Genomic DNA, 72,089 nt, shown 5'->3' with positions numbered 1-72,089 from the left:
GTAAGACCAAGGAGCTGATCGTGGTCTAAAGGAGCAAGAGGGGAGAGCACGTCCCCATCCACATCAACAGGGCTGTTCCTTGGCGACCTAACATGGTCCACACACACCCGCACAGTCGTGAAGAGGGCGCGCCAGGAGGCTGAAATATTTGGCATGGGCACTCGCATCCTCAAAAAGTTAAAGGGTCTTGCTCTGACCTTACGCACAACTCACTAGACTGTATACAAAGCATATGCACACTCACACACACTACATTCACACTCCCACACACACACACACACACACACACACACACACACACACACACACACACACACACACACACACACACACACACACACACACACACACACACACACACACACAACCGACACAAACCAAACACACATGCATCCACATTACACACTCTCACAAACACACAACTTTACACTCATCATTTGCAGCTGCTGCTCTGTTCTTTATTTTGCTATTATTATTATTATTATCAATCCTGATGCCTAGTCACTTTACCCAGCCTTCTTGTACATATCTACTTCAAATACCTCGTACCCCTGCACACTGATCTGGAACCTGTACTCCTTGTATATAGCTTTATTCTTGGGTATTTTATTCCTCGTGTTACAATATATACAGTACCAGTCAAAAGTTTGGACACACCTACTCATTCCAGGGTTTCTTTATTTTTTTTACAATTTTCTACATTGTAGAACATCAAAAGTATGAAATAACACATAAGGAATCCTGAAGTAACCAAAAAAGTGTTAAACAAATCAAAATATATTTTATATTTGAGATTCTTCAAAGTAGCCACCCTTTGCCTTGATGACAGCTTTGCACACTCTTGGCATTCACTCAACCAGCTTCATGAGGTACTCACCTGGAATGCATTTTAATTAACAGGTGTGCCTTGTTCAAAGTTAATTTGTGGAATTTATTTCCTTCTTAGTGCGTTTGAGCCAATCACTTGTTTTGTGACAAGGTAGGGGTGGTATACAGAAGATAGCCCTATTTGGTAAAATACCAAGTCCATATCATGGCAAGAACAGCTCAAATAAGCAAAGAGAAACAAAAGTCTATTATTATTTTAAGACATGAAGTTCAGTCAATCCGGAAAATTTCAAGAGCTTTTTATGTTTCTTCAAGTGCAGTTGCAAAATCCATCAAGCGCTATGTCTCTCATGAGGACTGCCACAGGAAAGGAAGACCCAGAGTTACCTCTGCTGTAAAGTTCAAGTAACAGACACATCTCAACATCAACTGTTCAGAGGAGACTACGTGAATCAGGCCTTCATGGTCAAATTGCTGCAAAGAAACCACTACTAAAGGACACCAATAAGAAGAAGAGACTTGCTTGGGCCAAGAAACACCAGCAATGGACATTAGACCGGTGGAAATCTGTCCTTTTGGAAAAGCAATCCAGGTGAAGCTGGTTGAGAGAATGCCAAGAGTGTGCAAAGGGTGGCTACATTGAAGAGTCTATATAAATATAAAATAGATTTTGATATGTTTAACACTTTTTTGGTTACTACATGATTCCATATGTGTTATTTCATAGTTTTGAGTTCTTCACTATTATTTTACAATGTAGAAAATAGTCAAAATAAAGAAAAACCTTTGAATAAGTAGGTGTGTCCAAACTTTTGATTGGTACTATATATATATATATATATATATTCTATAGTTTTGTTCTCTGCATCGTTGGGGTGGGCTCGTAAGCAAGCATTTCACGGTAAAGAGTTGATTTGAGAGGGAAAGACAAAGAGCGAGGGAGTCCAAATGTATTCTGACCTAGTCTTTAGTATGAATCCATTTTTAATGAGACGAGTACAAAACATTAAAGGAACAGTTGTCTCCATGTCTCGTCCGTACCTGGTAGAGTATTCGGATGGGGGTCCCGCAAAGTTCATCCCAATGGCTGGGGGAGGAGGGTAGGCCTCATTGGTCATGTAGAGACATATCTTTTCCAGAGAACCTACCAATTTTCCTTCCTGAGGAAATTGCAAGAAATTACCAGGCTTCCCGTTCAAACCGAAAGTGCTATTTAGAAGCATATGTTTTATTTAACCAGGTAAGTTGACTGAGAACACATTCTCATTTACAGCAATGACCTGGGGAATAGTTACAGGGGATGGGGGGGGTGAATGAGCCAATAGTAAGCTTGGGATGATTAGGTGACCGTGATGGTATGAGGGCCAGATTGGGAATTTAGCCAGGACACCAGGGTTAACACCCCTACTCTAACAATAAGTGCCATGGGATCTTTAGTGACCACAGAGAGTCAGGACACCTGTTTAACGTCCCACCCGAAAGACAGCACATGTCCCCAATCACTGCCCTGGGATATTATTTTAGACCAGAGGAAAGAGTGACTCCTACTGGCCCTCCAACACCACTTCCAGCAGCAACTGGTCTCCAATCTAGGGACTGACCAGGACCAACCCTGCTTAGCTTCAGAAGCAAGCCAGCTGTGGGATGCAGGGTGTTAAGCAGCGAATAAAATCCAACATGATTATACCACTCTACATGGAGAAATATACACTAATGGGTTTTTGTATTTGTTGATATTTAATCAACTCAAAGTCACCACACTATTTCATTGATGTAGCCTAGTTTTAACCGGTCTATGAGGCACTGTTGGCCGACGGGTCAAATATGAGGTTATTACAGTAGCCTACCTTTCACTGAAAGATGCATTTCGGTCCTTTCCTCTCCCCTTACACCTGGCTATCAAGGGAATTTGGGAAGGTTGTGGCTGTTTATACTTCGGTTATTGTGATGATTTTGTCAGAGGAAACAAATCTGAATCTTTGATAATCTAACAGTTACGCTGTAGCGGAGATTCAGCACAATGGATAGCGCCACAGTTGATCAATTGCACGTGAATCTAAACCCGCAGTTTATCATGTGCCATTCTTCGGCTATATTTACATCAAATCTTCTCAGGCCTACCTATTGCATCTGTTCTCCAGCAATAAAGTACATTATCAAGTTAATATTCATTTAGTCACAGCATAAATTAAACGTGAGCCTACACAATCAAATTAACTTGTCAAGACCCTGCCATTCTTCTCCGTTATTACTTTTATTCAAGACAAAATACCCCCAGTTCTCGCATTATTTTACAGACTTGGTCAGAAAGGGTAACTGATTCTCAAGACCCAGACAAACAAATGTAGAATAACATTCAATACACAAACGTAGGCTACATAACAGGGGCGGAAATCCCAGGGGGGACGGGGGGTACACGACCCCCCCATCCTGGGAAAAATATGATTTGTCCCCCCCAATATATCACTGTAAACATAACTCTGTAATTTAAATAATATGAATAATACGCAATGAAAGCAATTGTGCTGATTATAGACACTTAATAGAGCTTTTTTAAGTTTCAAAAGATTGCGACCCCCCACCCTTTGCCTCACAATGGTTTGATCCACTGCCAGTTCCTTAGTTGGCAAGGTAACAGAGGGTTCGTATCTACTGTCTGAAAGGCACTCAATGCACGTGACTGACATGAGGTTAATCCAGTCAATCGCGCCATAGCAATGATTTGTTTTATGTTGGCAGGGTTCACACACACACACACACACTAGCTGAATTTGCAGAGCTAGCGCGCAAATATTAACTATTAAGCTAGCTAGTACCTATTCCATTTATGTGGCGTCGTCAAAGATGGAATCTTTGCTATCGTCAATTTATTCCAAGATCAGCAATGTAAGTTAGTGCTTCAAAGTCCCTGTGATAAGGTTAGCGATAAACTGAAGTCCAAACTCAACAGAACTACACTCTCTTCTACCATTGTCTTAAATATATGTAATGGTCTCGTTGCAAAAGCTAAATTGTCGCAAGTGAACTTTTATTTTATTTCACCTTTATTTAACCCGGGTAGCAAAGATTATAGCAAACACCACTGAAACGGAATTTGTGCTCGCTAGCTTTGCAAATTCAGCTATTGTTGGAAGCCAGCCAATATGAAACAAACGGTTAAAATTACAAAAGGTTGCAGCATATGTTGTGTAAATGGTGAACTCATACAGCTGTCAACTCTTGTCACTGCAATCCGTTTCACATTTGCTAGCTACCTTTTAGATCGAAGCCCATATAGAATGATAGAAGATATGATAGAAGCCCATCTCCTACTGTAAATAACCTACACACTGTGTGTGTGTGTGTGTGGCCAGCCAGGTAGAAAAATGGCAGAAAAAAGACGGACATCAGAGTATTTTTCAGTACACCAAAACGCAAAGTAAGAACCCTAGTAGCCTAATATCTCAAAGACTAGTTGATAAAATGTTCATAAGAAAGAAGTGAAATGCTAATGAAAATGTTTCACAATGATGTCATTAGGCAGAGCAGGCAACAGATGGCACACAGACGGCAGAGCTGGGGACAGACTGGCAGAGACAGGGAGTCTCAGGTAAGTTTGTTGAGTCTTTGTTTGGCAACATTATGAAAGGTTCTCCATTTTTTTGACTTGTAAAATAGGAACATAATTGGAAAATGCCATGGATACCCCCACTCTCAACTTACACTGGTGACTGAACTAAGATCTGTTAAAGGCAATGGTATTGCTGTTGTGATTAGTTGTGTAGTTTTGGGTACCGGTAGTTAGGAGTACGGCAAACACCTTATTTCTTTGGTTCCTCAATATACATTTACCATATTACAACGTAGGCTGTGTGTTACAGCACTACTTTTGGTGTCCCCCTCAGGAATTGCTCTTCAGAAAATGTCATGTAATTGTCCCCTCCAAAGTTGATATCAGATTTTCGCCCCTGCTACATAAAATAACCTGGAAGGCCTACCCTGTAGCAAACAAAATATTTGCATAGGCCGTAACGGTTTAACTTGCTTCAAAACAGGCTGAATTCAGGTTGGCATAAGTGAGTAAAGCGGTGCCACAGAAATTGTTTTGAATTAAAGCAGATACCTACCGGTAGCTCAAAAGTTGGAGCCAATTTTGTTGCTGTATTAACTGCATTTAAAGGTTGCGTGTACATGCTCTTTGAATTCATGGCGACTATAAGTACGACGCACACCCCGAGCGTTGATCATGCGGATAGAGAAGGCCTGTATGAACAGACTTCACCTCACGCTTTTCATAGAAATTAACCGGTTAATTTCTCCCATGTAATCGGAGTGGGTGGGAAATCCTGGTAAAACTGTTCCCCCCCATCAAACCCTAGGTTAGAGGCGCTACAAGCAACTCTGGGAGAGCTAGGACCTGATAGCAGCCTGCCAGCTAAAGCAGGTTAGCATTGACTTATTTAACCTGAAAGTTTGGATTGTCACTGGGATATGAAGACCAACCGCCAAAACGATGGGCTAATGAGACGAGAGCTGGTTTCACATGTAAGCATTCACTAATAGGAAACCAAGTCAGTCAGGAGAGAAGACACCCAGCAGAGTAATTTAAATGCAAGTTGACAACCGTGATATTAGTTAGCACTGAAACCCCGATTCTAGCAACATCCTCATATGTACCAACCCCAGACACTGTGTTCCACAACCATCAAGTTAAAATGAACTAGAACCCATTCCACATCATGTGATGCTACTAGCATAAATTGACCAACACTGAGCAAATGTAGCTTAAACACAGGGGTCAAAGTATTAATATATTGCTGAGGCCAAAGCATGGTTATAATGCAAAATAAATGTTGCCAAGTAGGAACCGCCAAAACAATACTGAGGACACAAGTATTACAGTTAATGTTTAATTGAGCCAAAACAAGCAAATGCAGTTACACACACAGACAACCTGGACTAGAGTACCCATGAACTCTTGCATGGACCCCGAGCACCATGTCCCACGTCAGATATCCATGTTTGTGGTCAACGGGGGCTCCGATGAAGCGGTGAACAGTTCCTTAGAGGTAGCGTCGTCAGACGGGCCAGTCGCAGCTTCAGAGGTAGCGTCGTCAGACGGGCCAGTCGCAGCTTCAGAGGTAGCGTCGTCAGACGGGCCAGTCGCAGCTTCAGAGGTAGCGTCGTCAGACGGGCCAGTCGCAGCTTCAGAGGTAGCGTCGTCAGACGGGCCAGTCGCAGCTTCAGAGGTAGCGTCGTCAGACGGGCCAGTCGCAGCTTCAGAGGTAGCGTCGTCAGACGGGCCAGTCGCAGCTTCAGAGGTAGCGTCGTCAGACGGGCCAGTCGCAGCTTCAGAGGTAGCGTCGTCAGACGGGCCAGTCGCAGCTTCAGAGGTAGCGTCGTCAGACGGGCCAGTCGCAGCTTCAGAGGTAGCGTCGTCAGACGGGCCAGTCGCAGCTTCAGAGGTAGCGTCGTCAGACGGGCCAGTCGCAGCTTCAGAGGTAGCGTCGTCAGACGGGCCAGTCGCAGCTTCAGAGGTAGCGTCGTCAGACGGGCCAGTCGCAGCTTCAGAGGTAGCGTCGTCAGACGGGCCAGTCGCAGCTTCAGAGGTAGCGTCGTCAGACGGGCCAGTCGCAGCTTCAGAGGTAGCGTCGTCAGACGGGCCAGTCGCAGCTTCAGAGGTAGCGTCGTCAGACGGGCCAGTCGCAGCTTCAGAGGTAGCGTCGTCAGACGGGCCAGTCGCAGCTTCAGAGGTAGCGTCGTCAGACGGGCCAGTCGCAGCTTCAGAGGTAGCGTCGTCAGACGGGCCAGTCGCAGCTTCAGAGGTAGCGTCGTCAGACGGGCCAGTCGCAGCTTCAGAGGTAGCGTCGTCAGACGGGCCAGTCGCAGCTTCAGAGGTAGCGTCGTCAGACGGGCCAGTCGCAGCTTCAGAGGTAGCGTCGTCAGACGGGCCAGTCGCAGCTTCAGAGGTAGCGTCGTCAGACGGGCCAGTCGCAGCTTCAGAGGTAGCGTCGTCAGACGGGCCAGTCGCAGCTTCAGAGGTAGCATCGTCAGACGGGCCAGTCGCAGCTTCAGAGGTAGCGTCGTCAGACGGGCCAGTCGCAGCTTCAGAGGTAGCGTCGTCAGACGGGCCAGTCGCAGCTTCAGAGGTAGCGTCGTCAGACGGGCCAGTCGCAGCTTCAGAGGTAGCGTCGTCAGACGGGCCAGTCGCAGCTTCAGAGGTAGCGTCGTCAGACGGGCCAGTCGCAGCTTCAGAGGTAGCGTCGTCAGACGGGCCAGTCGCAGCTTCAGAGGTAGCGTCGTCAGACGGGCCAGTCGCAGCTTCAGAGGTAGCGTCGTCAGACGGGCCAGTCGCAGCTTCAGAGGTAGCGTCGTCAGACGGGCCAGTCGCAGCTTCAGAGGTAGCGTCGTCAGACGGGCCAGTCGCAGCTTCAGAGGTAGCGTCGTCAGACGGGCCAGTCGCAGCTTCAGAGGTAGCGTCGTCAGACGGGCCAGTCGCAGCTTCAGAGGTAGCGTCGTCAGACGGGCCAGTCGCAGCTTCAGAGGTAGCGTCGTCAGACGGGCCAGTCGCAGCTTCAGAGGTAGCGTCGTCAGACGGGCCAGTCGCAGCTTCAGAGGTAGCGTCGTCAGACGGGCCAGTCGCAGCTTCAGAGGTAGCGTCGTCAGACGGGCCAGTCGCAGCTTCAGAGGTAGCGTCGTCAGACGGGCCAGTCGCAGCTTCAGAGGTAGCGTCGTCAGACGGGCCAGTCGCAGCTTCAGAGGTAGCGTCGTCAGACGGGCCAGTCGCAGCTTCAGAGGTAGCGTCGTCAGACGGGCCAGTCGCAGCTTCAGAGGTAGCGTCGTCAGACGGGCCAGTCGCAGCTTCAGAGGTAGCGTCGTCAGACGGGCCAGTCGCAGCTTCAGAGGTAGCGTCGTCAGACGGGCCAGTCGCAGCTTCAGAGGTAGCGTCGTCAGACGGGCCAGTCGCAGCTTCAGAGGTAGCGTCGTCAGACGGGCCAGTCGCAGCTTCAGAGGTAGCGTCGTCAGACGGGCCAGTCGCAGCTTCAGAGGTAGCGTCGTCAGACGGGCCAGTCGCAGCTTCAGAGGTAGCGTCGTCAGACGGGCCAGTCGCAGCTTCAGAGGTAACGTCGTCAGACGGGCCAGTCGCAGCGTCGTCAGAGGACATGCGCCTCAGCTTCTCCTCAGAGGACAGGGCATCATTTGCCTGAGAGCTACCATGGTTTGGAGAAGCTTGGGATTCTACTTCGTTAGTCTCTAAATACTCTATAGAAAAAACAAAAGGAACAGTTGGGTATTCTACAGCAACACATCTGTTCCACACGGTCTAGGCCGAATTGCCAGTCGAATGTTGAACCCAACAGTTTTCAAAGTATATGTTTCAGGCCGTACCTTCTCTGTCTTGTTTAGCGTCAGACCCTATGGATCGGAGCAAGGCCAGGGCATGCTCAATGGAGACGTCATTTGATGACAGCTCTGAAAAACGTAGGTTAAGGTACACAAGCAAAATTACCAAATCAAAGGCTTTGACAACGTTATTTAGACTGAGTTACTCTATGGTGTTGAATGAGTGTCAAACACAGCAGCACCATAGACAGTGACAAAGAACATAGCTAGAAGGGTTGTGGAAAGAAACACTTACCTCCAAGTCTCCTCTGCAGAGAGACTTGATCTTGCTTCTGGGACTTTCCAACAGGGTAACAAGAAACTGAGGAGAAAGTGTTGACAGAAGTTGAGTTCACACAAAATAGCTACATATATTAATAATAGATGACCAATGCGGAAGAAACAGACAGTCAAATTTGAATCTCCAACTTATAAAGTTAAGCATATTTCCCAAACAAATCCCTTCAATCCAAATAAAACGTTAGTGAACCAACCTTTGACAACCCCCACAGTCATCACAAAGAGCAGCAACTCTCTCACACCTCCCATGATCATGAGAATAGTCTGTGTTATCAACAGGTAATGTCTTCCCATGGCCTGTATGAGGCTTATATAGGCCACTAATGACCGTTTACCTGACAAACATGACTTAACGATCAATTAACAAGCTTGATTGAGGTGTTACATTCAGATAGAAATAGACCATGTAGAACATATGTTGATTCTTTGGTGGGCAGGCAATCTTTTCTACTCCATATATTGCATTTATATCTGTAATGTTTAACCCTAATGGTCTCAGAATCTTCAAAGATATTAGGGGGAAATAAACACTGTACCCAAATCCACTTTTTACAATGCTCCTGGGAAATGGGTAGGCCTCCACCATACAGTTTTACAGCTGTGATATATTTATTTATTTACATAGATCACATACTTAAATATATATATGTTAGCTGTAGGTAGCTTTGGGATAAAATTCCCATATTGTATTGTTACTAACATAAATCATAATATATCATATTTTCCTCATTTGCTCTGTAGGAGGTTCGTCATATGAAGGACATTCAAGTGGATGTGACCCCTAACCTGACATAATGTAAACGTTATACATTAAGCTCTCTCCCTCAGTGACATGAATTAGTATATTTCATATTCTCAGAACCCAACAGTAGGTTTTAAGGTGTGGCTGCATGTTTGTCGTGGACGCATCGTCACTCTTGATGTTCTTTTTCCAGATTGCAAGTGAAACACCTTTAGATGTGGTAAGTGCCAGTTGGTAACTTTTCCTCACACTTGCTTGTTTAAGGTATGGATGCAACACCCCAGTATGTCTGCAGGGGCTGGTCACTGAGATTTACCATGTTACACATGCTACTAGACTAACCTTCCAAGTAAATATGTTACAAGTCTGAACTGGCCGTCCTTGTCTTTCCTCAACTAATTGAAAGCTCAGGGACAGACATCCTGAACGACTTTGATGTCAGAGCTCCCATCAGCCCTCTACACCTCGCTGTGAGTAAAGCCTACCTGCTCCTGTAGTGGTCTCCATATGACAAATGGCACCCTATTCCCTATTTAGTACACTACTTTTGACCAGATCCTTATAGGCCCTGATCAAAAGTAGTTCACTACATAGGGAATAGGGTGCTATCTGGGAAGCAGGCATGGTGTTGATTTTCCACAGGAAGTTGACTGTCCAGACAGACTCACACACCAAATTCCTATCTATTCCCGATTCGTGTAAAATACATGCATATTCTACACAGTGATGATGAGGATGATTTCCTTATTTTGCCATTTGAGTTAATCAACCTCAGAGGAGAAGTAGAGTGTTTGTTTCTCAATCACACGCTTGGCAGGGACCTCCGATGTTGATGCTGGGCGGGAGCAAAAATGGGCTCCCGATTGAAAGACTCTGGTCTACTTTAGAGGTCTAGCACTGTATTTCTGTTCAGGCGTACCACTGGTCTACTATAGGACATTGATTATATATCGATTCAGGCGTACCACTGGACTTTGCTTGAGACTGTGTTTGTCTTTCTATTCAGGCGTACCACGGCCACCACCATGCTATGGAGTTCCTGGTTCAGTCTCTGCTGGATCTAGACGTGAGGGACAGCCAGGGCGCACCCTATGGACCTGTCTGCCTTAAAAAGTAATGAAGAGAGGTTGGGCCAGTGCTTTGGGGCCAGGTGGTTTTCATAACCAAGTAATGAAGAGATGGAGATTGGATCCAGAGGGTTGGAGACAGGAGGTTGGAGCCAGTGGGTTGGGACCCAGTGTGTCGGGACCCAGTGTGTCAAGTTTGCTGACGACACGAAGGCGATGAGAGGTCAGAGACTTGGCATTGTGGTGCCAGGACAACCTCTCCCTCAATGCCAGTAAGACCAAGGAGCTGATCGTGGTCTACAGGAGCAAGAGGGGAGAGCACGTCCCCATCCACATCAACAGGGCTGTTCCTTGGCGACCTAACATGGTCCACACACACCCGCACAGTCGTGGCATGGGCACTCGCATCCTCAAAAAGTTAAAGGGTCTTGCTCTGACCCTACGCACAATCACTAGACTGTATACAAAGCATATGCACACTCACACACACTACATTCACACTCCCACACACACACACACACACACACACACACACACACACACACACACACACACACACACACACACACACACACACACACACACACACACACACAAACCGACACAACCCAAACACACATGCATCCACATTACACACTCTCACAAACACACACCTTTACACTCATCATTTGCAGCTGCTGCTCTGTTCTTTATTTTGCTATTATTATTATTATTATCAATCCTGATGCCTAGTCACTTTACCCAGCCTTCTTGTACATATCTACTTCAAATACCTCGTACCCCTGCACACTGATCTGGAACCTGTACTCCTTGTATATAGCTTTATTCTTGGGTATTTTATTTCTCGTGTTACAATATATACAGTACCAGTCAAAAGTTTGGACACACCTACTCATTCCAGGGTTTCTTTATTTATTTTTTACAATTTTCTACATTGTAGAACATCAAAAGTATGAAATAACACATAAGGAATCCTGAAGTAACCAAAAAAGTGTTAAACAAATCAAAATATATTTGAGATTTGAGATTCTTCAAAGTAGCCACCCTTTGCCTTGATGACAGCTTTGCACACTCTTGGCATTCACTCAACCAGCTTCATGAGGTACTCACCTGGAATGCATTTCAATTAACAGGTGTGCCTTGTTCAAAGTTAATTTGTGGAATTTATTTCCTTCTTAGTGCGTTTGAGCCAATCACTTGTTTTGTGACAAGGTAGGGGTGGTATACAGAAGATAGCCCTATTTGGTAAAATACCAAGTCCATATCATGGCAAGAACAGCTCAAATAAGCAAAGAGAAACAAAAGTCTATTATTATTTTAAGACATGAAGTTCAGTGAATCCGGAAAATTTCAAGAACTTTGAATGTTTCTTCAAGTGCAGTTGCAAAATCCATCAAGCGCTATGTCTCTCATGAGGACCGCCACAGGAAAGGAAGACCCAGAGTTACCTCTGCTGTAAAGTTCAAGTAACAGACACATCTCAACATCAACTGTTCAGAGGAGACTACGTGAATCAGGCCTTCATGGTCAAATTGCTGCAAAGAAACCACTACTAAAGGACACCAATAAGAAGAAGAGACTTGCTTGGGCCAAGAAACACCAGCAATGGACATTAGACCGGTGGAAATCTGTCCTTTTGGAAAAGCAATCCAGGTGAAGCTGGTTGAGAGAATGCCAAGAGTGTGCAAAGGGTGGCTACATTGAAGAGTCTATATAAATATAAAATAGATTTTGATATGTTTAACACTTTTTTGGTTACTACATGATTCCATATGTGTTATTTCATAGTTTTGAGTTCTTCACTATTATTTTACAATGTAGAAAATAGTCAAAATAAAGAAAAACCTTTGAATAAGTAGGTGTGTCCAAACTTTTGATTGGTACTATATATATATATATATATATATTCTATAGTTTTGTTCTCTGCATCGTTGGGGTGGGCTCGTAAGCAAGCATTTCACGGTAAAGAGTTGATTTGAGAGGGAAAGACAAAGAGCGAGGGAGTCCAAATGTATTCTGACCTAGTCTTTAGTATGAATCCATTTTTAATGAGACGAGTACAAAACATTAAATGAACAGTTGTCTCCATGTCTCGTCCGTACCTGGTAGAGTATTCGGATGGGGGTCCCGCAAAGTTCATCCCAATGGCTGGGGGAGGAGGGTAGGCCTCATTGGTCATGTAGAGACATATCTTTTCCAGAGAACCTACCAATTTTCCTTCCTGAGGAAATTGCAAGAAATTACCAGGTTTCCCGTTCAAACCGAAAGTGCTATTTAGAAGCATATGTTTTATTTAACCAGGTAAGTTGACTGAGAACACATTCTCATTTACAGCAATGACCTGGGGAATAGTTACAGGGGATGGGGCAGGTGAATGAGCCAATAGTAAGCTTGGGATGATTAGGTGACCGTGATGGTATGAGGGCCAGATTGGGAATTTAGCCAGGACACCAGGGTTAACACCCCTACTCTAACAATAAGTGCCATGGGATCTTTAGTGACCACAGAGAGTCAGGACACCTGTTTAACGTCCCACCCGAAAGACAGCACATGTCCCCAATCACTGCCCTGGGATATTATTTTAGACCAGAGGAAAGAGTGACTCCTACTGGCCCTCCAACACCACTTCCAGCAGCAACTGGTCTCCAATCTAGGGACTGACCAGGACCAACCCTGCTTAGCTTCAGAAGCAAGCCAGCTGTGGGATGCAGGGTGTTAAGCAGCGAATAAAATCCAACATGATTATAACACTCTACATGGAGAAATATACACTAATGGGTTCTTGTATTTGTTGCTATTTAATCAACTCAAAGTCACCACACTATTTCATTGATGTAGCCTAGTTTTAACCGGTCTATGAGGCACTGTTGGCCGACGGGTCAAATATGAGGTTATTACAGTAGCCTACCTTTCACTGAAAGATGCATTTCGGTCCTTTCCTCTCCCCTTACACCTGGCTATCAAGGGAATTTGGGAAGGTTGTGGCTGTTTATACTTCGGTTATTGTGATGATTTTGTCAGAGGAAACAAATCTGAATCTCTGATAATCTAACAGTTACGCTGTAGCGGAGATTCAGCACAATGGATAGCGCCGCAGTTGATCAATTGCACGTGAATCTAAACCCGCAGTTTATCATGTGCCATTCTTCGGCTATATTTACATCAAATCTTCTCAGGCCTACCTATTGCATCTGTTCTCCAGCAATAAAGTACATTATCAAGTTAATATTCATTTAGTCACAGCATAAATTAAACGTGAGCCTACACAATCAAATTAACTTGTCAAGACCCTGCCATTCTTCTCCGTTATTACTTTTATTCAAGACAAAATACCCCCAGTTCTCGCATTATTTTACAGACTTGGTCAGAAAGGGTAACTCATTCTCAAGACCCAGACAAACAAATGTAGAATAACATTCAATACACAAACGTAGGCTACATAACAGGGGCGGAAATCCCAGGGGGGACGGGGGGTACACGACCCCCCCATCCTGGGAAAAATATGATTTGTCCCCCCCAATATATCACTGTAAACATAACTCTGTAATTTAAATAATATGAATAATACGCAATGAAAGCAATTGTGCTGATTATAGACACTTAATAGAGCTTTTTTAAGTTTCAAAAGATTGCGACCCCCCACCCTTTGCCTCACAATGGTTTGATCCACTGCCAGTTCCTTAGTTGGCAAGGTAACAGAGGGTTCGTATCTACTGTCTGAAAGGCACTCAATGCACGTGACTGACATGAGGTTAATCCAGTCAATCGCGCCATAGCAATGATCTGTTTTATGTTGGCAGGGTTCACACACACACACACACACTAGCTGAATTTGCAGAGCTAGCGCGCAAATATTAACTATTAAGCTAGCTAGTACCTATTCCATTTATGTGGCGTCGTCAAAGATGGAATCTTTGCTATCGTCAATTTATTCCAAGATCAGCAATGTAAGTTAGTGCTTCAAAGTCCCTGTGATAAGGTTAGCGATAAACTGAAGTCCAAACTCAACAGAACTACACTCTCTTCTACCATTGTCTTAAATATATGTAATGGTCTCGTTGCAAAAGCTAAATTGTCTCAAGGGAACTTTTATTTATTTTATTTCACCTTTATTTAACCCGGGTAGCAAAGATTATAGCAAACACCACTGAAACGGAATTTGTGCTCGCTAGCTTTGCAAATTCAGCTATTGTTGGAAGCCAGCCAATTTGAAACAAACGGTTAAAATTACAAAAGGTTGCAGCATATGTTGTGTAAATGGTGAACTCATACAGCTGTCAACTCTTGTCACTGCAATCCGTTTCACATTTGCTAGCTACCTTTTAGATCGAAGCCCATATAGAATGATAGAAGATATGATAGAAGCCCATCTCCTACTGTAAATAACCTACACACTGTGTGTAGCCAGCCAGGTAGAAAAATGGCAGAAAAAAGAAAAAAGACGGACATCAGAGTATTTTTCAGTACACCAAAATGCAAAATAAGAACCCTATAACCTAATATCTCAAAGACTAGTTGATAAAATGTTCATAAGAAAGAAGTGAAATGCTAATGAAAATGTTTCACAATGATGTCATTAGGCAGAGCAGGCAACAGATGGCACACAGACAGGAGAGCTGGGGACAGACTGGCAGAGACAGGGAGTCTCAGGTAAGTTTGTCTTTGTTTGGCAACATTATGAAAGGTTCTCCATTTTTTTGACTTGTAAAATAGGAACATAATTGGAAAATGCCATGGATACCCCCACTCTCGACTGAACTAAGATCTGTTAAAGGCAATGGTATTGCTGTTGTGATTAGTTGTGTAGTTTTGGGTACCGGTAGTTAGGAGTACGGCAAACACCTTATTTCTTTGGTTCCTCAATATACATTTACCATATTACAACGTAGGCTGTGTGTTACAGCACTACTTTTGGTGTCCCCCTCAGGAATTGCTCTTCAGAAAATGTCATGTAATTGTCCCCTCCAAAGTTGATATCAGATTTTCGCCCCTGCTACATAAAATAACCTGGAAGGCCTACCCTGTAGCAAACAAAATATTTGCATAGGCCGTAACGGTTTAACTTGCTTCAAAACAGGCTGAATTCAGGTTGGCATAAGTGAGTAAAGCGGTGCCACAGAAATTGTTTTGAATTAAAGCAGATACCTACCGGTAGCTCAAAAGTTGGAGCCAATTTTGTTGCTGTATTAACTGCATTTAAAGGTTGCGTGTACATGCTCTTTGAATTCATGGCGACTATAAGTACGACGCACACCCCGAGCGTTGATCATGCGGATAGAGAAGGCCTGTATGAACAGACTTCACCTCACGCTTTTCATAGAAATTAACCGGTTAATTTCTCCCATGTAATCGGAGTGGGTGGGAAATCCTGGTAAAACTGTTCCCCCCCATCAAACCCTAGGTTAGAGGCGCTACAAGCAACTCTGGGAGAGCTAGGACCTGATAGCAGCCTGCCAGCTAAAGCAGGTTAGCATTGACTTATTTAACCTGAAAGTTTGGATTGTCACTGGGATATGAAGACCAACCGCCAAAACGATGGGCTAATGAGACGAGAGCTGGTTTCACATGTAAGCATTCACTAATAGGAAACCAAGTCAGTCAGGAGAGAAGACACCCAGCAGAGTAATTTAAATGCAAGTTGACAACCGTGATATTAGTTAGCACTGAAACCCCGATTCTAGCAACATCCTCATATGTACCAACCCCAGACACTGTGTTCCACAACCATCAAGTTAAAATGAACTAGAACCCATTCCACATCATGTGATGCTACTAGCATAAATTGACCAACACTGAGCAAATGTAGCTTAAACACAGGGGTCAAAGTATTAATATATTGCTGAGGCCAAAGCATGGTTATAATGCAAAATAAATGTTGCCAAGTAGGAACCGCCAAAACAATACTGAGGACACAAGTATTACAGTTAATGTTTAATTGAGCCAAAACAAGCAAATGCAGTTACACACACAGACAACCTGGACTAGAGTACCCATGAACTCTTGCATGGACCCCGAGCACCATGTCCCACGTCAGATATCCATGTTTGTGGTCAACGGGGGCTCCGATGAAGCGGTGAACAGTTCCTTAGAGGTAGCGTCGTCAGACGGGCCAGTCGCAGCTTCAGAGGTAGCGTCGTCAGACGGGCCAGTCGCAGCTTCAGAGGTAGCGTCGTCAGACGGGCCAGTCGCAGCTTCAGAGGTAGCGTCGTCAGACGGGCCAGTCGCAGCTTCAGAGGTAGCGTCGTCAGACGGGCCAGTCGCAGCTTCAGAGGTAGCGTCGTCAGACGGGCCAGTCGCAGCTTCAGAGGTAGCGTCGTCAGACGGGCCAGTCGCAGCTTCAGAGGTAGCGTCGTCAGACGGGCCAGTCGCAGCTTCAGAGGTAGCGTCGTCAGACGGGCCAGTCGCAGCTTCAGAGGTAGCGTCGTCAGACGGGCCAGTCGCAGCTTCAGAGGTAGCGTCGTCAGACGGGCCAGTCGCAGCTTCAGAGGTAGCGTCGTCAGACGGGCCAGTCGCAGCTTCAGAGGTAGCGTCGTCAGACGGGCCAGTCGCAGCTTCAGAGGTAGCGTCGTCAGACGGGCCAGTCGCAGCTTCAGAGGTAGCGTCGTCAGACGGGCCAGTCGCAGCTTCAGAGGTAGCGTCGTCAGACGGGCCAGTCGCAGCTTCAGAGGTAGCGTCGTCAGACGGGCCAGTCGCAGCTTCAGAGGTAGCGTCGTCAGACGGGCCAGTCGCAGCTTCAGAGGTAGCGTCGTCAGACGGGCCAGTCGCAGCTTCAGAGGTAGCGTCGTCAGACGGGCCAGTCGCAGCTTCAGAGGTAGCGTCGTCAGACGGGCCAGTCGCAGCTTCAGAGGTAGCGTCGTCAGACGGGCCAGTCGCAGCTTCAGAGGTAGCGTCGTCAGACGGGCCAGTCGCAGCTTCAGAGGTAGCGTCGTCAGACGGGCCAGTCGCAGCTTCAGAGGTAGCGTCGTCAGACGGGCCAGTCGCAGCTTCAGAGGTAGCGTCGTCAGACGGGCCAGTCGCAGCTTCAGAGGTAGCGTCGTCAGACGGGCCAGTCGCAGCTTCAGAGGTAGCGTCGTCAGACGGGCCAGTCGCAGCTTCAGAGGTAGCGTCGTCAGACGGGCCAGTCGCAGCTTCAGAGGTAGCGTCGTCAGACGGGCCAGTCGCAGCTTCAGAGGTAGCGTCGTCAGACGGGCCAGTCGCAGCTTCAGAGGTAGCGTCGTCAGACGGGCCAGTCGCAGCTTCAGAGGTAGCGTCGTCAGACGGGCCAGTCGCAGCTTCAGAGGTAGCGTCGTCAGACGGGCCAGTCGCAGCTTCAGAGGTAGCGTCGTCAGACGGGCCAGTCGCAGCTTCAGAGGTAGCGTCGTCAGACGGGCCAGTCGCAGCTTCAGAGGTAGCGTCGTCAGACGGGCCAGTCGCAGCTTCAGAGGTAGCGTCGTCAGACGGGCCAGTCGCAGCTTCAGAGGTAGCGTCGTCAGACGGGCCAGTCGCAGCTTCAGAGGTAGCGTCGTCAGACGGGCCAGTCGCAGCTTCAGAGGTAGCGTCGTCAGACGGGCCAGTCGCAGCTTCAGAGGTAGCGTCGTCAGACGGGCCAGTCGCAGCTTCAGAGGTAGCGTCGTCAGACGGGCCAGTCGCAGCTCCAGAGGTAGCGTCGTCAGACGGGCCAGTCGCAGCTCCAGAGGTAGCGTCGTCAGACGGGCCAGTCGCAGCTCCAGAGGTAGCGTCGTCAGACGGGCCAGTCGCAGCTCCAGAGGTAGCGTCGTCAGACGGGCCAGTCGCAGCTCCAGAGGTAGCGTCGTCAGACGGGCCAGTCGCAGCTCCAGAGGTAGCGTCGTCAGACGGGCCAGTCGCAGCTCGAGAGGTAGCGTCGTCAGACGGGCCAGTCGCAGCTTCAGAGGTAGCGTCGTCAGACGGGCCAGTCGCAGCGTCGTCAGAGGACATGCGCCTCAGCTTCTCCTCAGAGGACAGGGCATCATTTGCCTGAGAGCTACCATGGTTTGGAGAAGCTTGGGATTCTACTTCGTTAGTCTCTAAATACTCTATAGAAAAAACAAAAGGAACAGTTGGGTATTCTACAGCAACACATCTGTTCCACACGGTCTAGGCCGAATTGCCAGTCGAATGTTGAACCCAACAGTTTTCAAAGTATATGTTTCAGGCCGTACCTTCTCTGTCTTGTTTAGCGTCAGACCCTATGGATCGGAGCAAGGCCAGGGCATGCTCAATGGAGACGTCATTTGATGACAGCTCTGAAAAACGTAGGTTAAGGTACACAAGCAAAATTACCAAATCAAAGGCTTTGACAACGTTATTTAGACTGAGTTACTCTATGGTGTTGAATGAGTGTCAAACACAGCAGCACCATAGACAGTGACAAAGAACATAGCTAGAAGGGTTGTGGAAAGAAACACTTACCTCCAAGTCTCCTCTGCAGAGAGACTTGATCTTGCTTCTGGGACTTTCCAACAGGGTAACAAGAAACTGAGGAGAAAGTGTTGACAGAAGTTGAGTTCACACAAAATAGCTACATATATTAATAATAGATGACCAATGCGGAAGAAACAGACAGTCAAATTTGAATCTCCAACTTATAAAGTTAAGCATATTTCCCAAACAAATCCCTTCAATCCAAATAAAACGTTAGTGAACCAACCTTTGACAACCCCCACAGTCATCACAAAGAGCAGCAATTCTCTCACACCTCCCATGATCATGAGAATAGTCTGTGTTATCAACAGGTAATGTCTTCCCATGGCCTGTATGAGGCTTATATAGGCCACTAATGACCGTTTACCTGACAAACATGACTTAACGATCAATTAACAAGCTTGATTGAGGTGTTACATTCAGATAGAAATAGACCATGTAGAACATATGTTGATTCTTTGGTGGGCAGGCAATCTTTTCTACTCCATATATTGCATTTATATCTGTAATGTTTAACCCTAATGGTCTCAGAATCTTCAAAGATATTAGGGGGAAATAAACACTGTACCCAAATCCACTTTTTACAATGCTCCTGGGAAATGGGTAGGCCTCCACCATACAGTTTTACAGCTGTGATATATTTATTTATTTACATAGATCACATACTTAAATATATATATGTTAGCTGTAGGTAGCTTTGGGATAAAATTCCCATATTGTATTGTTACTAACATAAATCATAATATATCATATTTTCCTCATTTGCTCTGTAGGAGGTTCGTCATATGAAGGACATTCAAGTGGATGTGACCCCTAACCTGACATAATGTAAACGTTATACATTAAGCTCTCTCCCTCAGTGACATGAATTAGTATATTTCATATTCTCAGAACCCAACAGTAGGTTTTAAGGTGTGGCTGCATGTTTGTCGTGGACGCATCGTCACTCTTGATGTTCTTTTTCCAGATTGCAAGTGAAACACCTTTAGATGTGGTAAGTGCCAGTTGGTAACTTTTCCTCACACTTGCTTGTTTAAGGTATGGATGCAACACCCCAGTATGTCTGCAGGGGCTGGTCACTGAGATTTACCATGTTACACATGCTACTAGACTAACCTTCCAAGTAAATATGTTACAAGTCTGAACTGGCCGTCCTTGTCTTTCCTCAACTAATTGAAAGCTCAGGGACAGACATCCTGAACGACTTTGATGTCAGAGCTCCCATCAGCCCTCTACACCTCGCTGTGAGTAAAGCCTACCTGCTCCTGTAGTGGTCTCCATATGACAAATGGCACCCTATTCCCTATTTAGTACACTACTTTTGACCAGATCCTTATAGGCCCTGATCAAAAGTAGTTCACTACATAGGGAATAGGGTGCTATCTGGGAAGCAGGCATGGTGTTGATTTTCCACAGGAAGTTGACTGTCCAGACAGACTCACACACCAAATTCCTATCTATTCCTGATTCGTGTAAAATACATGCATATTCTACACAGTGATGATGAGGATGATTTCCTTATTTTGCCATTTGAGTTAATCAACCTCAGAGGAGAAGTAGAGTGTTTGTTTCTCAATCCCACGCTTGGCAGGGACCTCCGATGTTGATGCTGGGCGGGAGCAAAAATGGGCTCCCGATTGAAAGACTCTGGTCTACTTTAGAGGTCTAGCACTGTATTTCTGTTCAGGCGTACCACTGGTCTACTATAGGACATCGAATATATATCTATTCAGGCGTACCACTGGACTTTGCTTGAGACTGTGTTTGTGTTTCTATTCAGGCGTACCACAGCCACCACCATGCTATGGAGGTCCTGGTTCAGTCTCTGCTGGATCTAGACGTGAGGGACAGCCAGGGGCGCACCCTCTGGACCTGTCTGCCTTAAAAAGTAATGAAGAGAGGTTGGGCCAGTGCTTTGGGGCCAGGGGGTTTTCATAACCAAGTAATGAAGAGATGGAGATTGGATCCAGAGGGTTGGAGACAGGAGGTTGGAGCCAGTGGGTTGGGACCCAGTGTGTCGGGACCCAGTGTGTCAAGTTTGCTGACGACACGAAGGCGATGAGAGGTCAGAGACTTGGCATTGTGGTGCCAGGACAACCTCTCCCTCAATGCCAGTAAGACCAAGGAGCTGATCGTGGTCTAAAGGAGCAAGAGGGGAGAGCACGTCCCCATCCACATCAACAGGGCTGTTCCTTGGCGACCTAACATGGTCCACACACACCCGCACAGTCGTGAAGAGGGCGCGCCAGGAGGCTGAAATATTTGGCATGGGCACTCGCATCCTCAAAAAGTTAAAGGGTCTTGCTCTGACCCTACGCACAATCACTAGACTGTATACAAAGCATATGCACACTCACACACACTACATTCACACTCCCACACACACACACACACACACACACACACACACACACACACACACACACACACACACACACACACACACACACACACACACACACACACACAAACCGACACAACCCAAACACACATGCATCCACATTACACACTCTCACAAACACACAACTTTACACTCATCATTTGCAGCTGCTTCTCTGTTCTTTATTTTGCTATTATTATTATTATTATCAATCCTGATGCCTAGTCACTTTACCCAGCCTTCTTGTACATATCTACTTCAAATACCTCGTACCCCTGCACACTGATCTGGAACCTGTACTCCTTGTATATAGCTTTATTCTTGGGTATTTTATTCCTCGTGTTACAATATATACAGTACCAGTCAAAAGTTTGGACACACCTACTCATTCCAGGGTTTCTTTATTTTTTTTACAATTTTCTACATTGTAGAACATCAAAAGTATGAAATAACACATAAGGAATCCTGAAGTAACCAAAAAAGTGTTAAACAAATCAAAATATATTTTATATTTGAGATTCTTCAAAGTAGCCACCCTTTGCCTTGATGACAGCTTTGCACACTCTTGGCATTCACTCAACCAGCTTCATGAGGTACTCACCTGGAATGCATTTTAATTAACAGGTGTGCCTTGTTCAAAGTTAATTTGTGGAATTTATTTCCTTCTTAGTGCGTTTGAGCCAATCACTTGTTTTGTGACAAGGTAGGGGTGGTATACAGAAGATAGCCCTATTTGGTAAAATACCAAGTCCATATCATGGCAAGAACAGCTCAAATAAGCAAAGAGAAACAAAAGTCTATTATTATTTTAAGACATGAAGTTCAGTCAATCCGGAAAATTTCAAGAGCTTTAAATGTTTCTTCAAGTGCAGTTGCAAAATCCATCAAGCGCTATGTCTCTCATGAGGACCGCCACAGGAAAGGAAGACCCAGAGTTACCTCTGCTGTAAAGTTCAAGTAACAGACACATCTCAACATCAACTGTTCAGAGGAGACTACGTGAATCAGGCCTTCATGGTCAAATTGCTGCAAAGAAACCACTACTAAAGGACACCAATAAGAAGAAGAGACTTGCTTGGGCCAAGAAACACCAGCAATGGACATTAGACCGGTGGAAATCTGTCCTTTTGGAAAAGCAATCCAGGTGAAGCTGGTTGAGAGAATGCCAAGAGTGTGCAAAGGGTGGCTACATTGAAGTCTATATAAATATAAAATAGATTTTGATATGTTTAACACTTTTTTGGTTACTACATGATACCATATGTGTTATTTCATAGTTTTGAGTTCTTCACTACTATTTTACAATGTAGAAAATAGTCAAAATAAAGAAAAACCTTTGAATAAGTAGGTGTGTCCAAACTTTTGATTGGTACTATATATATATATATATATATATATATATATATATATTCTATAGTTTTGTTCTCTACATCGTTGGGGTGGGCTCGTAAGCAAGCATTTCACGGTAAAGAGTTGATTTGAGAGGGAAAGACAAAGAGCGAGGGAGTCCAAATGTATTCTGACCTAGTCTTTAGTATGAATCCATTTTTAATGAGACGAGTACAAAACATTAAAGGAACAGTTGTCTCCATGTCTCGTCCGTACCTGGTAGAGTATTCGGGTGGGGGTCCCGCAAAGTTCATCCCAATGGCTGGGGGAGGAGGGTAGGCCTCATTGGTCATGTAGAGACATATCTTTTCCAGAGAACCTACCAATTTTCCTTCCTGAGGAAATTGCAAGAAATTACCAGGCTTCCCGTTCAAACCGAAAGTGCTATTTAGAAGCATATGTTTTATTTAACCAGGTAAGTTGACTGAGAACAAATTCTCATTTACAGCAATGACCTGGGGAATAGTTACAGGGGATGGGGCAGGTGAATGAGCCAATAGTAAGCTTGGGATGATTAGGTGACCGTGATGGTATGAGGGCCAGATTGGGAATTTAGCCAGGACACCAGGGTTAACACCCCTACTCTAACAATAAGTGCCATGGGATCTTTAGTGACCACAGAGAGTCAGGACACCTGTTTAACATCCCACCCGAAAGACAGCACATGTCCCCAATCACTGCCCTGGGATATTATTTTAGACCAGAGGAAAGAGTGACTCCTACTGGCCCTCCAACACCACTTCCAGCAGCAACTGGTCTCCAATCTAGGGACTGACCAGGACCAACCCTGCTTAGCTTCAGAAGCAAGCCAGCTGTGGGATGCAGGGTGTTAAGCAGCGAATAAAATCCAACATGATTATAACACTCTACATGGAGAAATATACACTAATGGGTTCTTGTATTTGTTGCTATTTAATCAACTCAAAGTCACCACACTATTTCATTGATGTAGCCTAGTTTTAACCGGTCTATGAGGCACTGTTGGCCGACGGGTCAAATATGAGGTTATTACAGTAGCCTACCTTTCACTGAAAGATGCATTTCGGTCCTTTCCTCTCCCCTTACACCTGGCTATCAAGGGAATTTGGGAAGGTTGTGGCTGTTTATACTTCGGTTATTGTGATGATTTTGTCAGAGGAAACAAATCTGAATCTCTGATAATCTAACAGTTACGCTGTAGCGGAGATTCAGCACAATGGATAGCGCCGCAGTTGATCAATTGCACGTGAATCTAAACCCGCAGTTTATCATGTGCCATTCTTCGGCTATATTTACATCAAATCTTCTCAGGCCTACCTATTGCATCTGTTCTCCAGCAATAAAGTACATTATCAAGTTAATATTCATTTAGTCACAGCATAAATTAAACGTGAGCCTACACAATCAAATTAACTTGTCAAGACCCTGCCATTCTTCTCCGTTATTACTTTTATTCAAGACAAAATACCCCCAGTTCTCGCATTATTTTACAGACTTGGTCAGAAAGGGTAACTCATTCTCAAGACCCAGACAAACAAATGTAGAATAACATTCAATACACAAACGTAGGCTACATAACAGGGGCGGAAATCCCAGGGGGGACGGGGGGTACACGACCCCCCCATCCTGGGAAAAATATGATTTGTCCCCCCCAATATATCACTGTAAACATAACTCTGTAATTTAAATAATATGAATAATACGCAATGAAAGCAATTGTGCTGATTATAGACACTTAATAGAGCTTTTTTAAGTTTCAAAAGATTGCGACCCCCCACCCTTTGCCTCACAATGGTTTGATCCACTGCCAGTTCCTTAGTTGGCAAGGTAACAGAGGGTTCGTATCTACTGTCTGAAAGGCACTCAATGCACGTGACTGACATGAGGTTAATCCAGTCAATCGCGCCATAGCAATGATTTGTTTTATGTTGGCAGGGTTCACACACACACACACACACTAGCTGAATTTGCAGAGCTAGCGCGCAAATATTAACTATTAAGCTAGCTAGTACCTATTCCATTTATGTGGCGTCGTCAAAGATGGAATCTTTGCTATCGTCAATTTATTCCAAGATCAGCAATGTAAGTTAGTGCTTCAAAGTCCCTGTGATAAGGTTAGCGATAAACTGAAGTCCAAACTCAACAGAACTACACTCTCTTCTACCATTGTCTTAAATATATGTAATGGTCTCGTTGCAAAAGCTAAATTGTCGCAAGGGAACTTTTATTTATTTTATTTCACCTTTATTTAACCCGGGTAGCAAAGATTATAGCAAACACCACTGAAACGGAATTTGTGCTCGCTAGCTTTGCAAATTCAGCTATTGTTGGAAGCCAGCCAATATGAAACAAACGGTTAAAATTACAAAAGGTTGCAGGATATGTTGTGTAAATGGTGAACTCATACAGCTGTCAACTCTTGTCACTGCAATCCGTTTCACATTTGCTAGCTACCTTTTAGATCGAAGCCCATATAGAATGATAGAAGATATGATAGAAGCCCATCTCCTACTGTAAATAACCTACACACTGTGTGTGTGTGTGTGTGTGTGGCCAGCCAGGTAGAAAAATGGCAGAAAAAAGACGGACATCAGAGTATTTTTCAGTACACCAAAACGCAAAGTAAGAACCCTAGTAGCCTAATATCTCAAAGACTAGTTGATAAAATGTTCATAAGAAAGAAGTGAAATGCTAATGAAAATGTTTCACAATGATGTCATTAGGCAGAGCAGGCAACAGATGGCACACAGACGGCAGAGCTGGGGACAGACTGGCAGAGACAGGGAGTCTCAGGTAAGTTTGTTGAGTCTTTGTTTGGCAACATTATGAAAGGTTCTCCATTTTTTTAAATTGTAAAATAGGAACATAATTGGAAAATGCCATGGATACCCCCACTCTCAACTTACACTGGTGACTGAACTAAGATCTGTTAAAGGCAATGGTATTGCTGTTGTGATTAGTTGTGTAGTTTTGGGTACCGGTAGTTAGGAGTACGGCAAACACCTTATTTCTTTGGTTCCTCAATATACATTTACCATATTACAACGTAGGCTGTGTGTGTTACAGCACTACTTTTGGTGTCCCCCTCAGGAATTGCTCTTCAGAAAATGTCATGTAATTGTCCCCTCCAAAGTTGATATCAGATTTTCGCCCCTGCTACATAAAATAACCTGGAAGGCCTACCCTGTAGCAAACAAAATATTTGCATAGGCCGTAACGGTTTAACTTGCTTCAAAACAGGCTGAATTCAGGTTGGCATGAGTAAAGCGGTGCCACAGAAATTGTTTTGAATTAAAGCAGATACCTACCGGTAGCTCAAAAGTTGGAGCCAATTTTGTTGCTGTATTAACTGCATTTAAAGGTTGCGTGTACATGCTCTTTGAATTCATGGCGACTATAAGTACGACGCACACCCCGAGCGTTGATCATGCGGATAGAGAAGGCCTGTATGAACAGACTTCACCTCACGCTTTTCATAGAAATTAACCGGTTAATTTCTCCCATGTAATCGGAGTGGGTGGGAAATCCTGGTAAAACTGTTCCCCCCCATCAAACCCTAGGTTAGAGGCGCTACAAGCAACTCTGGGAGAGCTAGGACCTGATAGCAGCCTGCCAGCTAAAGCAGGTTAGCATTGACTTATTTAACCTGAAAGTTTGGATTGTCACTGGGATATGAAGACCAACCGCCAAAACGATGGGCTAATGAGACGAGAGCTGGTTTCACATGTAAGCATTCACTAATAGGAAACCAAGTCAGTCAGGAGAGAAGACACCCAGCAGAGTAATTTAAATGCAAGTTGACAACCGTGATATTAGTTAGCACTGAAACCCCGATTCTAGCAACATCCTCATATGTACCAACCCCAGACACTGTGTTCCACAACCATCAAGTTAAAATGAACTAGAACCCATTCCACATCATGTGATGCTACTAGCATAAATTGACCAACACTGAGCAAATGTAGCTTAAACACAGGGGTCAAAGTATTAATATATTGCTGAGGCCAAAGCATGGTTATAATGCAAAATAAATGTTGCCAAGTAGGAACCGCCAAAACAATACTGAGGACACAAGTATTACAGTTAATGTTTAATTGAGCCAAAACAAGCAAATGCAGTTACACACACAGACAACCTGGACTAGAGTACCCATGAACTCTTGCATGGACCCCGAGCACCATGTCCCACGTCAGATATCCATGTTTGTGGTCAACGGGGGCTCCGATGAAGCGGTGAACAGTTCCTTAGAGGTAGCGTCGTCAGACGGGCCAGTCGCAGCTTCAGGGGTAGCGTCGTCAGACGGGCCAGTCGCAGCTTCAGGGGTAGCGTCGTCAGACGGGCCAGTCGCAGCTTCAGGGGTAGCGTCGTCAGACGGGCCAGTCGCAGCTTCAGGGGTAGCGTCGTCAGACGGGCCAGTCGCAGCTTCAGGGGTAGCGTCGTCAGACGGGCCAGTCGCAGCTTCAGGGGTAGCGTCGTCAGACGGGCCAGTCGCAGCTTCAGGGGTAGCGTCGTCAGACGGGCCAGTCGCAGCTTCAGAGGTAGCGTCGTCAGACGGGCCAGTCGCAGCTTCAGAGGTAGCGTCGTCAGACGGGCCAGTCGCAGCTTCAGAGGTAGCGTCGTCAGACGGGCCAGTCGCAGCTTCAGAGGTAGCGTCGTCAGACGGGCCAGTCGCAGCTTCAGAGGTAGCGTCGTCAGACGGGCCAGTCGCAGCTTCAGAGGTAGCGTCGTCAGACGGGCCAGTCGCAGCTTCAGAGGTAGCGTCGTCAGACGGGCCAGTCGCAGCTTCAGAGGTAGCGTCGTCAGACGGGCCAGTCGCAGCTTCAGAGGTAGCGTCGTCAGACGGGCCAGTCGCAGCTTCAGAGGTAGCGTCGTCAGACGGGCCAGTCGCAGCTTCAGAGGTAGCGTCGTCAGACGGGCCAGTCGCAGCTTCAGAGGTAGCGTCGTCAGACGGGCCAGTCGCAGCGTCGTCAGAGGACATGCGCCTCAGCTTCTCCTCAGAGGACAGGGCATCATTTGCCTGAGAGCTACCATGGTTTGGAGAAGCTTGGGATTCTACTTCGTTAGTCTCTAAATACTCTATAGAAAAAACAAAAGGAACAGTTGGGTATTCTACAGCAACACATCTGTTCCACACGGTCTAGGCCGAATTGCCAGTCGAATGTTGAACCCAACAGTTTTCAAAGTATATGTTTCAGGCCGTACCTTCTCTGTCTTGTTTAGCGTCAGACCCTATGGATCGGAGCAAGGCCAGGGCATGCTCAATGGAGACGTCATTTGATGACAGCTCTGAAAAACGTAGGTTAAGGTACACAAGCAAAATTACCAAATCAAAGGCTTTGACAACGTTATTTAGACTGAGTTACTCTATGGTGTTGAATGAGTGTCAAACACAGCAGCACCATAGACAGTGACAAAGAACATAGCTAGAAGGGTTGTGGAAAGAAACACTTACCTCCAAGTCTCCTCTGCAGAGAGACTTGATCTTGCTTCTGGGACTTTCCAACAGGGTAACAAGAAACTGAGGAGAAAGTGTTGACAGAAGTTGAGTTCACACAAAATAGCTACATATATTAATAATAGATGACCAATGCGGAAGAAACAGACAGTCAAATTTGAATCTCCAACTTATAAAGTTAAGCATATTTCCCAAACAAATCCCTTCAATCCAAATAAAACGTTAGTGAACCAACCTTTGACAACCCCCACAGTCATCACAAAGAGCAGCAATTCTCTCACACCTCCCATGATCATGAGAATAGTCTGTGTTATCAACAGGTAATGTCTTCCCATGGCCTGTATGAGGCTTATATAGGCCACTAATGACCGTTTACCTGACAAACATGACTTAACGATCAATTAACAAGCTTGATTGAGGTGTTACATTCAGATAGAAATAGACCATGTAGAACATATGTTGATTCTTTGGTGGGCAGGCAATCTTTTCTACTCCATATATTGCATTTATATCTGTAATGTTTAACCCTAATGGTCTCAGAATCTTCAAAGATATTAGGGGGAAATAAACACTGTACCCAAATCCACTTTTTACAATGCTCCTGGGAAATGGGTAGGCCTCCACCATACAGTTTTACAGCTGTGATATATTTATTTATTTACATAGATCACATACTTAAATATATATATGTTAGCTGTAGGTAGCTTTGGGATAAAATTCCCATATTGTATTGTTACTAACATAAATCATAATATATCATATTTTCCTCATTTGCTCTGTAGGAGGTTCGTCATATGAAGGACATTCAAGTGGATGTGACCCCTAACCTGACATAATGTAAACGTTATACATTAAGCTCTCTCCCTCAGTGACATGAATTAGTATATTTCATATTCTCAGAACCCAACAGTAGGTTTTAAGGTGTGGCTGCATGTTTGTCGTGGACGCATCGTCACTCTTGATGTTCTTTTTCCAGATTGCAAGTGAAACACCTTTAGATGTGGTAAGTGCCAGTTGGTAAGTGCCAGACTCACACACCAAATTCCTATCTATTCCCGATTCGTGTAAAATACATGCATATTCTACACAGTGATGATGAGGATGATTTCCTTATTTTGCCATTTGAGTTAATCAACCTCAGAGGAGAAGTAGAGTGTTTGTTTCTCAATCCCACGCTTGGCAGGGACCTCCGATGTTGATGCTGGGCGGGAGCAAAAATGGGCTCCCGATTGAAAGACTCTGGTCTACTTTAGAGGTCTAGCACTGTATTTCTGTTCAGGCGTACCACTGGTCTACTATAGGACATTGATTATATATCTATTCAGGCGTACCACTGGACTTTGCTTGAGACTGTGTTTGTCTTTCTATTCAGGCGTACCACGGCCACCACCATGCTATGGAGGTCCTGGTTCAGTCTCTGCTGGATCTAGACGTGAGGGACAGCCAGGGGCGCACCCTCTGGACCTGTCTGCCTTAAAAAGTAATGAAGAGAGGTTGGGCCAGTGCTTTGGGGCCAGGGGGTTTTCATAACCAAGTAATGAAGAGATGGAGATTGGATCCAGAGGGTTGGAGACAGGAGGTTGGAGCCAGTGGGTTGGGACCCAGTGTGTCGGGACCCAGTGTGTCAAGTTTGCTGACGACACGAAGGCGATGAGAGGTCAGAGACTTGGCATTGTGGGGCCAGGACAACCTCTCCCTCAATGCCAGTAAGACCAAGGAGCTGATCGTGGTCTACAGGAGCAAGAGGTGAGAGCACGTCCCCATCCACATCAACAGGGCTGTTCCTTGGCGACTTAACATGGTCCACACACACCCGCACAGTCGTGAAGAGGACGCGCCAGGATGCTGAAATATTTGGCATGGGCACTCGCATCCTCAAAAAGTTAAAGGGTCTTGCTCTGACCCTAAGCACAATCACTAGACTGTATACAAAGCATATGCACACTCACACACACTACATTCACACTCCGACACACACACACACACACAAACACACACACAAACCGACACAACCCAAACACACATGCATACACATTACACACACTCACAAACACACACCTTTACACTCATCATTTGTAGCTGCTGCTCTGTTCTTTATTTTGCTATTATTATTATTATTATTATCTATCCTGATGCCTAGTCACTTTACCCTGCCTTCTTGTACATATCTACTTCAAATACCTCGTACCCCTGCACACTGATCTGGAACTGGTACTCCTTGTATATAGCTTTATTCTTGGGTATTTTATTCCTCGTGTTACAATATATAGAGTACCAGTCAAAAGTTTGGACACACCTACTCATTCCAGGGTTTATTTATTTATTTTTTACAATTTTCTACATTGTAGAACATCAAAAGTATGAAATAACACATAAGGAATCCTGAAGTAACCAAAAAAGTGCTAAACAAATCAAAATATATTTGAGATTTGAGATTTTTAAAAGTAGCCACCCTTTGCCTTGATGACAGCTTTGCACACTCTTGGCATTCACTCAACCAGCTTCATGAGGTACTCACCTGGAATGCATTTCAATTAACAGGTGTGCCTTGTTCAAAGTTAATTTGTGGAATTTATTTCCTTCTTAGTGCGTTTGAGCCAATCACTTGTTTTGTGACAAGGTAGGGGTGGTATACAGAAGATAGCCCTATTTGGTAAAATACCAAGTCCATATCATGGCAAGAACAGCTCAAATAAGCAAAGAGAAACAAAAGTCTATTATTATTTTAAGACATGAAGTTCAGTCAATCCGGAAAATTTCAAGAACTTTGAATGTTTCTTCAAGTGCAGTTGCAAAATCCATCAAGCGCTATGTCTCTCATGAGGACCGCCACAGGAAAGGAAGACCCAGAGTTACCTCTGCTGTAAAGTTCAAGTAACAGACACATCTCAACATCAACTGTTCAGAGGAGACTACGTGAATCAGGCCTTCATGGTCAAATTGCTGCAAAGAAACCACTACTAAAGGACACCAATAAGAAGAAGAGACTTGCTTGGGCCAAGAAACACCAGCAATGGACATTAGACCGGTGGAAATCTGTCCTTTTGGAAAAGCAATCCAGGTGAAGCTGGTTGAGAGAATGCAAAGGGTGGCTACATTGAAGAGTCTATATAAATATAAAATAGATTTTGATATGTTTAACACTTTTTTGGTTACTACATGATTCCATATGTGTTATTTCATAGTTTTGAGTTCTTCACTATTATTTTACAATGTAGAAAATAGTCAAAATAAAGAAAAACCTTTGAATAAGTAGGTGTGTCCAAACTTTTGATTGGTACTATATATATATATATATATTCTATAGTTTTGTTCTCTGCATCGTTGGGGTGGGCTCGTAAGCAAGCATTTCACGGTAAAGAGTTGATTTGAGAGGGAAAGACAAAGAGCGAGGGAGTCCAAATGTATTCTGACCTAGTCTTTAGTATGAATCCATTTTTAATGAGACGAGTACAAAACATTAAAGGAACAGTTGTCTCCATGTCTCGTCCGTACCTGGTAGAGTATTCGGATGGGGGTCCCGCAAAGTTCATCCCAATGGCTGGGGGAGGAGGGTAGGCCTCATTGGTCATGTAGAGACATATCTTTTCCAGAGAACCTACCAATTTTCCTTCCTGAGGAAATTGCAAGAAATTACCAGGCTTCCCGTTCAAACCGAAAGTGCTATTTAGAAGCATATGTTTTATTTAACCAGGTAAGTTGACTGAGAACACATTCTCATTTACAGCAATGACCTGGGGAATAGTTACAGGGGATGGGGGGGTGAATGAGCCAATAGTAAGCTTGGGATGATTAGGTGACCGTGATGGTATGAGGGCCAGATTGGGAATTTAGCCAGGACACCAGGGTTAACACCCCTACTCTAACAATAAGTGCCATGGGATCTTTAGTGACCACAGAGAGTCAGGACACCTGTTTAACGTCCCACCCGAAAGACAGCACATGTCCCCAATCACTGCCCTGGGATATTATTTTAGACCAGAGGAAAGAGTGACTCCTACTGGCCCTCCAACACCACTTCCAGCAGCAACTGGTCTCCAATCTAGGGACTGACCAGGACCAACCCTGCTTAGCTTCAGAAGCAAGCCAGCTGTGGGATGCAGGGTGTTAAGCAGCGAATAAAATCCAACATGATTATACCACTCTACATGGAGAAATATACACTAATGGGTTCTTGTATTTGTTGCTATTTAATCAACTCAAAGTCACCACACTATTTCATTGATGTAGCCTAGTTTTAACCGGTCTATGAGGCACTGTTGGCCGACGGGTCAAATATGAGGTTATTACAGTAGCCTACCTTTCACTGAAAGATGCATTTCGGTCCTTTCCTCTCCCCTTACACCTGGCTATCAAGGGAATTTGGGAAGGTTGTGGCTGTTTATACTTCGGTTATTGTGATGATTTTGTCAGAGGAAACAAATCTGAATCTCTGATAATCTAACAGTTACTCTGTAGCGGAGATTCAGCACAATGGATAGCGCCGCAGTTGATCAATTGCACGTGACTCTAAACCCGCAGTTTATCATGTGCCATTCTTCGGCTATATTTACATCAAATCTTCTCAGGCCTACCTATTGCATCTGTTCTCCAGCAATAAAGTACATTATCAAGTTAATATTCATTTAGTCACAGCATAAATTAAACGTGAGCCTACACAATCAAATTAACTTGTCAAGACCCTGCCATTCTTCTCCGTTATTACTTTTATTCAAGACAAAATACCCCCAGTTCTCGCATTATTTTACAGACTTGGTCAGAAAGGGTAACTCATTCTCAAGACCCAGACAAACAAATGTAGAATAACATTCAATACACAAACGTAGGCTACATAACAGGGGCGGAAATCCCAGGGGGGACGGGGGGTACACGACCCCCCCATCCTGGGAAAAATATGATTTGTCCCCCCCAATATATCACTGTAAACATAACTCTGTAATTTAAATAATATGAATAATACGCAATGAAAGCAATTGTGCTGATTATAGACACTTAATAGAGCTTTTTTAAGTTTCAAAAGATTGCGATCCCCCACCCTTTGCCTCACAATGGTTTGATCCACTGCCAGTTCCTTAGTTGGCAAGGTAACAGAGGGTTCGTATCTACTGTCTGAAAGGCACTCAATGCACGTGACTGACATGAGGTTAATCCAGTCAATCGCGCCATAGCAATGATTTGTTTTATGTTGGCAGGGTTCACACACACACACACACTAGCTGAATTTGCAGAGCTAGCGCGCAAATATTAACTATTAAGCTAGCTAGTACCTATTCCATTTATGTGGCATCATCAAAGATGGAATCTTTGCTATCGTCAATTTATTCCAAGATCAGCAATGTAAGTTAGTGCTTCAAAGTCCCTGTGATAAGGTTAGCGATAAACTGAAGTCCAAACTGAACAGAACTACACTCTCTTCTACCATTGTCTTAAATATATGTAATGGTCTCGTTGCAAAAGCTAAATTGTCTCAAGGGAACTTTTATTTATTTTATTTCACCTTTATTTAACCCGGGTAGCAAAGATTATAGCAAACACCACTGAAACGGAATTTGTGCTCGCTAGCTTTGCAAATTCAGCTATTGTTGGAAGCCAGCCAATTTGAAACAAACGGTTAAAATTACAAAAGGTTGCAGCATATGTTGTGTAAATGGTGAACTCATACAGCTGTCAACTCTTGTCACTGCAATCCGTTTCACATTTGCTAGCTACCTTTTAGATCGAAGCCCATATAGAATGATAGAAGATATGATAGAAGCCCATCTCCTACTGTAAATAACCTACACACTGTGTGTGTGTGTGTGTGGCCAGCCAGGTAGAAAAATGGAAGAAAAAAGACGGACATCAGAGTATTTTTCAGTACACCAAAACGCAAAGTAAGAACCCTAGTAGCCTAATATCTCAAAGACTAGTTGATAAAATGTTCATAAGAAAGAAGTGAAATGCTAATGAAAATGTTTCACAATGATGTCATTAGGCAGAGCAGGCAACAGATGGCACACAGACGGCAGAGCTGGGGACAGACTGGCAGAGACAGGGAGTCTCAGGTAAGTTTGTTGAGTCTTTGTTTGGCAACATTATGAAAGGTTCTCCATTTTTTTGACTTGTAAAATAGGAACATAATTGGAAAATGCCATGGATACCCCCACTCTCAACTTACACTGGTGACTGAACTAAGATCTGTTAAAGGCAATGGTATTGCTGTTGTGATTAGTTGTGTAGTTTTGGGTACCGGTAGTTAGGAGTACGGCAAACACCTTATTTCTTTGGTTCCTCAATATACATTTACCATATTACAACGTAGGCTGTGTGTTACAGCACTACTTTTGGTGTCCCCCTCAGGAATTGCTCTTCAGAAAATGTCATGTAATTGTCCCCTCCAAAGTTGATATCAGATTTTCGCCCCTGCTACATAAAATAACCTGGAAGGCCTACCCTGTAGCAAACAAAATATTTGCATAGGCCGTAACGGTTTAACTTGCTTCAAAACAGGCTGAATTCAGGTTGGCATAAGTAAGTAAAGCGGTGCCACAGAAATTGTTTTGAATTAAAGCAGATACCTACCGGTAGCTCAAAAGTTGGAGCCAATTTTGTTGCTGTATTAACTGCATTTAAAGGTTGCGTGTACATGCTCTTTGAATTCATGGCGACTATAAGTACGACGCACACCGAGCGTTGATCATGCGGATAGAGAAGGCCTGTATGAACAGACTTCACCTCACGCTTTTCATAGAAATTAACCGGTTAATTTCTCCCATGTAATCGGAGTGGGTGGGAAATCCTGGTAAAACTGTTCTCCCCCATCAAACCCTAGGTTAGAGGCGCTACAAGCAACTCTGGGAGAGCTAGGACCTGATAGCAGCCTGCCAGCTAAAGCAGGTTAGCATTGACTTATTTAACCTGAAAGTTTGGATTGTCACTGGGATATGAAGACCAACCGCCAAAACGATGGGCTAATGAGACAAGAGCTGGTTTCACATGTAAGCATTCACTAATAGGAAACCAAGTCAGTCAGGAGAGAAGACACCCAGCAGAGTAATTTAAATGCAAGTTGACAACCGTGATATTAGTTAGCACTGAAACCCCGATTCTAGCAACATCCTCATATGTACCAACCCCAGACACTGTGTTCCACAACCATCAAGTTAAAATGAACTAGAACCCATTCCACATCATGTGATGCTACTAGCATAAATTGACCAACACTGAGCAAATGTAGCTTAAACACAGGGGTCAAAGTATTAATATATTGCTGAGGCCAAAGCATGGTTATAATGCAAAATAAATGTTGCCAAGTAGGAACCGCCAAAACAATACTGAGGACACAAGTATTACAGTTAATGTTTAATTGAGCCAAAACAAGCAAATGCAGTTACACACACAGACAACCTGGACTAGAGTACCCATGAACTCTTGCATGGACCCCGAGCACCATGTCCCACGTCAGATATCCATGTTTGTGGTCAACGGGGGCTCCGATGAAGCGGTGAACAGTTCCTTAGAGGTAGCGTCGTCAGACGGGCCAGTCGCAGCTTCAGAGGTAGCGTCGTCAGACGGGCCAGTCGCAGCTTCAGAGGTAGCGTCGTCAGACGGGCCAGTCGCAGCTTCAGAGGTAGCGTCGTCAGACGGGCCAGTCGCAGCTTCAGAGGTAGCGTCGTCAGACGGGCCAGTCGCAGCTTCAGAGGTAGCGTCGTCAGACGGGCCAGTCGCAGCTTCAGAGGTAGCGTCGTCAGACGGGCCAGTCGCAGCTTCAGAGGTAGCGTCGTCAGACGGGCCAGTCGCAGCTTCAGAGGTAGCGTCGTCAGACGGGCCAGTCGCAGCTTCAGAGGTAGCGTCGTCAGACGGGCCAGTCGCAGCTTCAGAGGTAGCGTCGTCAGACGGGCCAGTCGCAGCTTCAGAGGTAGCGTCGTCAGACGGGCCAGTCGCAGCTTCAGAGGTAGCGTCGTCAGACGGGCCAGTCGCAGCTTCAGAGGTAGCGTCGTCAGACGGGCCAGTCGCAGCTTCAGAGGTAGCGTCGTCAGACGGGCCAGTCGCAGCTTCAGAGGTAGCGTCGTCAGACGGGCCAGTCGCAGCTTCAGAGGTAGCGTCGTCAGACGGGCCAGTCGCAGCTTCAGAGGTAGCGTCGTCAGACGGGCCAGTCGCAGCTTCAGAGGTAGCGTCGTCAGACGGGCCAGTCGCAGCTTCAGAGGTAGCGTCGTCAGACGGGCCAGTCGCAGCTTCAGAGGTAGCGTCGTCAGACGGGCCAGTCGCAGCTTCAGAGGTAGCGTCGTCAGACGGGCCAGTCGCAGCTTCAGAGGTAGCGTCGTCAGACGGGCCAGTCGCAGCTTCAGAGGTAGCGTCGTCAGACGGGCCAGTCGCAGCTTCAGAGGTAGCGTCGTCAGACGGGCCAGTCGCAGCGTCGTCAGAGGACATGCGCCTCAGCTTCTCCTCAGAGGACAGGGCATCATTTGCCTGAGAGCTACCATGGTTTGGAGAAGCTTGGGATTCTACTTCGTTAGTCTCTAAATACTCTATAGAAAAAACAAAAGGAACAGTTGGGTATTCTACAGCAACACATCTGTTCCACACGGTCTAGGCCGAATTGCCAGTCGAATGTTGAACCCAACAGTTTTCAAAGTATATGTTTCAGGCCGTACCTTCTCTGTCTTGTTTAGCGTCAGACCCTATGGATCGGAGCAAGGCCAGGGCATGCTCAATGGAGACGTCATTTGATGACAGCTCTGAAAAACGTAGGTTAAGGTACACAAGCAAAATTACCAAATCAAAGGCTTTGACAACGTTATTTAGACTGAGTTACTCTATGGTGTTGAATGAGTGTCAAACACAGCAGCACCATAGACAGTGACAAAGAACATAGCTAGAAGGGTTGTGGAAAGAAACACTTACCTCCAAGTCTCCTCTGCAGAGAGACTTGATCTTGCTTCTGGGACTTTCCAACAGGGTAACAAGAAACTGAGGAGAAAGTGTTGACAGAAGTTGAGTTCACACAAAATAGCTACATATATTAATAATAGATGACCAATGCGGAAGAAACAGACAGTCAAATTTGAATCTCCAACTTATAAAGTTAAGCATATTTCCCAAACAAATCCCTTCAATCCAAATAAAACGTTAGTGAACCAACCTTTGACAACCCCCACAGTCATCACAAAGAGCAGCAATTCTCTCACACCTCCCATGATCATGAGAATAGTCTGTGTTATCAACAGGTAATGTCTTCCCATGGCCTGTATGAGGCTTATATAGGCCACTAATGACCGTTTACCTGACAAACATGACTTAACGATCAATTAACAAGCTTGATTGAGGTGTTACATTCAGATAGAAATAGACCATGTAGAACATATGTTGATTCTTTGGTGGGCAGGCAATCTTTTCTACTCCATATATTGCATTTATATCTGTAATGTTTAACCCTAATGGTCTCAGAATCTTCAAAGATATTAGGGGGAAATAAACACTGTACCCAAATCCACTTTTTACAATGCTCCTGGGAAATGGGTAGGCCTCCACCATACAGTTTTACAGCTGTGATATATTTATTTATTTACATAGATCACATACTTAAATATATATATGTTAGCTGTAGGTAGCTTTGGGATAAAATTCCCATATTGTATTGTTACTAACATAAATCATAATATATCATATTTTCCTCATTTGCTCTGTAGGAGGTTCGTCATATGAAGGACATTCAAGTGGATGTGACCCCTAACCTGACATAATGTAAACGTTATACATTAAGCTCTCTCCCTCAGTGACATGAATTAGTATATTTCATATTCTCAGAACCCAACAGTAGGTTTTAAGGTGTGGCTGCATGTTTGTCGTGGACGCATCGTCACTCTTGATGTTCTTTTTCCAGATTGCAAGTGAAACACCTTTAGATGTGGTAAGTGCCAGTTGGTAACTTTTCCTCACACTTGCTTGTTTAAGGTATGGATGCAACACCCCAGTATGTCTGCAGGGGCTGGTCACTGAGATTTACCATGTTACACATGCTACTAGACTAACCTTCCAAGTAAATATGTTACAAGTCTGAACTGGCCGTCCTTGTCTTTCCTCAACTAATTGAAAGCTCAGGGACAGACATCCTGAACGACTTTGATGTCAGAGCTCCCATCAGCCCTCTACACCTCGCTGTGAGTAAAGCCTACCTGCTCCTGTAGTGGTCTCCATATGACAAATGGCACCCTATTCCCTATTTAGTACAATACTTTTGACCAGATCCTTATAGGCCCTGATCAAAAGTAGTTCACTACATAGGGAATAGGGTGCTATCTGGGAAGCAGACATGGTGTTGATTTTCCACAGGAAGTTGACTGTCCAGACAGACTCACACACCAAATTCCTATCTATTCCTGATTCGTGTAAAATACATGCATATTCTACACAGTGATGATGAGGATGATTTCCTTATTTTGCCATTTGAGTTAATCAACCTCAGAGGAGAAGTAGAGTGTTTGTTTCTCAATCCCACGCTTGGCAGGGACCTCCGATGTTGATGCTGGGCGGGAGCAAAAATGGGCTCCCGATTGAAAGACTCTGGTCTACTTTAGAGGTCTAGCACTGTATTTCTGTTCAGGCGTACCACTGGTCTACTATAGGACATTGATTATATATCGATTCAGGCGTACCACTGGACTTTGCTTGAGACTGTGTTTGTCTTTCTATTCAGGCGTACCACGGCCACCACCATGCTATGGAGTTCCTGGTTCAGTCTCTGCTGGATCTAGACGTGAGGGACAGCCAGGGCGCACCCTCTGGACCTGTCTGCCTTAGAAAGTAATGAAGAGAGGTTGGGCCAGTGCTTTGGGGCCAGGGGGTTTTCATAACCAAGTAATGAAGAGATGGAGATTGGATCCAGAGGGTTGGAGACAGGAGGTTGGAGCCAGTGGGTTGGGACCCAGTGTGTCGGGACCCAGTGTGTCAAGTTTGCTGACGACACGAAGGCGATGAGAGGTCAGAGACTTGGCATTGTGGTGCCAGGACAACCTCTCCCTCAATGCCAGTAAGACCAAGGAGCTGATCGTGGTCTACAGGAGCAAGAGGGGAGAGCACGTCCCCATCCACATCAACAGGGCTGTTCCTTGGCGACCTAACATGGTCCACACACACCCGCACAGTCGTGGCATGGGCACTCGCATCCTCAAAAAGTTAAAGGGTCTTGCTCTGACCCTACGCACAATCACTAGACTGTATACAAAGCATATGCACACTCACACACACTACATTCACACTCCCACACACACACTCCCACACACACACACACACACACACCGACACAACCCAAACACACATGCATACACATTACACACTCTCACAAACACACACCTTTACACTCATCATTTGCAGCTGCTGCTCTGTTCTTTATTTTGCTATTATTATTATTATTACTATCTATCCTGATGCCTAGTCACTTTACCCTGCCTTCTTGTACATATCTACTTCAAATACCTCGTACCCCTGCACACTGATCTGGAACCTGTACTCCTTGTATATAGCTTTATTCTTGGGTATTTTATTCCTCGTGTTACAATATATACAGTACCAGTCAAAAGTTTGGACACACCTACTATTTCCAGGGTTTCTTTATTTATTTTTTACAATTTTCTACATTGTAGAACATCAAAAGTATGAAATAACACATAAGGAATCCTGAAGTAACCAAAAAAGTGTTAAACAAATCAAAATATATTTGAGATTTGAGATTCTTCAAAGTAGCCACCCTTTGCCTTGATGACAGCTTTGCACACTCTTGGCATTCACTCAACCAGCTTCATGAGGTACTCACCTGGAATGCATTTCAATTAACAGGTGTGCCTTGTTCAAAGTTAATTTGTGGAATTTATTTCCTTCTTAGTGCGTTTGAGCCAATCACTTGTTTTGTGACAAGGTAGGGGTGGTATACAGAAGATAGCCCTATTTGGTAAAATACCAAGTCCATATCATGGCAAGAACAGCTCAAATAAGCAAAGAGAAACAAAAGTCTATTATTATTTTAAGACATGAAGTTCAGTCAATCCGGAAAATTTCAAGACTTTGAATGTTTCTTCAAGTGCAGTTGCAAAATCCATCAAGCGCTATGTCTCTCATGAGGACCGCCACAGGAAAGGAAGACCCAGAGTTACCTCTGCTGTAAAGTTCAAGTAACAGACACATCTCAACATCAACTGTTCAGAGGAGACTACGTGAATCAGGCCTTCATGGTCAAATTGCTGCAAAGAAAACACTACTAAAGGACACCAATAAGAAGAAGAGACTTGCTTGGGCCAAGAAACACCAGCAATGGACATTAGACCGGTGGAAATCTGTCCTTTTGGAAAAGCAATCCAGGTGAAGCTGGTTGAGAGAATGCCAAGAGTGTGCAAAGGGTGGCTACATTGAAGAGTCTATATAAATATAAAATAGATTTTGATATGTTTAACACTTTTTTGGTTACTACATGATTCCATATGTGGTATTTCATAGTTTTGAGTTCTTCACTATTATTTTACAATGTAGAAAATAGTCAAAATAAAGAAAAACCTTTGAATAAGTAGGTGTGTCCAAACTTTTGATTGGTACTATATATATATATATATATATATATATTCTATAGTTTTGTTCTCTGCATCGTTGGGGTGGGCTCGTAAGCAAGCATTTCACGGTAAAGAGTTGATTTGAGAGGGAAAGACAAAGAGCGAGGGAGTCCAAATGTATTCTGACCTAGTCTTTAGTATGAATCCATTTTTAATGAGATGAGTACAAAACATTAAAGGAACAGTTGTCTCCATGTCTCGTCCGTACCTGGTAGAGTATTCGGGTGGGGGTCCCGCAAAGTTCATCCCAATGGCTGGGGGAGGAGGGTAGGCCTCATTGGTCATGTAGGGACATATCTTTTCCAGAGAATCTACCAATTTTCTACCAAATTGCAAGAAATTACCGGGATTCCCGTTCAAACCGAAAGTGCTATTTAGAAGCATATGTTTTATTTAACCAGGTAAGTTGACTGAGAACACATTCTCATTTACAGCAATGACCTGGGGAATAGTTACAGGGGAGGGGGGGGTGAATGAGCTAATAGTAAGCTTGGGATGATTAGGTGACCGTGATGGTATGAGGGCCAGATTGGGAATTTAGCCAGGACACCAGGGTTAACACCCCTACTCTAACAATAAGTGCCATGGGATCTTTAGTGACCACAGAGAGTCAGGACACCTGTTTAACGTCCCACCCGAAAGACAGCACATGTCCCCAATCACTGTCCTGGGATATTATTTTAGACCAGAGGAAAGAGTGACTCCTACTGGCCCTCCAACACCACTGTTAAAGGAATTTTATATCTTGATGATAATAATCAATAATCAATTCGCCTTAACTAATGCCCAAGGTTTGTAAGACAATGGGTTAAAATAATTAGGCAAGGACTCAGCTTTCTGCAAAAGGTTTCTGTAGCTTTATTCAGAGAACGTTCTGGCGTCAGGATAACAAAACAGTCATTATATAGTTCTTGCTTACTTACGCACATGCATTTACACACATTCCGTTGGTGACCTGCAACCCCCATAAACTTCTCACACTGTTTATCACCTTCTGGCTCAGCCTGTTCCTTTCCTTCAAGGTTAGGAACTCTCTGAAGTTTTACTCCCTTGACCATCTGCTTCTGTAGCTATACTAATTGCATACACACATTTCTTTCCCTCTCCAGTGGTTCCTGGACTTTCCGGAACTAATCAGACCAATCGATCCCTACATTGATCATTACATTGATTATTCATTAACCCTGCTGTATGACTAATAATTCATCATGGTTTATTGATTCATTTACCTTTATTAGATAATTCTCTTATCAATTCCACCCTTAAATGATTCAATAATTCACCATGATGATCAGATGCTTTAACCTCTATGGGCTAGGTGGGACGCTTGCGTCCTTCCTACGTAACAGCCACTGGCAGCCTGTGGCGCGATTTTCAAAACGTTAAAAATCCTATTACTTCAATTTCTCAAACATATGACTATTTTACAGCTATTTAAAGACAAGACTCTCGTTAATCTAACCACACTGTCCGATTTCAAAAAGGCTTTACAACGAAAGCAAAACATTAGATTATGTCAGCAGAGTACCAAGCCAGAAATAATCAGACACCCATTTTTCAAGCCAGCATACAATGTCACCAAAACCCAGAAGACAGCTAAAGGCAGCACTCACCTTTGATGATCTTCATCAGATGACAACCCTAGGACATTATGTTATACAATACATGCATGTTTTGTTCAATCAAGTTCATATTTATATCAAAAACCAGCTTTTTACATTAGCATGTGACGTTCAGAACTAGCATTCCGGGGAATTCGCTAACATTTTACTAAATTACTCACGATAAACGTTCGCAAAAAGCATAACAATTATTTTAAGAATTATAGATACAGACCTCCTCTATGCACTCGATATGTCCGATTTTAAAATAGCTTTTTGGTGAAAGCACATTTTGCAATATTCTAAGTACATAGCCCAGGCATCACGGGCTCGCTATTTAGACACCCGGCAAGTTTAGCACTCACCATAATCATATTTACTATTATAAAAGTTTGATTACCTTTTGTTGTCTTCGTCAGAATGCACACCCAGGACTGCTACTTCAATAACAAATGTTGGTTTGGTCCAAAATAATCCATCGTTATATCCGAATAGCGCCGTTTTGTTCGTGCGTTCCAGACACTATCCGAAATAGTAAAGAAGTGTCGCGCGCATGGCGCAATTCGTGACAATAAAATTCTAAATATTCCATTACCGTACTTCGAAGCATGTCAACCGCTGTTTAAAATCAATTTTTACGACATTTTTCTCTTAGAAAAGCGATAATATTCCGACAGGGAATCTCCTTTTCGGCAAACAGAGGAAAAAATCCCAAAGGCGGGGGCGGTCGGGTCACGCGCATAAGCCCAGTGTCCCTTGATCGGCCACTTGAGAAAGGCGATAATGTGTTTCAGCCTGGGGCTGGAATGACGACATTCTGTTTTTTCCCAGGCTCTGAGCGCCTATGGACGACGTGGGAAGTGTCACGTTAGAGCAGAGATCCTTAGTAAATGATAGAGATGGAAAAGAAGTTCAAGAAATGGTCAGACAGGCCACTTCCTGTAAAGGAATCTCTCAGGTTTTGACCTGCCATTTGAGTTCTGTTATACTCACAGACACCATTCAAACAGTTTTAGAAAATGTAGGGTGTTTTCTATCCATATGTAATAAGTATATGCATATTCTAGTTACTGGGTAGGAGTGGTAACCAGATTAAATCGGGTATGTTTTTTATCCAGCCGTGTCAAGACTGCCCCCTAGCCCTAACAGGATATGAGAACCCTACTAATCACATTCTATATGTAATCACACATAATTATACGCTATATGGAAATACAAATAATCGCTATATGGAAATACAAATAATCACACGCTATATGGAAATACAACTAATCACACGCTATATGGAAATTAATTGTGATACAAGGATTAAACAAAAGCAATACATGAATATTCCTCCTACTCCTCCATTACTGTCCTAGGCCTATTTCCAATTATGACACTTCGATTCAGGATTTTCATCATCATTTTCATTAAAGGAACAGTCTATCAAAACATTGAAAATTCTATCTAAACGTTGAAAATTGTTTCATCAAACATTGGCTCCTCGTTATTGAAAGAAACAGAGCCATCTTCCTGGCCTGGAGGCCCGCATTCGCCATCCCACTGATCGGAGCTCGGAATTGGTCCATATCTCACCATCTGCTGCGTCATCGATCTCTCTAGAGTCCTGGTGATTAAACCTCTCACACATGGGACGAGACAACATCCACACAACACAAACACACTCATATGGGTGAAAGCAGCCCATAATACAGTTCTTACAACACTTTTCCATTTCCCAAACATGGGATGTGTTATCAGGAATGTACGTGTAGCGCTGAACCTAATCATTCTTCCTACACTGCCCTGTTCTGCCAATAACATATCGAGAGTCAGTCTATTTTACCAGGTCATGAGGGAGGTGGCGGATAATTGGTCAGAGAACCTCTTTACTGCATCCCCGTTTTCATTCATGAATCTCTGTTGATTATTAAAGATGTCATTAATCCAATCCACATTTCTATTTATTGTCAACCACCAAAATAATGTAGTGTTAAAGCCTTCACATATTTGATTCATAGCTTTGTATTCATCTGGAACTTCCCTGAGGATGCCAATAGCATCCATCTTGTAAAGCTACTCCCATCCTGGTCAAAACTCCTCCTGTGCCTACTTTAGCCTCCTATAACTGGCCTCTGATGACTAACTCGAACTGGTTGGACCAATAACCCCAGGGCGCAAGTTCCTAACCACCCTTTGTGGTAATTTCTGTCGTATGCGTCCTTTACTGGTACTGGCCCACCCTACATCAGTTATAGGTGCTATGACGTTAAACATTTTCTCCTGTGCTTTCAAACTTAAGTCAGTCACATTAACCTCTATGGGCTAGGTGGGACGCTTGCGTCCCACCTACTCAACAGCCAGTTGAATCCTGTGGCGCGTTATTGAAATACCTTAGATATGCAATTACTTCAATTTAAAAAAAATATGACTATTTTACACCATTTTAAAGATAAGACTCTCGTTAATCTAACCACACTGTCCGATTTCAAAAAGGCTTTACAACGAAAGCAAAACATTAGATTATGTCAGCAGAGTACCCAGCCAGAAATAATCAGACACCCATTTTTCAAGCTAGCATATAATGTCACATAAACCCAAACCACAGCTAAATGTAGCACTAACCTTTGATGATCTTCATCAGATGACAACCCTAGGACATTATGTTATACAATACATGCATGTTTTGTTCAATCAAGTTCATATTTATATAAAAAAACAGCTTTTTACATTAGCATGTGACTAGCATGTGACTAGCATTCCCACCGAACACTGCCGGTGAATTTACTAAATTACTCACGATAAACGTTCACAAAAAGCATAACAATTATTTTAAGAATTATAGATACAGAACTCCTCTATGCACTCGATATGTCCGATTTTAAAATAGCTTTTCGGTGAAAGCACATTATGCAATATTCTCAGTAGATAGCCCGGCATCACAGGGCTAGCTATTTAGACACCCAGCAAGTTTAGCACGCATCAAAGTCAGATTTACTATAAGAAAAATGTTATTACCTTTGTTGTCTTCGTCAGAATGCACTCCCAGGACTTCTACTTCAATAACAAATGTTGGTTTGGTCCAAAATAATCCATCGTTATATCCAAACAGCGGCGTTTTGTTCGTGCGTTCTAGACACTATCCTAAAGGGTAAATAAGGGTGGCGAGCATGGTGCAATTCGTGACAAAAAAATTCTAAATATTCCATTACCGTACTTCGAAGCATGTCAACCGCTGTTTAAAATCAATTTTTATGCCATTTTTCTCATAAAAAAGCGATAATATTCCGACCGGGAATCTGCTTTTAGGTAAACAGACAAAGGAAAAGAAAGCATTCGGTCGAAGCGGGCACGCGCCTAAGCCCATAGTACTCTGAGTGGCCACTTGCCAAATGCGATAATGTGTTTCAGCCAGAGCCTGCCTCGATATTGTTCAGCTTTTTCCCGGGCTCTGAGAACCTATGGAAGCCGTAGGAAGTGTCACGTTATTGCACAGATCCTGAGTCTTCAATAAAAAGAGCCAAGATGAAAAACTACTTCTCAGACAGGCCACTTCCTGCTTGAAATCTTCTCAGGTTTTGGCCTGCCATATGAGTTCTGTTATACTCACAGACACCATTCAAACAGTTTTAGAAACTTTAGGGTGTTTTCTATCCAAAGCCAATAATTATATGCATATTCTAGTTACTGGGCAGGAGTAGTAACCAGATTAAATCGGGTACGTTTTTTATCCAGCCGTGTCAATACTGCCCCCTAGCCCTAACAGGTTAACGATTACTTTCAGCCATTAAAATCATCTAAGTTCTCGGTGCCATTCTTGTATCTATAACACTGGTATTCATCCGGAATTTAGGTGAACCGAGGTGGGTTGGCTGAGTACTTCAATCTGGCCAACCCCAATTCCTGTACAGTTGTCTGCTTCCCCAGGAAATTGTTTAATGTTTACCTTAAATTCTACATCTTGATCTTCTTTGATTCCTTATTCTGTATGTCACTCATCAGTGTATTATATAGTTTATCTTCTACTTCTTCTCAATGACAACGGTATCCAATGATTAGTACCGGAAGGTGGTGGATCTGAATGTATCAGAAAGGTTACCAAAACTATGATGCAGCTCAGAGTCTCTACTCTTCCCAAAAACCGCCAACCCTCTCCTGCCCTTAGTCGATCTGCTAGGTACCACCCCATACTCACACCTCTAGGAGCACACACAGTGATGAACGGTCGGGATAGGGAATCTTCGTTAAAGAGGTAACCCCCGGACCATGTTGGTATCGGTTCTTCTCCTAACTCTGTGTGTGATCAGCAGTGTTCATATGTGTACATACCTCCTTGCAGTGGGTAACGTGGACCCAAGTGACTCTCTCAGCTTTTCTAATGGCAAAGGCAGTGGTTTAACAGAACCTGGTATGGGCCTTCCCAACGGTGTTGCTTCCAGTTTTTTCTCCTCAGGGACTGGATCCACACCCAGTCTCCTGGTTGGATTGAGTGAATCACCTTCTCCTGTAATTCACCTGTGGGACACAAAATCTTGGACATATGGGTTTGGTTAACAAACAGTCTTCTCATGTGCTCTGCTAGTATTTCTTCAACTTCTATGTCTACCTGTTCTGGTATCTCTAACTCTGGCATTCTATAGGCTCTACCTGATTAGCTAAACTGTCATCCATCATTTAAAGAGATGGCTCCTAGTAAACCAACTCTAGGGATAATATCTTGACTTAATATTTTAGCTACCATAATCATGTCCACCAAGTAAGTTGTGAACGCTTCTACCCATTTGCTATACTTATCTATTCTTGTTAAACACCCCTTCTTCCCCTCATTTCGGAATATCTCAATAAGGTACATTTCCAACTGTTGGAATGGATATCTTACAAAAAAAAAAATGTTTAAGTAATTATCCTCTAGGCCATCACTCTTTCCTAACTACTCTACTATACTTCCCTCCCCTTGATACATTGCTTAGCCTATGTATCAATATTACTGCGTATCCATACAATGTCTTTGGTAGGATAAGTAAATTATCCTTATGTCAGACCTTCTCTTGTAGGATGCCCCATTTCATTTTCCACATGTCCAATTCTCCCTGGGGCCTTCATCCTTGGCTATAATTTAACAATCCTCTGTCAAGTGTTTTACCTTCTTTAAGATGTATCTGTGCTGTTTTGTATGGTTTTAAATGTCTATGTGCTTGTCTGTGTAAATAGTAACTTTCTCTCCTTTCTTATTTCACCGGTTCTAGTCAATGCTACTATTTCGGCCTACTGTGCAGAATAGTGTCTGGGCAATGGTTCAGTGTCTAACACCTGAAACCAACTAAGCTTTCATTGCCCTTTTAGTTAGGGTAACAATTACTTTCAACAAAATTATACTAATCTCCTCCTAGCGAATTTACCAAACATAAACTTAAAATCAAAACTAAAATACATGCCTGCCAATGGAGCCGATAGTCTCTCCATGAATTAATATCCTAGAGCTTAGTGAACCAAATTCTCTTCCTATCTACTCCTGCTGGCCCCCCTCCTTTCTTCCTGCTACTCCCCAACCCTCAAGGTTTCAGCAGTGCAGGGGAGGATTTCTCCGTCTGTCCTTCTCTGTCTCCAGTTTTTTCTCATAATATGGTTGTTTCCAAATATTGACTAAATGTCTCATTGTCTCCTTGGTTGCACTCCTGAACCTTAGAAAAATCCACCTGTCTAGATATTGCATATCTACTTAAATTTATCTCGATACCCTCAATAATCCTGGATCACCTACAGATGTCATATATCCCTGTCCTGTTGACATAAGTCTACCATTATTAATCTTGAGCATCTGATCCCGTTTGCGGGATCAAAATCCAGCGAAAAATCATATCGCCAATTAGCATTAAAAAATTATCATAATTTTTTACAAAAATAAAAAATATTTTTTTTTTTTTTTTATAGATACACCTCTCCTGAATCGACCCACGTCGTCCGATTTCAAAAAGGTTTTACAGGAAAAGCAAATCATTAGATTATATTAGATGAGTCCATCGTAAAAAGCAGCTTCATAGCCATTTTCCGACCAACCACTTCCATCACATATTATCAATAAACAGCTAAATGTAGCACTAACCTTTTACAAACTTCATCAGATGGCACCCCTAGGACATCATGTTATACAATGCATGCATTCTTTTGTTCAATAAAGGTCATATTTATATATAAAAACAGCATTTTACATCTCTGTCTGACGTTGACTACCTAATTTCCCCTCAAAAGCGTCCCGGTAAACAATGCTACGTTTCAATAAATTGCTATACTATAACGATTTTTTAAATGTATATTGTCAATCTAACATTTATAGATGAATATCTCTTGAGAACACCCGTCATACCAGATTTTAAATTAACTTTACTGGGTAATCACACTTTGCGATAAAAGGAGATGCGATACTCAGAAAATCAGCTAATATACAGTGCTCGGCGCCATCTTGGACGCAACAGTATGAACCATCTCATCTTCAATAATATTGTCAATAATCGCCTACCTTTAGTTGTCTTCATCAGAAAGCATCCCAGGTCCACAACAGATGTATTTTCGGTCAAAAAGGCCATACTTCACGTTCCATTAGCCTGATGTTGGTAGCGCGTCCTATGGCTCTCTCCAAACGCAGCTCTGCACTTCATACTGAAAGTAATCCTCGCGCATGTAGGTTCGTTCAAACATGTCAAACGTTGTATAAAATAAATGTTCAGGGCCTCTAACACCAAGAGAGCCAATAAGATTCGAGGGGGATGATTTCATTGCCTTTAAAACCGTTTCCAAAGGTGGGGGCAGACATGGCCGCCGGCGTCATAATGGTGATGGCCCATCCCCTGTGACCAATTTCAAACTCCTGTCATTCACTGAGTTTTGACTCTATAAGGCTCAAACCACTGTGAAAGGACTGGCGACATCTAGTGGAAGCAATAGGAAGTGCCAAAATATTCCTAAACCCCTGTGTTTTTCAATGGGATAGGTTTCAACTCAATACAACACATCAGGTATCCACTTCCTGTCAGAAAATGTCTCAGGGTTTTGCCTGCCAAATGAGTTCTGTTATACTCACAGACACCATTCAAACAGTTTTAGAAACTTTAGAGTGTTTTCTATCCATATATAATAAGTATATGCATGCCCTATCTTCTGAGTTTGATTAGTAGGCCGTTGAAAATGGGAACGATTTTTTTTCAAAATGCGCTGTGGCGCCCCCTATCCTAGGGTATCCTCAAGAGGTTAAACTTATTCACAACAAAATATAGTAATATTATATCCATTCCACAGCCTTGTTGTGTTAACCTCTTACATCTAGACGTTCCGCTAGCGGAACACCTGCTCCAATATCCAATGATGGGCGTGGCGCGAAATACAAACTCCTCTAAAATCCGAAAACTTCAATTTTTCAAACATGTGACTATTTTACAGCATTTTAAAGACAAGACTCTCGTTAATCTAACCACACTGTCCGATTTCAAAAAGGCTTTACAGCGAAAGCAAAACATTACATTATGTCAGCAGAGTACCCAGCCAGAAATAATCAGACACCCATTTTTCAAGCTAGCATATAACGTCACAAAAAACAAAACCACAGCTAAATGCAGCACTAACCTTTGATGATCTTCATCAGATGACAACCCTAGGACATTATATTATACAATGCATGCATGTTTTGTTCAATCAAGTTCATATTTATATCAAAAAACAGCTTTTTTACATTAGCATGTGACGTTCAGAACTAGCATACCCCCCGCAAACCTCCGGTGAATTTACTAAATTACTCACGATAAACGTTCACAAAAAACATAACAATTATTTTAAGAATTATAGATACAGAACTAGCGGCGTTTTGTTCGTGCGTTCGTGACACTATCCGAAGTGTAAATAAGGGTTACGAGCATGGCGCAATTCGTGACAAAAGATTTCTAAATATTCCATTACCGTACTTCGAAGCATGTCAACCGCTGTTTAAAATCAATTTTTATGCCATTTTTCTCGTAAAAAAGCGATAATATTCCGACCGGGAATCTGCGTTTAGGTAAACAGAGGAAAGAAAACAAAGCATTCGGTCGACGCGGGCACGCGCCTGAGTCTCACAGTACTGTAACCAGCCACTACCCAAACGCGCTACTTTGTTTCAACCAGAGCCTGCAAAGCCACGATTCAGCTTTTTGCCACCTTCTGAGAGACCATGTGAGCCGTATGAAGTGTCACGTAACCGCAGAGATCCTTTTTAATGGATAGAGATGGCAAAGAAGGCCAAGAAATGGTCAGACAGGGTACTTCCTGTACAGAATCTTCTCAGGTTTTGGCCTGCCAAATGAGTTCTGTTATACTCACAGACACCATTCAAACAGTTTTAGAAACTTTGGAGTGTTTTCTATCCAAAGCTAATAATTATATGCATATTCTAGTTTCTGGGCAGGAGTAATAATCAGATTAACCTGTTATGGCTAGGGGGCAGTATTTTCACGGCTGGATAAAAAACTTACCCGATTTAATCTGGTTACCACTCCTACCCAGTAACTAGAATATGCATATACTTATTACATATGGATAGAAAACACCCTAAAGTTTCTAAAACTGTTTGAATGGTGTCTGTGAGTATAACAGAACTCATTTGGCAGGCAAAAAACTGAGAAGGTTTCATGCAGGAAGTGGCCTGTCTGACAAGGTGTCGTTCTTCTTGTCTCTGTTTATTGAAGAGTGAGGATCTTAGCTGTCCCGTGACACTTCCTACGGCTGCCATAGGGTCTCAGAAGGCGGTAAAAAGCTGAATCGTGGCTTTGCAGGCTCTGGCTGAAACAAAGTAGCGCGTTTGGGTAGGGGCTTGTTACAGTACTGTGAGACTCAGGCTCGTGCCCGCGTCGACCGAAAGCTTTGTTTACTTTCCTCTGTTTAGCTAAATGGACATTCCCGGTCGGATTATTATCGCTTTTTTTACGAGAAAAATGGCATAAAAATGGATTTTAAACAGCGGTTGACATGCTTCGAAGTATGGTAATGGAATATTTAGATTTTTTTTGTCACGAATTGCGCCATGCCCTTCGACCCTTCTTTACCATTCGGATAGTGTCTGGGACGCACGAACAAAACGCCGCTATTCGGATATATAACGATGGATTATTTTGGACCAAACCAACATTTGTTATTGAAGTAGCAGTCCTGGGAGTGCATTCTGACGAAGACAACAAAAGGTAATCAAACTTTTATAATAGTAAATCTGATATTGGTGAGTGCTAAACTTGCCGGGTGTCTAAATAGCTAGCCCGTGATGCCTGGGCTATGTACTTAGAATATTGCAAAATGTGCTTTCACCATAAAGCTATTTTAAAATCGGATATATCGAGTGCATAGAGGAGTTCTGTATCTATAATTCTTAAAATAATTGTTATGCTTTTTGTGAACGTTTATCGTGAGTAATTTAGTAAATTGTTAGCAAATTCCCCGGAAGTTTGCGGGGGGTATGCTAGTTCTGAACGTCACATGCTAATGTAAAAAGCTGTTTTTTGATATAAATATGAACTTGATTGAACAAAACATGCATGTATTGTATAACATAATGTCCTAGGTGTGTCATCTGATGAAGATCATCAAAGGTTAGTGCTGCATTTAGCTGTCTTCTGGGTTTTTGTGACATTATATGCTAGCTTGAAAAATGGGTGTCTGATTATTTCTGGCTTGGTACTCTGCTGACATAATCTAATGTTTTGCTTTCGCTGTAAAGCCTTTTTGAAATCGGACAGTGTGGTTAGATAAAGGAGAGTCTTGTCTTTAAAATGCTGTGAAATAGTCATATGTTTGAAAAATTGAAGTTTTTGTATTTTTGAGGAATTTGTAATTCGCGCCACGCCTATCATTGGATATTGGAGCAGGTGTTCCGCTAGCGGAACGTCTAGATGTAAGAGGTTAAATCGGGTACGTTTTTTATCCGGTTGTGAAAATACTGCCCCCTATCCATAACAGGTTAAATCTCTTACACTGCTTTCAACAACAGCTGACTTCCTAAGGGAAAATAAACGTATCTAGATCACGTTAAAAAAAAAATACCCCTGCTACTGGTCAAAATATTTTAAAATAACATAATCAGATCAAAATGACTAATCTGATTTACTCCACCAAGAAAAATTATTTTACCCTTATTGTTATAGGAAAATAGACTTAAGGAAGCCTACCCTTAGTCTAAAGCTTTGCCCTTTTAGTCCTCTCATTGGTTCAAATTATCAATTGTGTTTAAGAACTTTAACTCCTCATAATTATCAGTTCTACAAATTCCCTTAAAATCAATATCACCAATGACCTTAAATTCACCATCCATGGCTTTTCAATGTGGCTGATCAGACCACACAGGAAGAGTCACCAGAGGGGTCAAAAGTCATACCACCCTTTCGGAACCGTGTTTCTTACTACATTAAACAAATTAAAGCTAAGAACTTTATTTACATTTTGTATCCCAGGGTCCCAGAACATTCCCTATCAAAAGAATTTCACGTGTTTAATTAAACTCAGAAAACAAAACTTCCAAAATGCCATGTGTGTAAACCCCTTTAAGATATCATGTCCCTAGGAATTTTTTTTTTTCCAAAGAGAGCTAAGCGCTTCTTTTTCCATAAAATAAGTACTTGGTCAGCGTTTCATCCTACCACACTGATTCAAAAACCCAAAAGTTGACTATAAACAAAACTTCATAGTACTTATAACTCCATTGTACTCGCACCACCGCGGTTACACTCACCCCCTTACAAATAGCGCGTCCTCGAGTTAGCTTGCGACTCTACGTCCTACAGGAACGCGCACGCCGGCCAGGCTCACGCACAACTATAATTAATTTACACTGTTCCTGCGAAATAAAATAAACTCGCCCTGCAATCCACCTTTCTGACCTGACATTGTTTCATGCAATGAAAACATAATGTTAGCATACATCCACTTCCCGTTCAAATCACTGGTGTTACTAAACAATCAAACCACGAATCTATAACCAGAATTTATCACAAAACTTTTACGATTCCATTATTCAGACCAGAATCGCTTCCAGCCACATATGTTTTCAGTGCTCACAACCAACGCTTCTCATTTTACCCGTACGAAAAAAATAATATATATCTCTTTTCAAACAGCGTTCTGCCTTACCTCTATCGTAAGATTAAACCCAATGTTACAACTTTATCTCTCCTTCGGCTTCACTCTTATGAAATGTCCAAGGCTTTAAAAAATATCATGTATATCACCACAATTCTGTCGCAATTATTACTTTCCGCTCCTTATAATTCATTAGATTTAGGTAACTGCCTTTTCCTTGATTCCGTCATTGAAATACAACTCCCATTCTCTATAAATCATTTAAGCAGGCCATTTAGACCACAAACAACGTACTTTATCGAATTCGCCTCGCTATTATTTTAAATGAATCTGTCTTTCAATTTAACCTCAACAAGCTATCAAAGCATTCGGTTTCTATCTTAAACAAACACTAACAACCGTATGCTTCTAGTCATAACATAAAAATAATTAAATTAAATTTTAGTCCCATGGTGCATGGGCTGGGAACCGAACCCGGGCCCCCCGCATAGCAGGCAAGAATTCTACCACTGAACCAAAATGCTATTGCTTAGAGCTGCAATTCCGGTGGTTGTGTCCTACTCGGTCACAACGTTTACAGGCTGTTTTACAGTTTCTGGCGAAATGTCCTGTTCTATCTCAATTAAAACACCACTTCTCTCCGTCTTTGTCAGCGCGTCTCCCTGTTTTTCCCCTTCTGTCTACAGTGACTGTCTCTATCCACTTTTCTCAATAAGTTTGCTAAATCCTGTTCTCCTCTCTGTCTATCCCTAAACTGTCTCTGTCTATGGTTCCTTGGTGGGGCCTTACAATCCTCTGCCATGTGGCCGGTTATATTGCAGTTGTAGCACTTTCTGTCCTCAGGTTCTATCCACTTTCTATTCTCCCTGTTTCCCCCTTTCTTTTTAAAATCTTTCCTGCTTTTTCCTGCAATTTCTCCAAGAGTGGCGATCAAATGTTCTGCTCCTGTCTGTTCTTTCTTACTTTTCTTTTCCTTGCCATTATGCTCATGGTGTATAGCATACCTCTTTACTTCGGCCAATGTGGCTGTTCCCCACCCTATCAGAGTCTCTTTTATGATTTGACAAATTTCAGGCTCCATACCACTCAAGAAGGCTATTTTTAACTGTTGGTGGTAAGGTCCGTCGTCTCCCTGTCTAGGCTCTACCAGTCCACTATTAGCATTGAACACATCTCTCAGTCTCTCTAAATACTGGCAAACAGTTTCCCCATCCCCTTGTTTACACTCATGTATTTTTGAAAAGTCTGCATGTCTACGGTAATAGTCCCTAAGATTATTACAGAGCTGTGTCAATTTGTCTGCATAATCCCCATCTCCTGCCCATGGTAAAACCGGTTCTTCTCCTTGCCCTGGAACCCAGGCTCCCTTCACTGCTGCCCAGTCTTTCCCCACTATCTGTCGGACAGCCCTTTCCAATTCTCCTGTATTTAGTTTAAAACTCTCGGTCAGTCCCACCATATCTCTCCTAAACCCTTCTATTCCTGTTTTTGGATGTGCTATTCCCTCAACTGCTCTTGCTACATCTCTCTGAGTCCAGGGTCGATACACTTGTAAGATATCCGATTGATCAGCTTCGCCTGCCCTAGGATTAGGAAGCTCTATGAGAGGACACTGATCCTCCTCCCAATCTGATTGAACCTCCCTCAGCCCTGGCTTATTATACAGCGCCAGTCGCTTTTTAAGGTTAGACTCTCTTGGTTCTGGCTCTTCTTTCCTCTCCTTTGAGGATTTACCACCCATGTTTATTCAATTACTGTTATTCCTATTGTCACAATATGTGTGTACTTACTCAATTACTTCGTTTATTTTCTAATATGTATTCTCACTTTCTATGGGTGTAACCTCCTTCCTCCTGTTTGGAATAATCAGACCTATTTTGCGCGCCTCTGGTAGATCTCGATTATCCCCTCTAAAATGTATTTTGACAGGCGATCTATATTCATACAAATTATGTCCCTGACCTACGTTCTTATAAATGTTATTATTATATTTCGCCTTCCATATTATGTTTTCCGCCTAATATATTATTGACCAGGTATCATTTAGGTCTCAATATTAGCTCCAATTCTCACAATCTATGTGTATGCTTCTATAATTCTGTTATTATACTTAAATCTCACAATCTATGTGTGTGCTCTACTGTTATCTCACTTACTCCTGTTAGTCCTATACTAACGTAACTTACTTATCTTTATTTCGCCTTCTATATTACGTTTTCCGGCTACTGTACTTCGACCAGTTTTACTGTTAGGTCTTACTGCAACCAGTTTTACTGTTAGGTCTTACTGCAACCAGTTTTACTGTTAGGTCTTACTGCAACCGGTTTTACTTTTAGGTCTTACTTAGATCTGTGACCCAGTGCCGCCAACACTAACATAGATACTTTTGTCTTAAACTTTCTCTACATTAGATTATATGGACGGTATACCCGATACAAATCTTACTTTTTGTTAGTTTTACGGTTAATATCCTCCCTCACATTTATCTTGACCAATGCTTAATAGGAACCTAATCCAGTCCATTCTAAGTCAATTTTTAGTAAGTTTAGAATTTAACCCCAAACTAATGAATAAAGATTACTGACCTTATTTTGCAGCTGAGAATTCAATGTAGGTTGGATCTCGTCACCGCTTCTGTCACATACCAGTTTGCCACCGGCCTGTAAAGAACTCACAGAAAAGGGCCGGGTCTTTGATTTACGGATATTTCATCCGCCCGTGCACGGTTTTGGTGTCTCCTTGGAACGACAGGAGCGGGTATTGAAATCCGGCTCGAAGGACCAATTGTTAAAGGAATTTTATATCTTGATGATAATAATCAATAATCAATTCGCCTTGACTAATGCCCAAGGTTTGTAAGACAATGGGTTAAAATAATTAGGCAAGGACTCAGCTTTCTGCAAAAGGTTTCTGTAGCTTTATTCAGAGAACGTTCTGGCGTCAGGATAACAAAACAGTCATTATATAGTTCTTGCTTACTTACGCATGTTATGAGAATTTTGTTCCCAATGTTCATAAACTGAACTTCAATTAAACTACTCAGTCTGCACCCCAGAGTTTGTAAGGTTCTGGTTAAATGACACAGACGGAGGCCCAGCCTACAATAGTCAACCAAGTTTATTCACGAGAGCTCAGAATATCATACAATGTACACAGCCTTTTATACCTAACATTTGGTCATATCATATGTCATACCCCTTACAGATGCCCCCTCCTCTTATTTAACACTGTCAATGCTTATTTACAAGTCTTCTCCATCACAAATCCTGCCCCATGTTACATAATCTACTGCAAGCCTAAAGTTTTCTCCCCTCTCTGGGTGGGGAGACCTTCTTCCTGTTATCAGTTTCACTGTGGTCACAAGTTGTCTTCTGTCTGGTAACAGTTCCCCTTTTCCCTTGAATGTCTTGCCTATATTGCTAAATCATTAAGCTTAAACTTTTCCAACACACACACATTAGTACATTCATCTTATAATCACTCGGTTATACCTTTTCAGGGTGAAATCATTTAGTCAAACCTTTAATCATATAATTTCCATTACAACGCACATGCATTTACACACAATCCGTTGGTGACCTGCAACCCCCATAAACTTCTCACACTGTTTATCACCTTCTGGCTCAGCCTGTTCCTTTCCTTCAAGGTTAGGAACTCTCTGAAGTTTTACTCCCTTGACCATCTGCTTCTGTAGCTATACTAATTGCATACACACATTTCTTTCCCTCTCCAGTGGTTCCTGGACTTTCCGGAACTAATCAGACCAATCGATCCCTACATTGATCATTACATTGATTATTCATTAACCCTGCTGTATGACTAATAATTCATCATGGTTTATTGATTCATTTACGTTTATAAAATAATTCTCTTATCAACCACTTCCAGCAGCAACTAGATCCAATCTAGGGACTGACCAGGACCAACCCTGCTTAGCTTCAGAAGCAAGCCAGCTGTGGGATGCAGGGTGTTAAGCAGCGAATAAGATCCAACATGATTATACCACTCTACATGGAGAAATATACACTAATGGGTTCTTGTATTTGTTGCTATTTAATCAACTCAAAGTCACCACACTATTTCATTGATGTAGCCTAGTTTTAACCGGTCTATGAGGCACTGTTGGCCGACGGGTCAAATATGAGGTTATTACAGTAGCCTACCTTTCACTGAAAGATGCATTTCGGTCCTTTCCTCTCCCCTTACACCTGGCTATCAAGGGAATTTGGGAAGGTTGTGGCTGTTTATACTTCGGTTATTGTGATGATTTTGTCAGAGGAAACAAATCTGAATCTCTGATAATCTAACAGTTACGCTGTAGCGGAGATTCAGCACAATGGATAGCGCCGCAGTTGATCAATTGCACGTGAATCTAAACCCGCAGTTTATCATGTGCCATTCTTCAGCTATATTTACATCAAATCTTCTCAGGCCTACCTATTGCATCTGTTCTCCAGCAATAAAGTCAATTATCAAGTTAATATTCATTTAGTCACAGCATAAATTAAACGTGAGCCTACACAATCAAATTAACTTGTCAAGACCCTGCCATTCTTCTCCGTTATTACTTTTATTCAGGACAAAATACCCCCAGTTCTCGCATTATTTTACAGACTTGGTCAGAAAGGGTAACTGATTCTCAAGACCCAGACAAACAAATGTAGAATAACATTCAATACACAATCTTAGGCTACATAACAGGGGCGGAAATCCCAGGGGGGACGGGGGGTACACGACCCCCCCATCCTGGGAAAAATATGATTTTTCCCCCCCAATATATCACTGTAAACATTACTCTGTAATTTAAATAATAATAATAATACGCAATGAAAGCAATTGTGCTGATTATAGACACTTAATAGCGCTTTTTTCAGTTTCAAAAGATTGCGACCCCCCACCCTTTGCCTCACAATGGTTTGATCCACTGCCAGTTCCTTAGTTGGCAAGGTAACAGAGGGTTCGTATCTACTGTCTGAAAGGCACGTGACTGACATGAGGTTAATCCAGTCAATCGCGCCATTGCAATGTTTTGTTTTATGTTGGCAGGGTACACACACACACACACACACACACACACACTAGCTGAATTTGCAGAGCTAGCGCGCAAATATTAACTATTAAGCTAGCTAGTACCTATTCCATTTATGTGGCGTCGTCAAAGATGGAATCTTTGCTATCGTCAATTTATTCCAAGATCAGCAATGTAAGTTAGTGCTTCAAAGTCCCTGTGATAAGGTTAGCGATAAACTGAAGTCCAAACTGAACAGAACTACACTCTCTTCTACCATTGTCTTAAATATATGTAATGGTCTCGTTGCAAAAGCTAAATTGTCGCAAGGGAACTTTTATTTATTTATTTTATTTCACCTGTATTTAACCCGGGTAGCAAAGATTATAGCAAACACCACTGAAACGGAATTTGTGCTCGCTAGCTTTGCAAATTCAGCTATTGTTGGAAGCCAGCCAATATGAAACAAACGGTTAAAATTACAAAAGGTTGCAGCATATGTTGTGTAAATGGTGAACTCATACAGCTGTCAACTCTTGTCACTGCAATCCGTTTCACATTTGCTAGCTACCTTTTAGATCGAAGCCCATATAGAATGATAGAAGATATGATAGAAGCCCATCTCCTACTGTAAATAACCTACACACTGTGTGTAGCCAGCCAGGTAGAAAAATGAAAAAAGACAGACATCAGAGTATTTTTCAGTACACCAAAATGCAAAATAAGAACCCTATAACCTAATATCTCAAAGACTAGTTGATAAAATGTTCATAAGAAAGAAGTGAAATGATAATGAAAATGTTTCACAATGATGTCATTAGGCAGAGCAGGCAACAGATGGCACACAGACGGCAGAGCTGGGGACAGACTGGCAGAGACAGGGAGTCTCAGGTAAGTTTGTTGAGTCTTTGTTTGGCAACATTATGAAAGGTTCTCCATTTTTTGGACTTGTAAAATAGGAACATAATTGGAAAATGCCATGGATACCCCCACTCTCAACTTACACTGGTGACTGAACTAAGATCTGTTAAAGGCAATGGTATTGCTGTTGTGATTAGTGTAGTTTTGGGTACCGGTAGTTAGGAGTACGGCAAACACCTTATTTCTTTGGTTCCTCAATATACATTTACCATATTACAACGTAGGCTGTGTGTTACAGCACTACTTTTGGTGTCCCCCTCAGGAATTGCTCTTCAGAAAATGTCATGTAATTGTCCCCTCCAAAGTTGATATCAGATTTTCGCCCCTGCTACATAAAATAACCTGGAAGGCCTACCCTGTAGCAAACAAAATATTTGCATAGGCCGTAACGGTTTAACTTGCTTCAAAACAGGCTGAATTCAGGTTGGCATAAGTGAGTAAAGCAGTGCCACAGAAATTGTTTTGAATTAAAGCAGATACCTACCGGTAGCTCAAAAGTTGGAGCCAATTTTGTTGCTGTATTAACTGCATTTAAAGGTTGCGTGTACATGCTCTTTGAATTCATGGCGACTATAAGTACGACGCACACCCCGAGCGTTGATCATGCGGATAGAGAAGGCCTGTATGAACAGACTTCACCTCACGCTTTTCATAGAAATTAACCGGTTAATTTCTCCCATGTAATCGGAGTGGGTGGGAAATCCTGGTAAAACTGTTCCCCCCCATCAAACCCTAGGTTAGAGGCGCTACAAGCAACTCTGGGAGAGCTAGGACCTGATAGCAGCCTGCCAGCTAAAGCAGGTTAGCATTGACTTATTTAACCTGAAAGTTTGGATTGTCACTGGGATATGAAGACCAACCGCCAAAACGATGGGCTAATGAGACGAGAGCTGGTTTCACATGTAAGCATTCACTAATAGGAAACCAAGTCAGTCAGGAGAGAAGACACCCAGCAGAGTAATTTAAATGCAAGTTGACAACCGTGATATTAGTTAGCACTGAAACCCCGAGTCTAGCAACATCCTCATATGTACCAACCCCAGACACTGTGTTCCACAACCATCAAGTTAAAATGAACTAGAACCCATTCCACATCATGTGATGCTACTAGCATAAATTGACCAACACTGAGCAAATGTAGCTTAAACACAGGGGTCAAAGTATTAATATATTGCTGAGGCCAAAGCATGGTTATAATGCAAAATAAATGTTGCCAAGTAGGAACCGCCAAAACAATACTGAGGACACAAGTATTACAGTTAATGTTTAATTGAGCCAAAACAAGCAAATGCAGTTACACACACAGACAACCTGGACTAGAGTACCCATGAACTCTTGCATGGACCCCGAGCACCATGTCCCACGTCAGATATCCATGTTTGTGGTCAACGGGGGCTCCGATGAAGCGGTGAACAGTTCCTTAGAGGTAGCGTCGTCAGACGGGGGGCCAGTCGCAGCGTCGTCAGACGGGGGGCCAGTCGCAGCGTCGTCAGACGGGGGGCCAGTCGCAGCGTCGTCAGACGGGGGGCCAGTCGCAGCGTCGTCAGACGGGGGGCCAGTCGCAGCGTCGTCAGACGGGGGGCCAGTCGCAGCGTCGTCAGACGGGGGGCCAGTCGCAGCGTCGTCAGACGGGGGGCCAGTCGCAGCGTCGTCAGACGGGGGGCCAGTCGCAGCGTCGTCAGACGGGCGGCCAGTCGCAGCGTCGTCAGACGGGCGGCCAGTCGCAGCGTCGTCAGACGGGCCAGTCGCAGCGTCGTCAGACGGGCCAGTCGCAGCGTCGTCAGAGGACATGCGCCTCAGCTTCTCCTCAGAGGACAGGGCATCATTTGCCTGAGAGCTACCATGGTTTGGAGAAGCTTGGGATTCTACTTCGTTAGTCTCTAAATACTCTATAGAAAAAACAAAAGGAACAGTTGGGTATTCTACAGCAACACATCTGTTCCACACGGTCTAGGCCGAATTGCCAGTCGAATGTTGAACCCAACAGTTTTCAAAGTATATGTTTCAGGCCGTACCTTCTCTGTCTTGTTTAGCGTCAGACCCTATGGATCGGAGCAAGGCCAGGGCATGCTCAATGGAGACGTCATTTGATGACAGCTCTGAAAAACGTAGGTTAAGGTACACAAGCAAAATTACCAAATCAAAGGCTTTGACAACGTTATTTAGACTGAGTTACTCTATGGTGTTGAATGAGTGTCAAACACAGCAGCACCATAGACAGTGACAAAGAACATAGCTAGAAGGGTTGTGGAAAGAAACACTTACCTCCAAGTCTCCTCTGCAGAGAGACTTGATCTTGCTTCTGGGACTTTCCAACAGGGTAACAAGAAACTGAGGAGAAAGTGTTGACAGAAGTTGAGTTCACACAAAATAGCTACATATATTAATAATAGATGACCAATGCGGAAGAAACAGACAGTCAAATTTGAATCTCCAACTTATAAAGTTAGCATATTTCCCAAACAAATCCCTTCAATCCAAATAAAACGTTAGTGAACCAACCTTTGACAACCCCCACAGTCATCACAAAGAGCAGCAAGTCTCTCACACCTCCCATGATCATGAGAATAGTCTGTGTTATCAACAGGTAATGTCTTCCCATGGCCTGTATGAGGCTTATATAGGCCACTAATGACCGTTTACCTGACAAACATGACTTAACGATCAATTAACAAGCTTGATTGAGGTGTTACATTCAGATAGAAATAGACCATGTAGAACATATGTTGATTCTTTGGTGGGCAGGCAATCTTTTCTACTCCATATATTGCATTTATATCTGTAATGTTTAACCCTAATGGTCTCAGAATCTTCAAAGATATTAGGGGGAAATAAACACTGTACCCAAATCCACTTTTTACAATGCTCCTGGGAAATGGGTAGGCCTCCACCATACAGTTTTACAGCTGTGATATATTTATTTATTTACATAGATCACATACTTAAATATATATATGTTAGCTGTAGGTAGCTTTGGGATAAAATTCCCATATTGTATTGTTACTAACATAAATCATAATATATCATATTTTCCTCATTTGCTCTGTAGGAGGTTCGTCATATGAAGGACATTCAAGTGGATGTGACCCCTAACCTGACATAATGTAAACGTTATACATTAAGCTCTCTCCCTCAGTGACATGAATTAGTATATTTCATATTCTCAGAACCCAACAGTAGGTTTTAAGGTGTGGCTGCATGTTTGTCGTGGACGCATCGTCACTCTTGATGTTCTTTTTCCAGATTGCAAGTGAAACACCTTTAGATGTGGTAAGTGCCAGTTGGTAACTTTTCCTCACACTTGCTTGTTTAAGGTATGGATGCAACACCCCAGTATGTCTGCAGGGGCTGGTCACTGAGATTTACCATGTTACACATGCTACTAGACTAACCTTCCAAGTAAATATGTTACAAGTCTGAACTGGCCGTCCTTGTCTTTCCTCAACTAATTGAAAGCTCAGGGACAGACATCCTGAACGACTTTGATGTCAGAGCTCCCATCAGCCCTCTACACCTCGCTGTGAGTAAAGCCTACCTGCTCCTGTAGTGGTCTCCATATGACAAATGGCACCCTATTCCCTATTTAGTACACTACTTTTGACCAGATCCTTATAGGCCCTGATCAAAAGTAGTTCACTACATAGGGAATAGGGTGCTATCTGGGAAGCAGGCATGGTGTTGATTTTCCACAGGAAGTTGACTGTCCAGACAGAGTCACACACCAAATTCCTATCTATTCCTGATTCGTGTAAAATACATGCATATTCTACACAGTGATGATGAGGATGATTTCCTTATTTTGCCATTTGAGTTAATCAACCTCAGAGGAGAAGTAGAGTGTTTGTTTCTCAATCCCACGCTTGGCAGGGACCTCCGATGTTGATGCTGGGCGGGAGCAAAAATGGGCTCCCGATTGAAAGACTCTGGTCTACTTTAGAGGTCTAGCACTGTATTTCTGTTCAGGCGTACCACTGGTCTACTATAGGACATTGATTATATATCTATTCAGGCGTACCACTGGACTTTGCTTGAGACTGTGTTTGTGTTTCTATTCAGGCGTACCACGGCCACCACCATGCTATGGAGGTCCTGGTTCAGTCTCTGCTGGATCTAGACGTGAGGGACAGCCAGGGGCGCACCCTCTGGACCTGTCTGCCTTAAAAAGTAATGAAGAGAGGTTGGGCCAGTGCTTTGGGGCCAGGGGGTTTTCATAACCAAGTAATGAAGAGATGGAGATTGGATCCAGAGGGTTGGAGACAGGAGGTTGGAGCCAGTGGGTTGGGACCCAGTGTGTCGGGACCCAGTGTGTCAAGTTTGCTGACGACACGAAGGCGATGAGAGGTCAGAGACTTGGCATTGTGGTGCCAGGACAACCTCTCCCTCAATGCCAGTAAGACCAAGGAGCTGATCGTGGTCTACAGGAGCAAGAGGGGAGAGCACGTCCCCATCCACATCAACAGGGCTGTTCCTTGGCGACCTAACATGGTCCACACACACCCGCACAGTCGTGGCATGGGCACTCGCATCCTCAAAAAGTTAAAGGGTCTTGCTCTGACCCTACGCACAATCACTAGACTGTATACAAAGCATATGCACACTCACACACACTACATTCACACTCCCACACACACACTCCCACACACACACACACACACACACACCGACACAACCCAAACACACATGCATACACATTACACACTCTCACAAACACACACCTTTACACTCATCATTTGCAGCTGCTGCTCTGTTCTTTATTTTGCTATTATTATTATTATTACTATCTATCCTGATGCCTAGTCACTTTACCCTGCCTTCTTGTACATATCTACTTCAAATACCTCGTACCCCTGCACACTGATCTGGAACTGGTACTCCTTGTATATAGCTTTATTCTTGGGTATTTTATTCCTCGTGTTACAATATATACAGTACCAGTCAAAAGTTTGGACACACCTACTATTTCCAGGGTTTCTTTATTTATTTTTTACAATTTTCTACATTGTAGAACATCAAAAGTATGAAATAACACATAAGGAATCCTGAAGTAACCAAAAAAGTGTTAAACAAATCAAAATATATTTGAGATTTCAGATTCTTCAAAGTAGCCACCCTTTGCCTTGATGACAGCTTTGCACACTCTTGGCATTCACTCAACCAGCTTCATGAGGTACTCACCTGGAATGCATTTCAATTAACAGGTGTGCCTTGTTCAAAGTTAATTTGTGGAATTTATTTCCTTCTTAGTGCGTTTGAGCCAATCACTTGTTTTGTGACAAGGTAGGGGTGGTATACAGAAGATAGCCCTATTTGGTAAAATACCAAGTCCATATCATGGCAAGAACAGCTCAAATAAGCAAAGAGAAACAAAAGTCTATTATTATTTTAAGACATGAAGTTCAGTCAATCCGGAAAATTTCAAGACTTTGAATGTTTCTTCAAGTGCAGTTGCAAAATCCATCAAGCGCTATGTCTCTCATGAGGACCGCCACAGGAAAGGAAGACCCAGAGTTACCTCTGCTGTAAAGTTCAAGTAACAGACACATCTCAACATCAACTGTTCAGAGGAGACTACGTGAATCAGGCCTTCATGGTCAAATTGCTGCAAAGAAAACACTACTAAAGGACACCAATAAGAAGAAGAGACTTGCTTGGGCCAAGAAACACCAGCAATGGACATTAGACCGGTGGAAATCTGTCCTTTTGGAAAAGCAATCCAGGTGAAGCTGGTTGAGAGAATGCCAAGAGTGTGCAAAGGGTGGCTACATTGAAGAGTCTATATAAATATAAAATAGATTTTGATATGTTTAACACTTTTTTGGTTACTACATGATTCCATATGTGGTATTTCATAGTTTTGAGTTCTTCACTATTATTTTACAATGTAGAAAATAGTCAAAATAAAGAAAAACCTTTGAATAAGTAGGTGTGTCCAAACTTTTGATTGGTACTATATATATATATATATTCTATAGTTTTGTTCTCTGCATCGTTGGGGTGGGCTCGTAAGCAAGCATTTCACGGTAAAGAGTTGATTTGAGAGGGAAAGACAAAGAGCGAGGGAGTCCAAATGTATTCTGACCTAGTCTTTAGTATGAATCCATTTTTAATGAGATGAGTACAAAACATTAAAGGAACAGTTGTCTCCATGTCTCGTCCGTACCTGGTAGAGTATTCGGGTGGGGGTCCCGCAAAGTTCATCCCAATGGCTGGGGGAGGAGGGTAGGCCTCATTGGTCATGTAGGGACATATCTTTTCCAGAGAATCTACCAATTTTCTACCAAATTGCAAGAAATTACCGGGATTCCCGTTCAAACCGAAAGTGCTATTTAGAAGCATATGTTTTATTTAACCAGGTAAGTTGACTGAGAACACATTCTCATTTACAGCAATGACCTGGGGAATAGTTACAGGGGAGGGGGGGGTGAATGAGCCAATAGTAAGCTTGGGATGATTAGGTGACCGTGATGGTATGAGGGCCAGATTGGGAATTTAGCCAGGACACCAGGGTTAACACCCCTACTCTAACAATAAGTGCCATGGGATCTTTAGTGACCACAGAGAGTCAGGACACCTGTTTAACGTCCCACCCGAAAGACAGCACATGTCCCCAATCACTGTCCTGGGATATTATTTTAGACCAGAGGAAAGAGTGACTCCTACTGGCCCTCCAACACCACTGTTAAAGGAATTTTATATCTTGATGATAATAATCAATAATCAATTCGCCTTAACTAATGCCCAAGGTTTGTAAGACAATGGGTTAAAATAATTAGGCAAGGACTCAGCTTTCTGCAAAAGGTTTCTGTAGCTTTATTCAGAGAACGTTCTGGCGTCAGGATAACAAAACAGTCATTATATAGTTCTTGCTTACTTACGCACATGCATTTACACACATTCCGTTGGTGACCTGCAACCCCCATAAACTTCTCACACTGTTTATCACCTTCTGGCTCAGCCTGTTCCTTTCCTTCAAGGTTAGGAACTCCTCTGAAGTGTTTACTCCCTTGACCATCTGCTTCTGTCCCAGGGCTATACTAATTGCATCACACACATTTCTTTCCCTCTCCAGTGGTTCCTGGACTTTCCGGAACTAATCAGACCAATCGATCCCTACATTGATCATTACATTGATTATTCATTAACCCTGCTGTATGACTAATAATTCATCATGGTTTATTGATTCATTTACCTTTATTAGATAATTCTCTTATCAATTCCACCCTTAAATGATTCAATAATTCACCATGATGATCAGATGCTTTAACCTCTATGGGCTAGGTGGGACGCTTGCGTCCTTCCTACGTAACAGCCACTGGCAGCCTGTGGCGCGATTTTCAAAACGTTAAAAATCCTATTACTTCAATTTCTCAAACATATGACTATTTTACAGCTATTTAAAGACAAGACTCTCGTTAATCTAACCACACTGTCCGATTTCAAAAAGGCTTTACAACGAAAGCAAAACATTAGATTATGTCAGCAGAGTACCAAGCCAGAAATAATCAGACACCCATTTTTCAAGCCAGCATATAATGTCACCAAAACCCAGAAGACAGCTAAAGGCAGCACTCACCTTTGATGATCTTCATCAGATGACAACCCTAGGACATTATGTTATACAATACATGCATGTTTTGTTCAATCAAGTTCATATTTATATCAAAAACCAGCTTTTTACATTAGCATGTGACGTTCAGAACTAGCATACCCCCCGCAAACTTCCGGGGAATTCGCTAACATTTTACTAAATTACTCACGATAAACGTTCACAAAAAGCATAACAATTATTTTAAGAATTATAGATACAGACCTCCTCTATGCACTCGATATGTCCGATTTTAAAATAGCTTTTTGGTGAAAGCACATTTTGCAATATTCTAAGTACATAGCCCAGGCATCACGGGCTCGCTATTTAGACACCCGGCAAGTTTAGCACTCACCATAATCATATTTACTATTATAAAAGTGTTGATTACCTTTTGTTGTCTTCGTCAGAATGCACACCCAGGACTGCTACTTCAATAACAAATGTTGGTTTGGTCCAAAATAATCCATCGTTATATCCGAATAGCGGCGTTTTGTTCGTGCGTTCCAGACACTATCCGAAATAGTAAAGAAGTGTCGCGCGCATGGCGCAATTCGTGACAATAAAATTCTAAATATTCCATTACCGTACTTCGAAGCATGTCAACCGCTGTTTAAAATCAATTTTTACGACATTTTTCTCGTAGAAAAGCGATAATATTCCGACAGGGAATCTCCTGTTTCGGCAAACACGAGGAAGAAAATCCCAAAGGCGGGGGCGGCTCGGGTCACGCGCATAAGCCCAGTGTCCCTCTGATCGGCCACTTGAGAAAGGCGATAATGTGTTTCAGCCTGGGGCTGGAATGACGACATTCTGTTTTTTCCCGGGCTCTGAGCGCCTATGGACGACGTGGGAAGTGTCACGTTAGAGCAGAGATCCTTAGTAAATGATAGAGATGGAAAAGAAGTTCAAGAAATGGTCAGACAGGCCACTTCCTGTAAAGGAATCTCTCAGGTTTTGACCTGCCATTTGAGTTCTGTTATACTCACAGACACCATTCAAACAGTTTTAGAAAATGTAGGGTGTTTTCTATCCATATGTAATAAGTATATGCATATTCTAGTTACTGGGTAGGAGTGGTAACCAGATTAAATCGGGTATGTTTTTTATCCAGCCGTGTCAAGACTGCCCCCTAGCCCTAACAGGATATGAGAACCCTACTAATCACATTCTATATGTAATCACACATAATTATACGCTATATGGAAATACAAATAATCGCTATATGGAAATACAAATAATCACACGCTATATGGAAATACAACTAATCACACGCTATATGGAAATTAATTGTGATACAAGGATTAAACAAAAGCAATACATGAATATTCCTCCTACTCCTCCATTACTGTCCTAGGCCTATTTCCAATTATGACACTTCGATTCAGGATTTTCATCATCATTTTCATTAAAGGAACAGTCTATCAAAACATTGAAAATTCTATCTAAACGTTGAAAATTGTTTCATCAAACATTGGCTCCTCGTTATTGAAAGAAACGGAGCCATCTTCCTGGCCTGGAGGCCCGCATTCGCCATCCCACTGATCGGAGCTCGGAATTGGTCCATATCTCACCATCTGCTGCGTCATCGATCTCTCTAGAGTCCTGGTGATTAAACCTCTCACACATGGGACGAGACAACATCCACACAACACAAACACACTCATATGGGTGAAAGCAGCCCATAATACAGTTCTTACAACACTTTTCCATTTCCCAAACATGGGATGTGTTATCAGGAATGTACGTGTAGCGCTGAACCTAATCATTCTACCTACACTGCCCTGTTCTGCCAATAACATATCGAGAGTCAGTCTATTTTACCAGGTCATGAGGGAGGTGGCGGATAATTGGTCAGAGAACCTCTTTACTGCATCCCCGTTTTCATTCATGAATCTCTGTTGATTATTAAAGATGTCATTAATCCAATCCACATTTCTATTTATTGTCAACCACCAAAATAATGTAGTGTTAAAGCCTTCACATATTTGATTCATAGCTTTGTATTCATCTGGAACTTCCCTGAGGATGCCAATAGCATCCATCTTGTAAAGCTACTCCCATCCTGGTCAAAACTCCTCCTGTGCCTACTTTAGCCTCCTATAACTGGCCTCTGATGACTAACTCGAACTGGTTGGACCAATAACCCCAGGGCGCAAGTTCCTAACCACCCTTTGTGGTAATTTCTGTCGTATGCGTCCTTTACTGGTACTGGCCCACCCTACATCAGTTATAGGTGCTATGACGTTAAACATTTTCTCCTGTGCTTTCAAACTTAAGTCAGTCACATTAACCTCTATGGGCTAGGTGGGATGCTTGCGTCCCACCTACTCAACAGCCAGTTGAATCCTGTGGCGCGTTATTGAAATACCTTAGATATGCAATTACTTCAATTTTTTTTAAATATGACTATTTTACACCATTTTAAAGATAAGACTCTCGTTAATCTAACCACACTGTCCGATTTCAAAAAGGCTTTACAACGAAAGCAAAACATTAGATTATGTCAGCAGAGTACCCAGCCAGAAATAATCAGACACCCATTTTTCAAGCTAGCATATAATGTCACATAAACCCAAACCACAGCTAAATGTAGGACTAACCTTTGATGATCTTCATCAGATGACAACCCTAGGACATTATGTTATACAATACATGCATGTTTTGTTCAATCAAGTTCATATTTATATCAAAAAACAGCTTTTTACATTAGCATGTGACTAGCATGTGACTAGCATTCCCACCGAACACTGCCGGTGAATTTACTAAATTACTCACGATAAACGTTCACAAAAAGCATAACAATTATTTTAAGAATTATAGATACAGAACTCCTCTATGCACTCGATATGTCCGATTTTAAAATAGCTTTTCGGTGAAAGCACATTTTGCAATATTCTCAGTAGATAGCCCGGCATCACAGGGCTAGCTATTTAGACACCCAGCAAGTTTAGCACGCATCAAAGTCAGATTTACTATAAGAAAAATGTTATTACCTTTGTTGTCTTCGTCAGAATGCACTCCCAGGACTTCTACTTCAATAACAAATGTTGGTTTGGTCCAAAATAATCCATCGTTATATCCAAACAGCGGCGTTTTGTTCGTGCGTTCTAGACACTATCCTAAAGGGTAAATAAGGGTGGCGAGCATGGTGCAATTCGTGACAAAAAAATTCTAAATATTCCATTACAGTACTTCGAAGCATGTCAACCGCTGTTTAAAATCAATTTTTATGCCATTTTTCTCATAAAAAAGCGATAATATTCCGACCGGGAATCTGCTTTTAGGTAAACAGACAAAGGAAAAGAAAGCATTCGGTCGAAGCGGGCACGCGCCTAAGCCCATAGTACTCTGAGTGGCCACTTGCCAAATGCGATAATGTGTTTCAGCCAGAGCCTGCCTCGATATCGTTCAGCTTTTTCCCGGGCTCTGAGAACCTATGGAAGCCGTAGGAAGTGTCACGTTATTGCACAGATCCTGAGTCTTCAATAAAAAGAGCCAAGATGAAAAACTACTTCTCAGACAGGCCACTTCCTGCTTGAAATCTTCTCAGGTTTTGGCCTGCCATATGAGTTCTGTTATACTCACAGACACCATTCAAACAGTTTTAGAAACTTTAGGGTGTTTTCTATCCAAAGCCAATAATTATATGCATATTCTAGTTACTGGGCAGGAGTAGTAACCAGATTAAATCGGGTACGTTTTTTATCCAGCCGTGTCAATACTGCCCCCTAGCCCTAACAGGTTAACGATTACTTTCAGCCATTAAAATCATCTAAGTTCTCGGTGCCATTCTTGTATCTATAACACTGGTATTCATCCGGAATTTAGGTGAACCGAGGTGGGTTGGCTGAGTACTTCAATCTGGCCAACCCCAATTCCTGTACAGTTGTCTGCTTCCCCAGGAAATTGTTTAATGTTTACCTTAAATTCTACATCTTGATCTTCTTTGATTCCTTATTCTGTATGTCACTCATCAGTGTATTATATAGTTTATCTTCTACTTCTTCTCAATGACAACGGTATCCAATGATTAGTACCGGAAGGTGGTGGATCTGAATGTATCAGAAAGGTTACCAAAACTATGATGCAGCTCAGAGTCTCTACTCTTCCCAAAAACCGCCAACCCTCTCCTGCCCTTAGTCGATCTGCTAGGTACCACCCCATACTCACACCTCTAGGAGCACACACAGTGATGAACGGTCGGGATAGGGAATCTTCGTTAAAGAGGTAACCCCCGGACCATGTTGGTATCGGTTCTTCTCCTAACTCTGTGTGTGATCAGCAGTGTTCATATGTGTACATACCTCCTTGCAGTGGGTAACGTGGACCCAAGTGACTCTCTCAGCTTTTCTAATGGCAAAGGCAGTGGTTTAACAGAACCTGGTATGGGCCTTCCCAACGGTGTTGCTTCCAGTTTTTTCTCCTCAGGGACTGGATCCACACCCAGTCTCCTGGTTGGATTGAGTGAATCACCTTCTCCTGTAATTCACCTGTGGGACACAAAATCTTGGACATATGGGTTTGGTTAACAAACAGTCTTCTCATGTGCTCTGCTAGTATTTCTTCAACTTCTATGTCTACCTGTTCTGGTATCTCTAACTCTGGCATTCTATAGGCTCTACCTGATTAGCTAAACTGTCATCCATCATTTAAAGAGATGGCTCCTAGTAAACCAACTCTAGGGATAATATCTTGACTTAATATTTTAGCTACCATAATCATGTCCACCAAGTAAGTTGTGAACGCTTCTACCCATTTGCTATACTTATCTATTCTTGTTAAACACCCCTTCTTCCCCTCATTTCGGAATATCTCAATAAGGTACATTTCCAACTGTTGGAATGGATATCTTACAAAAAAAAAATGTTTAAGTAATTATCCTCTAGGCCATCACTCTTTCCTAACTACTCTACTATACTTCCCTCCCCTTGATACATTGCTTAGCCTATGTATCAATATTGCTGCGTATCCATACAATGTCTTTGGTAGGATAAGTAAATTATCCTTATGTCAGACCTTCTCTTGTAGGATGCCCCATTTCATTTTCCACATGTCCAATTCTCCCTGGGGCCTTCATCCTTGGCTATAATTTAACAATCCTCTGTCAAGTGTTTTACCTTCTTTAAGATGTATCTGTGCTGTTTTGTATGGTTTTAGATGTCTATGTGCTTGTCTGTGTAAATAGTAACTTTCTCTCCTTTCTTATTTCACCGGTTCTAGTCAATGCTACTATTTCGGCCTACTGTGCAGAATAGTGTCTGGGCAATGGTTCAGTGTCTAACACCTGAAACCAACTAAGCTTTCATTGCCCTTTTAGTTAGGGTAACAATTACTTTCAACAAAATTATACTAATCTCCTCCTAGCGAATTTACCAAACATAAACTTAAAATCAAAACTAA

At 42.9% G+C, this 72,089-nt stretch overlaps 4 protein-coding genes across 4 annotated transcripts; all 4 read right to left on the bottom strand.

Moving 5' to 3' along the window:
* Positions 1 to 212: 212 nt before the first annotated feature.
* On the bottom strand, positions 213 to 8,745 carry LOC123743056 (uncharacterized). Its single transcript, XM_082968552.1, has 5 exons — positions 8,685 to 8,745; positions 8,447 to 8,512; positions 8,197 to 8,280; positions 6,688 to 8,070; positions 213 to 217 (listed from the first exon to the last, which is right to left on the bottom strand). Exons 1-5 carry the CDS (start codon positions 8,743 to 8,745, stop codon positions 213 to 215), a joined length of 1,599 nt encoding a protein of 532 aa, XP_082824678.1.
* Positions 8,746 to 16,217: 7,472 nt separating this feature from the next.
* LOC145864287 (uncharacterized) lies at positions 16,218 to 19,012 on the bottom strand. Its single transcript, XM_082969824.1, has 5 exons — positions 18,947 to 19,012; positions 18,709 to 18,774; positions 18,459 to 18,542; positions 18,218 to 18,332; positions 16,218 to 17,908 (listed from the first exon to the last, which is right to left on the bottom strand). Exons 1-5 carry the CDS (start codon positions 19,005 to 19,007, stop codon positions 16,330 to 16,332), a joined length of 1,905 nt encoding a protein of 634 aa, XP_082825950.1. The 5' UTR covers positions 19,008 to 19,012; the 3' UTR covers positions 16,218 to 16,329.
* Positions 19,013 to 26,608: 7,596 nt separating this feature from the next.
* On the bottom strand, positions 26,609 to 28,224 carry LOC123733356 (uncharacterized). The gene is made up of 4 exons (XM_082969822.1): positions 28,159 to 28,224; positions 27,921 to 27,986; positions 27,671 to 27,754; positions 26,609 to 27,544 (listed from the first exon to the last, which is right to left on the bottom strand). The coding sequence occupies exons 1-4, from the start codon at positions 28,217 to 28,219 to the stop codon at positions 26,658 to 26,660; spliced, it is 1,098 nt and encodes a 365-aa protein (XP_082825948.1). The 5' UTR covers positions 28,220 to 28,224; the 3' UTR covers positions 26,609 to 26,657.
* Positions 28,225 to 35,251: 7,027 nt separating this feature from the next.
* Positions 35,252 to 61,664, bottom strand: LOC145859982 (uncharacterized). The gene is made up of 5 exons (XM_082959651.1): positions 61,604 to 61,664; positions 61,367 to 61,432; positions 61,117 to 61,200; positions 60,516 to 60,990; positions 35,252 to 36,336 (listed from the first exon to the last, which is right to left on the bottom strand). Exons 1-5 carry the CDS (start codon positions 61,662 to 61,664, stop codon positions 35,364 to 35,366), a joined length of 1,659 nt encoding a protein of 552 aa, XP_082815777.1. The 3' UTR covers positions 35,252 to 35,363.
* Between the last annotated feature and the right edge of the window lie 10,425 nt (positions 61,665 to 72,089).

The sequence above is a fragment of the Salmo salar genome, chromosome 02, assembly GCF_965601325.2.
Source record: "Salmo salar chromosome 02, fSalSal1, whole genome shotgun sequence".
Taxonomy (NCBI): Eukaryota; Metazoa; Chordata; class Actinopteri; order Salmoniformes; family Salmonidae; genus Salmo; species Salmo salar.
The sequence above is the reverse complement of the archived record's forward strand: the minus strand, read 5'-3'. Positions and strand labels throughout refer to the sequence as shown.

Bases quoted from the DNA above. Each gene is read 5' to 3' on its own strand.
- LOC123743056 (XM_082968552.1), bottom strand. From the start codon at position 8,745: ATGATCATGGGAGGTGTGAGAGAGTTGCTGCTCTTTGTGATGACTGTG. The intron at 8,513-8,684 runs GTTGGTTCACTA...CTTTCTCCTCAG, and splicing joins GACTGTGGGGGTTGTCAAAG to TTTCTTGTTACCCTGTTGGA. The intron at 8,281-8,446 runs GTAAGTGTTTCT...TACGTTTTTCAG, and splicing joins TCTGCAGAGGAGACTTGGAG to AGCTGTCATCAAATGACGTC.
- LOC145864287 (XM_082969824.1), bottom strand. From the start codon at position 19,007: ATGATCATGGGAGGTGTGAGAGAATTGCTGCTCTTTGTGATGACTGTG. The intron at 18,543-18,708 runs GTAAGTGTTTCT...TACGTTTTTCAG, and splicing joins TCTGCAGAGGAGACTTGGAG to AGCTGTCATCAAATGACGTC. The intron at 17,909-18,217 runs TGCGACTGGCCC...CCCGTCTGACGA, and splicing joins CGCATGTCCTCTGACGACGC to CGCTACCTCTGAAGCTGCGA.
- LOC123733356 (XM_082969822.1), bottom strand. From the start codon at position 28,219: ATGATCATGGGAGGTGTGAGAGAATTGCTGCTCTTTGTGATGACTGTG. The intron at 27,755-27,920 runs GTAAGTGTTTCT...TACGTTTTTCAG, and splicing joins TCTGCAGAGGAGACTTGGAG to AGCTGTCATCAAATGACGTC. The intron at 27,545-27,670 runs GTACGGCCTGAA...TTTTTTCTATAG, and splicing joins CGCTAAACAAGACAGAGAAG to AGTATTTAGAGACTAACGAA.
- LOC145859982 (XM_082959651.1), bottom strand. From the start codon at position 61,664: ATGATCATGGGAGGTGTGAGAGACTTGCTGCTCTTTGTGATGACTGTG. The intron at 60,991-61,116 runs GTACGGCCTGAA...TTTTTTCTATAG, and splicing joins CGCTAAACAAGACAGAGAAG to AGTATTTAGAGACTAACGAA. The intron at 36,337-60,515 runs GTTCACCGCTTC...GGAGAAGCTGAG, and splicing joins GACGCTACCTCTAAGGAACT to GCGCATGTCCTCTGACGACG.